The sequence below is a fragment of the Coregonus lavaretus genome (assembly GCF_964263955.1).
Source record: "Coregonus lavaretus genome assembly, chromosome: 5".
Classification (NCBI taxonomy): Eukaryota; Metazoa; Chordata; class Actinopteri; order Salmoniformes; family Salmonidae; genus Coregonus; species Coregonus lavaretus.
The window spans coordinates 13,258,205-13,330,293 of record NC_139992.1 but is presented as its reverse complement, the minus strand read 5'-3'; the positions used below and the strand labels follow the sequence as shown (position 1 = coordinate 13,330,293).

At 45.7% G+C, this 72,089-nt stretch overlaps 1 protein-coding gene and 1 pseudogene across 3 annotated transcripts; both read left to right on the top strand.

Moving 5' to 3' along the window:
• The first annotated feature begins 38,279 nt into the window (after nt 1-38,279).
• Nucleotides 38,280-44,029, top strand: LOC311128923 (ELL-associated factor 2-like). 2 transcript variants are annotated; one of them, XM_084161159.1, is made up of 7 exons: nt 38,280-38,465; nt 38,876-38,970; nt 39,093-39,229; nt 39,454-39,623; nt 41,771-41,809; nt 41,893-42,025; nt 42,364-44,029. In XM_084161159.1, the coding sequence occupies exons 1-7, from the start codon at nt 38,363-38,365 to the stop codon at nt 42,368-42,370; spliced, it is 684 nt and encodes a 227-aa protein (XP_084017285.1). In that variant the 5' UTR covers nt 38,280-38,362; the 3' UTR covers nt 42,371-44,029. The 2 variants fall into 2 exon arrangements, with proteins under 2 accessions (XP_084017285.1, XP_084017284.1); XM_084161158.1 differs by having other exon boundaries at nt 41,771-42,025.
• Nucleotides 44,030-49,008: 4,979 nt separating this feature from the next.
• LOC311129943 (sterol 26-hydroxylase, mitochondrial-like) lies at nt 49,009-71,194 on the top strand (annotated as a pseudogene). The gene is made up of 9 exons: nt 49,009-49,246; nt 49,833-50,014; nt 53,406-53,605; nt 56,129-56,326; nt 66,159-66,311; nt 66,833-66,999; nt 67,622-67,703; nt 69,527-69,738; nt 71,075-71,194. The product of its transcript is annotated as a sterol 26-hydroxylase, mitochondrial-like (transcript).
• The last annotated feature ends 895 nt before the right edge of the window (nt 71,195-72,089 follow it).

The window sequence follows — 72,089 nt, the reverse complement described above, 5'->3', positions numbered from 1 at the left end:
AGAAAACCCAACTCTTTCCCATCGATCCATGGTGTTGATCACTTGATCCAGAGCTGAACCTAGTCTCTGCAGCATGGTCGCGTGCTGGTGGATGTGTTCCTCCACCGAAGCGCTAGGATCGGGCGTGCCTGCTGACTCCATAAAGGGTGCGTGATTCTGTCAGCGTCTGGGTGAAGTGGGTAAACGGAATCAGGCGCAGGACACAGAACTGAGAGATAAATGGCTTTACTAGACTCAAAGTAAACCATAGCAAACCCTCCACGCAGGGAAGAGCAAAACAACAGCTCAACATACGACGTAACAAAGAACAATCACGCACACACCCAGGAGGGAAAACAGAGGTAATATAGGGAAACTAATAAGCCTAATGAGTAACAGGTGTGAATAATAAAGCCAGAACTAGTGAGACACAGAAACATCGATCGGTGGCAGCTAGTACTCCGGTGACGACGACCGCCGAAGCCTGCCCGAGCGAGGAGGAGGGGCAGCCTCGGCCGTATCCGTGACACTGATATAGACTGATATATACCAGAATTAAATCTCATACTTTATGTTCCATAAAGGATAAAGCCACTGCTCTTTTCAGAAAATTAATTAATTAATTAAAGGACAGTATTCTGTTGCATTGCATTGCCGGGGGTCAGTCTCAGCTCATTGAGAGTATTTAGCCTGCAGGTAGCTGTTGCTCTAGTAATTACTCTATGATGATGATGATGTGTCTGTCTGTCTGCTTGGTCTTTCCAGTATGTTACAGTTACAGGGCATATGGACCACAGGGATAATCCTCCAACCTCTGCTATATGACCCAAGCACCACCCTGTTTCCTATGGGAACCACAGCTCTCATAGCCTGCAGTGAAACTGAACAGCAACAGACAGCAGCCATAAGGTCCAGTGTGTGTGTGTGTGCGCGCTCGGAGGCATCACCCACTTGAGCAACAGTAGTGCCCGTGCCCGCCTTGCCTACCAGTCATTGCCAATCTACTGCACTAGCCATGTGTCAATACCATCGGACCTTACAAAAACACCAATTACGTCGCTTCCTTGTTTTGGTTTGGCCTCAGTAATCCACCAGTAGAGCAGAAATGAGAAGCCTTGACTTCAGCCTCCAGTCTCCTGTCCATTATCAGTATTCAATACAGCTACAGTGCCAGGCCTGGCCTCTCGCTCTCTCCCCGGGGGGAGTACATACACTAAATACTCCCTCGTTGGTCGGTTGTTCCAAGCCAGGGCCAGGGTCGGAGCACACACTGCATCACATCCACATCAGCAGAAACTTGCTAAATGTGTGCAGCCCTGTGCTGTTAAAACTGTTAAAATGCTACTCTGGTGTGTAATGGCTTACAGCTCGGTGAGGTCACAGGTCAGGGGTCAGGGGTGGCATGGAGGAGAGAGGGATTATCTATGGCAAATAATCACTTCAGATTCATGCTATCAAAATACACTTAACCAACCATCAACATACAGTAGTCCCACAAAGCGTACTGCCTGAAAAAAATATCACAGAGAACATTTGCATAGCCAATACAGTGTAAAAGTTTGAAATTGAAAAATGTGTATAACATGTATCTATTGATCTACCCATTCAATTCAAACATCACTACATGCCAGGGAGGTGATGCTAAAGGGGAGATGTTGGCAGGATGAAATGCCTGAATGTGGCCTTCAGCTTTGGGGTGAGAAAGATGTATCTTCTCTGGGCTGGCTGGTTGGCTGGCTGGCTGGCTGGCTGATTGCTTGTATGGCTGGCTGGCTGTCTAGCTGGCTGGCTGGCTGACTTCCTGTATTTGTATTTGTACTGACTGTATGGCTGGTTAGCTGGCTGACTGACTGTATGGCTGGTTAGCTGGCTGACTGGCTGACTGCCTGTATGGCTGGTTAGCTGGCTGACTGGCTGACTGCCTGTATGGCTGGTTAGCTGGCTGACTGGCTGACTGATTGCTTGTATGGCTGGCTGGCTGTCTAGCTGGCTGGCTGGCTGACTTCCTGTATTTGTATTTGTATTTTTAGGGATCCCCATTAGCTGCCAAGGCAGCAGCTACTCTTCCTGGGGTCCAAACATTTTAAAGCACTTACATATAAAACAAAATATAAAACAGTACATCATATAACATTATTACACCACTACATATCTACAATACAACAATTTTTATACCACCATACAACATTATAACAATGTATGCGTATGCACGTGTCTGTACCTTTTGTGTGCGTCTCTTCACAGTCCCCGTTGTTCCATAAGGTGTATTTTTACCTGTTTTAAAATCTGATTTTACTGCTTGAATCAGTTACCTGATGTGGAATAGAGTTCCATGTAGTCATGGCTCTATGTAGTACTGTGCGCCTCCCATAGTCTGTTCTGGACTTGGGGACTTGGTATGTCTTGTGGGGTATGCATGGGTGTCCGAGCTGTGTGCTAGTATTTTAAACAGACAGCTCAGTACATTCAGCTTGTCAACACCTCTTACAAAAACAAGTAGTGATGAAGTCAATCTCTCTTCCACTTTGAGCCATGAGAGATTGACATGCATGTCATTAATGTTAGCTCTCCGTGTACTTTTAAGGGCCAGCCGTGCTGCCCTGTTCTGAGCCAACTGCAATTTTCATAAGTCCCTCTTTGTGGCACCTGACCACACTACTGAACAGTAGTCTAGGTGCGACAAAACTAGGGCCTGTAGGACCTGCCTTGTTGATAGTGTTGATAGACTTCTCCCCATCTTAGCTACTGTTGTATCAATATGTTTTGACCATGACAGTTTACAATCCAGTTTTACTCCAAGCAGTTTAGTCACCTCAACTTGCTCAATTTCCACATTATTCATTACGAGATGTAGTTGAGGTTTAGGGTTTAGTGAAGGATTTGTCCCAAATACAATGCTTTTAGTTGTGGAAATATTTAGGACTAACTTATTCCTTGCTACCCATTCCGAAACTAACTGCAGCTCTTTGTTATGGGTTGCAGTCCTTTCAGTTGCTGTAGTAGCTGACGTGTATAGTGTTGAGTCATCCGCATACATAGACACACTGGCTTTACTCAAAGCCAGTGGCATGTCGTTAGTAAAGATTTAAAAAAGTAAGGGGCCTAAACAGCTGCCCTGGGGAATTCCTGATTCTACCTGGATTATGTTTGTGAGGCTTCCATTAAAGAACACCCTCTGTGTTCTGTTAGGCAAGTAACTCTTTATCCACATTATAGCAGGGGGTGTAAAGCCATAACGCATTCGTTTTTCCAGCAGCAGACTACGATCGATAATGTCAAAAGCTGCACTGAAGTCTAACAAGACAGCCCCCGCAATCATTTTATCATCAATTTCTCTAAGCCAATCATCAGTCATTTGTTTAAGTGCTGTGCTTGTTGAGTGTCCTTCCCTATAAGCGTGCTGAAAGTCTGTTGTCAATCTGTTTACTGTGAAATAGCATTGTATCTGGTCAAACACCATTTTTGGTTGGTAACAGGCTGATTGGTCGGCTATTTGAGCCAGTAAAGGGGGCTTTACTATTCTTGGCTAGCGGAATGACTTTTGCTTCCCTCCAGGCCTGAGGGCAGCACATACTCTCTAGTAGGCTTAAATTGAAGATGTGGCAAATAGGAGTGGCAATATCGTCCGCTATTATCCTCAGTAATTTTCCATCCAGATTGTCAGACCCCGGTGGCTTGTCATTGTTGATAGACAACAATACTTTTTTCACCTCTTCCACACTGACTTTACGGAATTCCAAAGTACAAATGTTGTCTTTCATAATTTGGTCAGATACACTTGGATGTGTCGCGTCAGCGTTTGTTTCTGGCATGTCATACCTAAGTTTGCTTATCTTGCCAATGAAAAAGTAATTAAAGTAGTTGGCAATATCAGTGGGTTTTGTGATGAATGAGCCATCTGATTCAATGAATGATGGAGCCGAGTTAGCCTTTTTTCCCAAAATGTCATTTAAGGTGCTCCAAAACTTTTTTACTAGTATAGTTTATTTTTATTTTTATTTAGTTTAGTCACGATTTCTTAATTTGCAGTACGTTTGCCAATCATTTGGGCTGCCAGACTTATTTGCCATACCTTTTGCCTCATCCTTCTCAACCATACAATTTTTCAATTCCTCATCAATCCAAGGGGATTTCACAGTTCTTACAGTCATTTTCTTAATGGGTGTGTGCTTATTAGTAACTGGAATAAGCAATTTCATAAATGTGTCAAGTGCAGCATCTGGTTGCTCCTCATTACACACCACAGACCAGCAAATATTATTTACATCATCAACATATGAATCACTACAAAACGTATTGTATGACCTCTTATACACTATATTAGGCCCAGCCTTTGGAACTTTGGTTTTCCTAGATATGGCTACTATATTGTGATCGTTACATCCTATGGATGTAGTGTATGGCTGGCTGGCTAGCTTGCTGGCTGAATGTGGTCTCTGGGCTGAGTGTCCGCTGCCCCACTCCGCCCAACCCGGCCAGCGATAGATAATTTATGAGGGCTCCACCAGCGGACTCAATAATGCATGGGGACTTGAGTCACGGACAGCCTTTTAGAGAGAGAGAGAGAGAAGAGAGAGAGAGAGAGAGAGAGAGAGAGAGAGAGAGAGAGAGAGAGAGAGAGAGAGAGAGAGAGAGAGAGAGAGAGAGAGAGAGAGAGAGGGAGAGAGAGAGAGAGAGAGAGAGAGAGAGAGAGAGAGAGAGAGAGAGAGAGAGAGAGAGAGAGAGAGAGAGAGAGAGAGAGAGAGAGAGAGAGAAAATTACCTCAGAGAATTTGTCACTTTCTTTGGGATACTAACTTTACTGTGGCTCATGATGACTCAGGGGATGACAGAGGGACTGGCACAGAGAGACAACAATGCTGAATTATGGGTGGCTCTTTTTCATGGAAGATGTACTGTATGATGTTAGGAGATATACAGTGAGCTCCAAAGGTATTTGGGACAGTGAAACATTTGTTGTGGTTTTGGCTCTGTACTCCATCACTTTGGATTTGAAGTGATACAGTTATAAATATCATACGCCCCAAAAAATGCTAACCTCCCCTGTTATTGTAATGGTGAGAGCTTAGCATGTCTTTGGGGTATGATATTTGTGCGTTTAACTTTCTCACTCATCATTATTCACAATTCCTTCAGGATTATCTGTAATAATAGTAGCATCCACATTAATGTAGAAGTGTTTAGAAACATATTATATTATTTTTTACAATAAAAGTGACTCTAAAATGACACAATACATTATTTACCATTCATTTCTGTCATGGGCCTCTCACTCCACCGGGTTACCACCTTAATTTTCTTCCACTCTGCTCACCACTCTCTCTACTCAGCCTAACTAGCTCCACCTGTCCCTGCTCTGCTCTGCTCTAATTACTCTGCCAGCTGCGCTGCATTACCCACTACCTCTCCCAGTATTTAAGGCCCTGTCTTTCAGCTCTCCGGTGTCAGATCGTCTGCAAAGCTCACACCCGGAACCTGTTTGCTCGCGCTTCTGGCTCACCCCGGTTTTGTGACCCCGGACCTGCCTGTTTTTTGGATACTCTTCTGCCTCAGGAGATCCAGACCTGCTTCTGCCATTACGACTCCTGACTACTCTTCAATCCCGGTAACTCTGACCAGCCTTCTGCCTTGCTACTACGTATTTTGGATTTCCCTTGAACTGTACTGCTGCCTGGTTTCATTCCGCCCTGTTGTGTCTGTGTCTCCCCCCCCCAGGACTTCTGGACCACCCACCACCGGCTTCATAGGACGCATCGCTGCCACTGGGGGGGGCACAGACCCAGCGCATTGGACGGGACCCCTGTTACCCCTGGAGCCTTCATTCACTCCCTACTTCCCTTTTCCCTTAAGTTTAATAAACTTTCTGGTGTGACGCAATTGTGGTCCTCTGGTCGTCTGTCTGAACCGTGACAGTACGATCTGACCATTATGGACTCAGCGCACACTTTCCCCGACATGGAAACCGATGAGCATGAGCAGCAGTTCCAGCAGCAGCAACAACAACTCGCCATGATCATTCAACTCCTCACCAACCTTACCCCAGCCAGTCTGCCCACCAGCCCAGCCCCCGAGTTACCTGCCCCGGTCATTGCAGCCGCTGCTCCGGAACCCAAGATTGGAAACCCCGAGCGGTTCAACGGCGATTCAACCCAGGTCCGGCCATTCCTGACTAGCTGCCGACTTCAGTTCTCCTTGCAGCCAAGGACCTTCGCCACGGAGGGGGCTAAAGTTGGGTATGCCATCACTCACCTGACGGGCCGAGCTCGACTCTGGGGAACAGCAGAGTTCGAACGTCAAACCCCCGCATGTGCAACCTTCGACCTGTTTGCTGAGGAGATGCTGAAGGTGTTTGACCTGGATTCACCCACCGCAGAGGCGTCTCGTGAACTGTTCAGTATTCGACAAGGCAGACGTACAGTCGCAGACCATTCCATCGACTTCCGAACCCTGGCTAGACGAAGTTCTTGGAACACACCATCGTTGGTGGACGCGTTCTTCCATAGTTTGGCTGACTATATCAAGGACGAGTTGGTCTCCCATGAACTGCCTTCCACTCTTGATGAAGCCATCGCACTGACTGTCAGGATCGACAGAAGGATACAGACCCGTCGTCGTGAGAGGGGGCGCCAAGGTCCACCTACTACCGGCATTCGGAGAGATCCGACTGGGCTCCTGTCATCTACTGCCACTCACCCAGGTCAGCTTGATCAGTCTGAGCCTATGGAGATTGGGCGAGCCTCCCTCACTCCTGCAGAGCGCCAGCGCCGCTTCACCTCAAACCTCTGCCTCTATTGTGGAGGTGATGGACATCGTGTGGTAACCTGCCCTTTAAAGGGCCGAAGCTCACCGGGCGTAGGGGGAGTCCGGTTGAGTTCAATGACCATCCAGTCCTCCGACCGCAAACCCCTGCTGCAAGTTCACCTCCGCCTCTCTGACTCAACTCACACCCTGGCTGCTCTGGTGGATTCTGGCGCCGAAGCCAACATAATGGACATCAAGCTGGCACGCCAACTGGGACTGGAGAACCTCCGTTTGACACCTCCTATTCCTGCCCGGGCACTGGACGGACACTTACTCGGATCGGTCACTCATGTCACGGCCCCGGTCTCGATGGGTCTGTCCGGAAACCATCAAGAAACTATCCAGTTTCACCTGCTCCCCTCTCCAGGCCAACCCCTCATCCTGGGTTACCCATGGCTCCGCCGGCACAACCCTCAGCTCGACTGGGTGACCGGGGTGATCAGGGAGTGGGGAGAGGACTGCCACCGAACCTGCCTGCTTGCTGCCGCACTACCCCCTCGGCCAGTACCTACTAACTCCGCTCCTGACCCCTCCAATGTCCCAGAATGCTACCATGGTCTCAGAGAGGTGTTTAACAAAGCAAGAGCCACATCTCTGCCCCCTCACCGACCGTACGACTGTGCCATCGACCTCCTCCCTGGAACAGCTCCTCCAAAGGGTCGTCTTTATTCGTTGTCTGCTCCTGAAAGAAAGTCCATGGAGGACTACATCAATGGCTCTCTGTCCGCAGGATTAATCCGTTCATCTTCATCTCCTGCTGGTGCTGGCTTCTTCTTTGTGGGGAAGAAGGACGGATCTCTTCGCCCCTGCATCGACTACAGGGGACTCAACGACATCACAGTGAAAAACCGTTACCCTCTGCCTCTGCTCACCTCTGCTTTTGAGTTGCTCCAGGGAGCCACTGTTTTTACCAAGTTGGATCTCAGAAACGCTTACCACCTAGTGCGGATCCGGGAGGGAGATGAATGGAAAACCGCATTCAATACACCAACAGGCCACTACGAGTATCTGGTTATGCCTTTTGGCCTCACCAATGCTCCTGCTGTGTTCCAGGCTCTAGTGAATGATGTACTGCGGGACATGTTAAACAAGTTTGTCTTCGTTTACCTGGATGACATCTTAATCTACTCCAGAAACCTGTCTGAACACACCCGCCATGTCCAGCAAGTCCTTCATCGTCTTCTGGAGAATTCCCTCTACGCCAAGGCAGAGAAATGTGAGTTTCACGTCAAGACAGTGGCCTTCCTGGGGTACATAGTGGCAGAGGGAAGTATCCAAATGGATCCTGCCAAAGTATCAGCAGTCACTTCATGGCCAGTTCCGGAGAACAGAAAGAAGCTGCAACAGTTTCTGGGGTTTGCTAACTTCTATAGGAAGTTTATCCGGAACTACAGTACCGTTGCTGCCCCTCTCACTGCTCTAACCAGCACCAAGCAACCCTTCACCTGGACCCCAGCAGCCGACAAAGCCTTCAGTACCCTCAAGGTGAGGTTCACCTCCGCTCCCATCCTCCAGATGCCTGATGTGGACCGGCAATTCATTGTGGAGGTGGACGCCTCGGATGTGGGAGTTGGTGCTGTGATTTCTCAGTGGGCTGCGGAGGATCGGAAGCTCCATCCCTGTGCCTTTTTCTCACGTCGGTTGTCCCCCTCTGAGTGCAATTACGACATAGGGAACCGTGAGCTGCTGGCTGTGAAGCTTGCCTTGGAGGAGTGGCGTCACTGGCTGGAGGGGTCCACCATTCCATTTCTCGTTTGGACCGATCATAAGAACTTGGAGTACATCCGCACGGCCAAACGGTTGAACTCCAGGCAGTCCCGCTGGGCCCTGTTCTTCACCAGGTTTAATTTCACTCTGTCATACCGGCCTGGATCACGCAACACCAAGCCAGACGCCCTCTCCCGTCAATTCCAGAAGGATGACACCCCCTCCAAGGACCCTGTGTCGATTCTGCCAAGTCCCTGCATCGTTGCAGCTCTGACCTGGGCTGTTGAGGAACAGGTGCTGGAGGCTCTCCGTAACCAGCCAGGTCCCAGCACTTGCCCAGCTGACCGCCTTTTTGTCCCCGAAGACCTGAGGTCCCAGGTCGTTCAGTGGGGACATGACTCCCGCCTAGCTTGTCACCCTGGCTCCACCCGCACTTACAACCTGCTCGCCCAGAGGTTCTGGTGGCCCTCTCTGAGGAAGGATGTACGGGAATTCGTCCAAGCCTGCCCCATCTGCAACCAACACAAGTCGTCCTGCCAGCCCCCAGCCGGATTGCTGCAGCCCCTGCCTGTGCCCAGACGTCCCTGGTCTCACATCGCCCTTGACTTTGTCACGGGGCTGCCCCCTTCAAGTGGCATGACCGTCATTCTCACCATCGTTGACCGTTTCAGCAAGATGGCACACTTCATTCCCCTCCCCAAGCTCCCAACCGCCAAGGAGACCGCCCAGGTGGTCCTGGAACACGTCTTCCGGATCCACGGACTGCCAAAGGATGTAGTTTCTGACCGTGGTCCACAATTCTCCTCTGCTTTTTGGAAGGAGTTCTGTCACCTGCTGGGAGCCACAGTCAGTCTGACTTCCGGATTCCATCCCCAATCCAATGGGCAGTCAGAGCGGGCTAATCAGGAGCTCGAGAAGGCACTGCGATGCATGACTTCACGCAACCCCCACTCCTGGTCGCAGCAATTGACATGGGTGGAGTACGCACACAATTCTCTGACCTGCTCTGCCATCGGTATGTCCCCTTTCCAATGTGTTTATGGATACCAGCCTCCTCTATTTGCCAGCCAGGAAGAGGAGGTTACTTGCCATTCTGCACTTGCTTTTGCCCGTCGATGTCGCCGCACCTGGTCACAAGCCCGAGCCACACTCCTCAGATCCGTTGCCAGCTACACTACCGGGGCCAACCGTCGGAGAATTCCTGCTCCCACCTACCATGTTGGTCAAAGGGTGTGGTTGTCATCGAAGAACCTGCCACTCAGGGTGGAGTCGCAGAAGCTGGCACCTCGGTTCATTGGCCCATTCCCTATCATAAGAGTGATTAGCCCAACTGCTGTCCGGCTCCAACTGCCTAATTCCCTGAGGGTGCACCCCACTTTCCATGTGTCTAAGATTAAGCCCATCCATGAGAGTCCGCTGGTCCCTGCTGCGCCTGGTCCTCCTCCTCCACGGCTCGTCGATGGTGGTCTGGTTTACACCGTCCGCCGCCTGCTTCGGTCCAGACGGAGGGGTAGGGGTCTCCAGTACCTCATTGACTGGGAGGGCTATGGACCTGAGGAAAGGACCTGGGTGCCAGCTAGTCGGATTGTGGATAGGACTCTCATCACCGCTTTCCACCAACGGCATCCTGATCAACCTGCAATCCGTAGGGGCCGCCCCAGAGGGGTCCCTAACCGTCCGGCCCGCTCGGCTTCCTGTCCTGTGCCTGATCCTGTCTCGGGACCTGTCCCATCTCCCGACCACGGCCCTCCGGCTTCCTCCGAGGATGAGGACGTTCACTCGGACCGTTCGGAGGAGTTCTAGCCCTCCTCCGGCTCCCCTCCTCCCGCCCGGCGTGGTGTTGCTCTTGGGACTTCTGGGGCCGTCCCTTGGGGGGGGGGTTCTGTCATGGGCCTCTCACTCCACCGGGTTACCACCTTAATTTTCTTCCACTCTGCTCACCACTCTCTCTACTCAGCCTAACTAGCTCCACCTGTCCCTGCTCTGCTCTGCTCTAATTACTCTGCCAGCTGCGCTGCATTACCCACTACCTCTCCCAGTATTTAAGGCCCTGTCTTTCAGCTCTCCGGTGTCAGATCGTCTGCAAAGCTCACACCCGGAACCTGTTTGCTCGCGCTTCTGGCTCACCCCGGTTTTGTGACCCCGGACCTGCCTGTTTTTTGGATACTCTTCTGCCTCAGGAGATCCAGACCTGCTTCTGCCATTACGACTCCTGACTACTCTTCAATCCCGGTAACTCTGACCAGCCTTCTGCCTTGCTACTACGTATTTTGGATTTCCCTTGAACTGTACTGCTGCCTGGTTTCATTCCGCCCTGTTGTGTCTGTGTCTCCCCCCCCCAGGACTTCTGGACCACCCACCACCGGCTTCATAGGACGCATCGCTGCCACTGGGGGGGGGCACAGACCCAGCGCATTGGACGGGACCCCTGTTACCCCTGGAGCCTTCATTCACTCCCTACTTCCCTTTTCCCTTAAGTTTAATAAACTTTCTGGTGTGACGCAATTGTGGTCCTCTGGTCGTCTGTCTGAACCGTGACAATTTCATTGGGCACAAAATAATCTGAAACACAACCAAAACAAACAGCAAATGCATCCAACACATTTGTAGAGTCACAAGCTTGATGTAGTCATTGTGTGCTAGGAATATGGGACCAAATACTTTTAGTACTTTAATACACATAAGTGAATACTTTTGGACGCTAAAATGGGGGGACTACTTACAAAAACTGCTGTAATTTCTAAACGGTTTACCCGATATGGATGGAAATACCCTCAAATTGGCAGCCTCCCGAGTGGCTCAGCGGTTTAAGGCACTGCATTGCAGTGCTTGAGGCGTCACTACAGATCCGGGTTCAATCCCTGGCTGTGTCACAACCGGCCGTGACCGGGAGTCACATAGGGCAGCGCACAATTGGCCCAGCGTTGTCCGGATTAGGGGAGGATTTGGGCGGGGGGGCTTTACTTGGCTCATCGTGCTCTAGTGACTCCTTGTGGAGGGCCGGGCGCCTGCAGGCTGTCGTCAGTTGAACGGTGTTTCCTCCGACACGTTGGTGCGGGCGGGTGTTAAGAAGCGCGGTTTGGCGGGTCATGTTTCGGAAGAAAGCATGACTCGACCTTCACCTCTCCCAAGCCTGTTGGGGAGTTGCAGCGATGAGACTCCATTGTAATTGGATATCACAAAATTTGGTGAGAAAAATGGGGTAAAATAATATAAATAATAATAAAATAAAATACCCTCAAATTAAAGCTGACAGTCTGCACTTTAACCTCGTATCATTTCAAATCCAAAGTGCTGGAGTACAGAGCCAAAACAACAACAAAATTGTCACTGTCCCAATACTGTTGGAGCTCACTGTATGTATATGACGTTAGCTGCCCATGATGCTGTGAGTATGGAGAAAGGGATTTCCCCCCCAACACAATACAAATGCGCACAACAGGAAATCCATCCACCACACACACAGGATATAAGAGTCTCCTTAGGACCATTACCATCTGTGGATCTTTTCCATGCTGCAGAGAGGAAGAGGAACCATTTTACAGGCACTGTGTTAACAGTCACACTGTGTAAATTAACAGAGCACCCCTTCTACTGCATTCTCTTACATTCAGGACCATACAATGGCTACTAGTGTGTTACCCCCTACAGAAGAACAATGCATTGTTTGTGACCTCGCTGTGGCTACATGGAAATGTTTGCTTACTGGGTTAAGCTGAGGGGGGATACCTAAACGCAGGACCACAGGACGTCGCAACAAATGTCCTCTATTGGTCTGGTTTGTTTTGCAGGAGAGAAGGACAGAGATAACCGGTTCTGGGTGCTTGGCAACCGCTAGGGCATTGTGGGCAACAATGATGGTCTTTGATGATCAGCCAATGAGAGAGAGACAATTGATTGATTGATTGATAGATGGATGCAATGCGGACGGAGAGACACAATGCACAAAGAACACAATGAAACAAATCGATACAGGACAGGACAGGCTCACACACTGACATATACAGTACATAATCACATAATTGGTCATTTGGTTGTGTCCTTTAAATGAGCTGACAAGGGTTAACATAAGAATAAAGGTTTCCCCTTTTACTTTTCCTGTGGCTGGTGGTGGCTTTCACAACAACAACAACACAACTCACTCTTGCAGTGTGGTTCAAATGTCAATGTTATTTGCCATCGTATTATGGACACATTGACTATGAATATGTCTAACACATGGTCACACACATCGTGCTAGATGGTTTTGTACACACTAGCACACAACAGAATGGGGGGTGGGGGTGCAGGGCAGTGTGATGGCTGTGCTGGCTGGGGGGCAGCATGGGACTGGCCCACATTCCTCAGCTGAAGAGCTTTCATTGAGTCATGATGACATTTGTGTGTATGTGGATGTATATGTGCGTGTTTGTCCATTTGAGTGTTCAGGGATGCATGGACCTGTGAACATGCAACCGTAATGTTAAGGGCACTGCTTTAATAAAAAACGGGTATCAGGTCCATGTCAACTGACATCCCTAAAAAGCACATCAGCACACAAACCAGACAAAACCAACAGTGTAACTGTCCAGGTTGGTCCATTCCTCCAAGAAGGTGTGATAGGAGTGAGGGCCCAGACCAGACCAGACTTCATTAACCTGTAAAGGGACATGTCATCCTTTGTAGAGAGACACCCCACTTGGAACAGACATCAGTTCAACATCTAGTTTTGATTTACATTTGGTTGAGTTGTCAACTAACGTGAATTCAGCATGAAATCACCAGAAAATGTCACCATGTCATTGGATTTAGGTAAACAATTTGGTTTTAAAAAAATCTAAATGCCCTTACGTTGATGACTTTGCTAATCCAATCACGTAGATTTCTTTGGTTGAAATGACGTGGAAACAACGTTGATTGAACCCGTTTTTGCCCAGTGGGACAGTGCTGTGCTGTAAAATACAGTATATTCCCTGGCAACATGGTGGCTCTTGTGATCATACCGTAGCTCTCTGGCTTCGTCCCAAATGGCACCCTATTCCCTATAGGGCCCTGGTCAAAAGTAGTGCACAATGTATGGAATAGGGTGCTATTTGGGACACAACCTCTGAGTCTGTCTATGCATACTGTGGCTCTCTGGCTTCCTGCATACAGCAGAGTAAACAGAACAGTATCTCTAACACGGCCTGGAGTCCTGGCTAAATGTCGAGGGAGCATGCTAACACAATCATGCTAGCAGCAGCAGTACAGTACAGCAAGCCTCCTGATGGGAACCCATGAAATCCAATTTCCCTATCTATCCATCGTCTTTCTCTCTCTCTCTGCAGTATGCTGCCTGGGAATATGATCCAGCTAAAGGAAACATCCATGGCTCGCCTTTAATTTGACTAGTAATCAGTTGCTGCCCGATACCACAGTCACGTTATACCATTGCTGTAAGGAAATGATAGGCTAGTGGCTATCAAAGCCGTATATATCAGAACAAAAATACATACCATCTGGTGGCTACCAGTCCTATTATTACTAATACTAGGAATACTGGATATTACCAGACTGTCTCCACAGGGAAATGACATGGTTAATCCTCTCTACGGGGCACCATAGTAGGATGTGGTATCACTCATCTAATGGCTGACAATTACGTTGGGAAGCCTAATCAACTATCTCACCAGTCTATGACTTGGGTGACTGGAGTCTTTGACAGTTTTAGGACCCACCGACCTACGTGTGTGTGTGTGCACAAGTGTGTGTGTGTGTGGTGGCGGAACTAAAGACACACAAACTTTGGCCGTCCTCATAAAAATTCTAACCAACCCAGTAACCTTTATGGTAATAGTAAGGAGGTAAAGCGGCAGGACTCTTCTGAAGTAGCGTCAGTATTTCCACAACAAAGCCAGGGAAACCTGGAGAAGTCCTTTCAGCGCAGATCCAGCCACCGGGATGGGAGTAACATTATGCAGAACACTCATCAGTGTGCTCAAGGCTCCTGAGAGATATTGTTCTGGACGGATGAAGGATTTATGAAGGCAACGGGCAAGGATGAGTGCTTTACAGACACTATGGACCATCTGCATATGAAGATTGCTTTTGAAACCATAATCTCAGCCCTTAATGATGTGGTATACTAAAGAGGACAACAAGTATCATTGATGACTTGGTCATACCTCTCCAGCCTCCTGCTTCTAGAACACAGCACAGAACACTCAGTATTACTGTGAAAACCCCTCAAGGCCACACAAGGATGTTTACTAGGAAATGCACCTGAGTAAAAAGGCTGTTCCCGAGAAAAAGACCTTGACTACTGAGAATCAACAAATGTATTCCTCCTCAGGGACAGCTCAAATGAAGAGAAGCATCCATGTGAATAGAAGCTGCTATGAACTGAATAAAAATGCTGCCCCTTTGAAAAGGGATAATGTTCATTTAGAGAAACAAAACAACACCATTAGACAGATATTCCTTTGTTAAGGAAGGGAGAGGTTACAGGCAGTACAGTACCACAGGATTATATTGTGCTTGTGGGGTTTCATTTTTCAGAATAAAAGACAAACTGGAATGCTTACAGTCTCTATCTCTATACGTTCAGCCCAGACAGGGAGAGAATGTCTATCGTTTTTCAGGACAGTGTTGCATTGCTGTTTTGGAGCTAGACCCAACATGGACGCCCAGCTGAGAGGTTGGATGGTCATTTACCATCCTCAGTGAGTCAGACAGAAGAAAAAAAACGGGACATGGTTCCAGTCAGACCAGCAGTTTGATTATACTGCTTCACCAGTCACAAAAAATTATAAAATGCAGTGCAGAGTAGCAACTATCAAGGGATGCTATTAAGCCAGACAGAACCTTAATTCTTTAATCGGAATGCTTCAGCCGAGCAGCTCTCTTCTAATTGGGAGGGACGCTGATTGACAGACTGGCACTAACCCTTTTACCTAAACACAGTCAGTAGAGAGCAGAATCAGAAGAAAGTCGATTCAGCTCGTTTGAGGATAACCCTCCCAACTCAACCACAAAGGGCCAGAGTCTGAAGCCTGACCTGCATCTTAATAGATCTCCTGCTGTACTGGGAATCAACAATGTATTCCTTTGCCAGGAAATGTATTCATTTACATTTACATTTACGTCATTTAGCAGACGCTCTTATCCAGAGCGACTTACAAATTGGTGCATTCACCTTATAGCCAGCATATTCCTTTGCTCGTAGGTTACACATTGCCTTCAACCGTGCAGGTAAAGGAGATATGCTGCATGCCTTTACAGTCATTACCATTCCACATCTGTGTGCTGATTGCTCTCTCGACATGCTCACATGCACACGGAGCGCATCTCTCTCTGTGAGGAATACCTTCCGGGGTCATTAAGAGACTGTGGATATATTCTACATCAGTTGAAAAAAATGGAGTATAGGCATAAAATAACAATAGCTCTTTGTATAAGAGTATTTCTTTGTTCTTTCCTCTAAAATGTACTTAAGGCAAAAACCCAAATCGTTCAGTCAGAATGGTTGAGTGAATGGTTGCTAGCGGCTAATTCCACCAGAGGAACTGATGGGAAGTTCTTGGTGAGCAACTACCTTAGAATGAGAGAGTGCTGTGGTCTGGAACTGCTGTTATCTGTAGTCTGGGTCTGGTCCTGTGTGCTAGGCCACTGGCATGGGCAGCACCCCACAGAGAAGAGTGAACAGTCATTACCTTCCAGCCACTCAACCACATCCAGAGTCCACAGGCAGGCAGGGAGAGGGACCAGCCAGCCAGCCAGGGCTGAGGTGGAGGGCTGGGGGCTGATGGGGGGCTGAGGCACATGGGTGGGACAGAGCACAGCTGGAGCCTCTCTCTCTATATTTACTCATGGCTAGTCCAATGATGTCTACACACAGAGGGCAGAGAGAGAGCACACTGGGGGAGCTTTTACCGATCAGAGAGCTATGAACTGTGATGTGTCTGCCTTTCAGTACAAGAGGGACTTTCATCATGACAGAACAACTATAGGCTACCACAGGTATAGCAAAATAGCTACAGGCCTATCCCTATAGATTTCATCAACCTTGAATGTTCTTTACGAAACAAAGAAAATAGCTAAATCATGCATTGGAAATACATAATCCTGCTAGTTTCTTTGTTCAGAAATATGCTAATGCTAGGTGGTAATAAACCTGGCAGGATTAACCTAGCACAGCGGCTAATCTCTGGGTTATTAATGGGAGATCAAGGGCAAAATTGAGGTTAATATTTTAGCAATTGCTCAGTCAGACACCAACAATGGGTGCTATGGGTAATATTTTCCCGCTGGTCTGCAAGCTATCTTATTAATAGCGTGTTGTAAATGCAAACACGTCCTAGTGCCATAGGCTAGGATTAATCATAGGCAGCAAAGGTACTGACATCATTACAAAGACTGTCAGTGGACCAGGGGCATCATGTGATGATAAAGTAATCCAATGCGATCGTGGAACTCCAATGGACGGTTAGACGATATACAACATGACAGGTACAGTGGGGCCAGTTTGTAGGCCTACAGTAGGAATGGATTGACCATTGACAGGTACAGTGGGGCCAGTTGTAGACCTACAGTAGGAATGGATTGACCATTGACAGGTACAGTGGGGCCAGTTGTAGGCCTACAGTAGAAATGGATTGACCATTGACAGGTACAGTGGGGCCAGTTGTAGGCCTACAGTAGGAATGGATTGACCATTGACAGGTACAGTGGGGCCAGTTTGTAGGCCTACAGTAGGAATGGAATGACCATTGACAGGTACAGTAGGGCCAGTTTGTAGACCTACAGTAGGAATGGATTGACCATTGACAGGTACAGTGGGGCCAGTTTGTAGGCCTACAGTAGGAATGGATTGACCATTGACAGGTACAGTGGGGCCAGTTTGTAGACCTACAGTAGGAATGGATTGACCATTGCGACCACGTCTGTGTAGTAACTAGTTCATATATATCAGTAGTCCGGCTAAGAGGCCCATGACGTATGTTCTGTAGCCATTCCCATTTATAGAGGTTTAACCCCCAACTAATCTCAGCAACCCAGAACCAAATTACAGATGGGGTAGAGACCTCCGACAGAGCAGAGCATGGGTAGTACAGTAGTGCAGGGATATCAGCATGTTATTCAGTGGTGACTGACTGGTGACCTTGCTGCTTTTCTCTTTGACTAAGAGGTATTTATTTTCCACTTGGCTTTTTCTTTCTCCTTGTTCGCGGATGTGCAAGGAAACGTTGACAACTGATGACAGCTGACAACAAGCCCTGTGTGTGTGTGTGTGTGTGTGTGTGTGTGTGTGTGTGTGTGTGTGTGTGTGTGTTAATTAACCATTTCACTATCCTAAACAGCTATACATCAGAAAGCTGTATGTCATTAGTGGTGTGTTGTTGCCCCAGCTGTATAATCTTTAATTACCCCAGCGATGGTAATTAGTGGCTCTCTACAACAGCCCTGTGTGTGTGAGAGAGCGAGAGAGAGAGAGAGAGAGTTCTGCTGCACCTTCCGCACCACAGCCCCAGGCCCGCCTGTCAGCAGCCTGATGTTGACTCTCTGTTTGGGAGGAGGGGGAGTGACACTTTGTCACTGATCCTCCTCTGCCTTCATCTCCCTCTCTCTCTCTCTCCCTCCTCTCTGCATGCAGCTGTGACTGATGTTTTAACAAGACACAATGGGATCTGTTTAGCCACCAGCTTGGAACAAAGGTTGCTCTGAGGTCCCTGGGGAAGAGGTTACTGTGGAGGTGGGGAGGAGTGTGCCATCTAAAATGAACAGGCGTTCTGCAGTCGTTATTTACCTGGCTGACAATAATATATATATATAAATGATAAAATTGCCATTGTATTGTTCTGTTTTTCAATTAGCACAGTGACCTTTAACCAATAAATGGTAGCAATATGAGGCAGCCATATCAAGGGAGTTTGAAAGTGGATATCCAGTTATTTTATTACTTTGTCATTTTCCACGTTCTTTCTACATTAGAGGGATAATGGTGCTCTTGAAACAAGGTAACATTCTTCTAATCAAGGGCAAGCAGCTGATTTGACGTCAGTGCTTTCGCGATGCGGGGTACACGGTAGACTCTCCCCTCCATCCAGAGCTACTGCACTGGGAGCTAGGGACAGAATCTCTCCAGTCGCCACGGCTGCTGGAGGACACAGACCATCTCCAAATAGGTTACACATGAAGCGATATTTATGGCAATTGGCAACCAATGATTTTCATCCAAGTATGAATATTCCCAGTCTGTCACAGATATGTTGGACAGCAGCAGCTGAGATTGTGTAAATAAGAAGCCGACTGATGATTCACACTGAAATCCAAAAGACCAGTACAAGCTGTGTTTGCTAGCTACAGTAAATAGGCTAAATCTAAGCCATTTGAGAAAGAGAGATGAAGGAGCCTCAAACCTAACAGTAGGCTTCAGAACATGATTCTGCTCAGTTATGCAGTGAATATGGCGGTGTATAACTGCACCTTGATTTGTATACTATTCAAAAGCGGAACATGAGTTATTACTGTAATCACCTAATGACTGTTCTCTAATGGCCGTTACTTAAATAATTGGATGTCAATGGACCTAAAAGACCTGAGATCAGCCAATAACTTAATGAAATGAACACAATTACACTCAGCGCAGTAACATAATGCCAACTTGCTCCAAATTAAAATAGAGTGCATTACGATACGATTCATGTCTCAAATAGGCATCAGCAATAAGCATTAGGATGCCTGTCTCAAGTACACATCAGCATTAGACCCCATCACCTACCTGCCTGCCAGGGATATCTGCTGGTTCAGCCTGAGCGATCTGCCTGTCTCATTAAGTCTAGTGCTTTTGACTCCTGGTAATGAGTCACACTGTGTGTGTGTGTGTGTGTGTGTGTGTGTGTGTGTGTGTGTGTGTGTGTGTGTGTGTGTGTGTGTGTGTGTGTGTGTGTGTGTGTGTGTGTGTGTGTGTGTGTGTGTGTGTATGTGTGGCCAGCTAGAGACTGACTGTAGGAACCAACAGGAACATTACCTGACCTTTGTCCACAGCACATCGCTTGATTAAATCCCTGTTGAGCTCTGTGAGCTACAGCGTGAATAATCCACCTGTTAAGGCTATGAGCTGGCCCTGCTCCTGCTCTATATCCAACGTCAATCCTGTGTCTTAGTAGTGCAGACTGCAGAGCGAGTTTCATTTAAGGTGGCACTGTACACAGAGTCAAATCATTTCATAGATTTAGTTCAGTAGACCACAGCAACCCTTTCATTTTAATCAGGTCCCTGCACTGCATTATATACATAACTGAAATGGTCCACCCACACAGACGGTGTGGTGAAGAAGGCGCAACAGCGTCTCTTCAACCTCAGGAGGCTGAAGACATTTGGCCTGTCACCTACAACCCTCACAAACTTTTACAGATTCACAATTGAGAGCATCCTGTCAGGCTGTATCACCGCCTGGTATGGCAACTGCACCGCCCACAACAGCAGGGCTCTCCAGAGGGTGGTGCGGTCTGCACAACGCATCCCCGGGGGCAAACTACCTGCCCTCCAGGACACCTACAGCACCCGATGTCACAGGAAGGCCAAAAAGATAATCAAGGACAACTACCACCGCAGCCACTGCCTGTTCACCCCGCTATCATCCAGAAGGCGATGTCAGTACAGGTGCATCAAAGCTGGGACCGAGAGACTGAAAAACAGCTTCTATCTCAAGGCCATCAGACTGTTAAACAGCCATCACTAGCATAGAGGAGCTGCTGCCTACATACAGACTTGAAAATCACTGGCCACTTAATTAATGGAACACTAGTCACTTTAATAATGCCACTTTAATAATGTTTACATGTCTTGCATTACTCGTCTCATATGTATATACTGTATTATATACTATCGTAATAATGTTTACATATCTTGCATTACCCATCTCATATGTATATACTGTATTCTATACTATCTATTGCATCTTAGCCTATGCTGCTCTGACAATGACATTGCTCATCCATATATTTATATATTCTTATTCCATTCCTTTACTTAGATTTGTGTGTATTAGGTATTTGTTGTGGAACTGTTAGATATTACTTGCTAGATATTACTGCACTGTCGGAACTAGAAGCACAAGCATTTCGCTACACTCGCAATAACATCTGCTAACAATGTGTATGTGACCAATACATTTGATTAGAGTTTGATTTGATAACCTTGGAAAACCAGGGGATATTCAATATGAATCCAGTTGAGTAAAGAAAACCATGGAAGCATGGAGTGAGTGCCCTTGCATGCCTTCCTTGCAAGCCTTCCATCACGCACGCAATGAGCTATGATAAACTAATCTAAGAGGTCCATCCAATCATGTGTGGTGACTAGTGATTATTGATTACTGCATTGTTAGGTTTGGAGCTTGCAATAAAGGCATTTCACTGTACTTGTGCAGGTGACATTAAAATCTTGAAACTTTCTACAATAAGTGCACTCATGACCAGAGTCAATGCTGACCATGGAAGGTCTCATCTTCAATTCATACCACTCCCCCTCCCATCTCTCCCTCCCCCTCCCTCTCTCTCTCACCATGGTGAAAAAAATACCAATCTTCATCAATATTTGAAGAAGTGTGCTGACAGGATGGAGAATAATGTTTTCAGATAGAATGGATACTGTTTTCTATCAATTATTTTCTTCCTGTACGGTGTGGTATAGTTTACAAAGAACAATTCCTGATTCACTGGCTCAACATTAAACGAGCTTCTGGCTCTATCAAACCTCTACCCCTCTTGGGCCCTATCGAACCAGTGGCATGCATACAGCCTGCATGGCTGGAGCTTAATCATCATTTACCTTTGCCTTTCCCCCACAGTGCACCTGCTCCTCTCTGAATCATATGTTCTCGGAGCACTAGTTAGTGATAGTACTCTACTGTAGCGTCCAGTGCATGCATAACGCGGCTGTATAATTGTTGCCCTACCAACAATAGAATCATAATATAATGCAATAAAAACATATTTAATAAAAAGCCTATCGTTTAGTTCGACAATAGATACAATCTCTGTTCGCATCGTTCCGTATCCCTCAACAGAAAACCACTACTGTGTAACCAGCACGAGACGTCATCTTGCAAAATTGCTACATTTTAGCGCGTGGCACATGAAACGTTGAAACAATGAACTCATGAACACAAATTAATACATTGTTGCATTGATGAAGCTCAAACTTACATCTCTAGTAGGCTACTTTTCAAAGTAACACCGACATCCTCAGTTAGAATCGCATCACTAGCAGGTGTGTCTTCCGAATCCCGGACCAACAATTTTACTTGCAGCTAAGCTCGCGTTTTGGCTTTTCATGATTTGCTGACATGTTAACGATCTAGTTTTTTTAATCTTCAGTCTCCATGTAATGTGTACTGTATGTTTTTGTCTTTGTTGTGGGAGCATGAGGGAGATCACTCGAGTCGTACCCCAGTGTACAACGGTGTAATACAACTCTCTTCACCAACAGTCTTCCAGGGCCGGCCCTAGCCTTTTGGGGGCCCTAAGCGAGAAGATTTGGCTGAGAGACCCCCACCTTGCACGCAAATAATTGTAGAACCCCCCCCCCTTTTTTTAATGTTGCAGGTTTAAAGCAAGCTTTCTGCAATTCTACACATTTTGCCAACGTGCAGAGAGAATCTTAGCAACTTTATAACAAATTTCATGCAAATCTCCTTTTGCCATGGGGCAGAGAGGAAATAATCTGCTGTTTTACAGCTAATTTCTTGCAATTCTACCCCTTTTGCCATGGGGTGGAGAGACATTTTTGCACGTTTAAAGCTAATTTCCTGCAAGTCTACACATTTTCCAAGACTTACTCCATGTTAATGATATCTGAGTGAGAGTGACTAACAAAATCAATGGACTAACTTACCAATCAAAATAATGTTCGCTGACATGACTAATTGAGTGACTGTCAGTGACTGACATAACCAGTGTCTTGCATTAGCGCCGGCTGTCGGCCAATCAGCTGGCTAATCAACCTCAGGAGGCTGAAGAATTTTGGGTTGGCACCTTCACAAACCTTTACAGATGTACAATTGAGAGGATCCTGTCGGGCTGTATCACTGTCTGGTACGGCAACTGCACCGCCCGCAACCGCAGGGCTCTCCAGAGGGTGGTGCAGTCTGCCCAACGCATCACCGGGGGCAAACTACCAGCCCTCCAGGACACCTACAGCACCCAATGTCACAGGAAGGCCAAAAAGATAATCAAGGACAACAACCACCCGAGCCACTGCCTGTTCACCCCGCTATCATCCAGAAGGTGAGGTCAGTACAGGTGCATCAAAGCTGGGATCGAGAGACTGAAAAACAGCTCCTATCTCAAGGCCATCAGACTGTTCACTAGCCTTCACTAGCACATTAGAGGCTGCTGCCTATATACATAGATTAGAAATCACTTGCCACTTTAATAAATGGAACAATAGTAACTTTAATAATGTTTACATATCTTGCATTACTCATCTCATATCTTAGTCTATGCTGCTCTGACATTGCTCATCCATATATTTATTTATATATTCTTAATTCCATTGCTTTACTTAGATTTGTGTGTATATGTTGTGAAATTGTTAGATATTACTTGTTAGATATTACTGCACTGTCGGAGCTAGAAACACAAGCATTTCGCTACATCCGCAATAACATCTGCTAAACACGTGTATGTGACCAATAAGATTTGATTTGATTTACACACTCTTTTTCAGCCGGTTACATTTTCCACTTCATAATAACTATGCTACTTTTCATAAAAAAATGTAAATTAGTTAGTCTGTCGAGCCCTCTCCCGCTAGAATGAGCGATATGCATCTTCTAGCGATCTATTGATAGGATAGGCGCCTGTTAGTCACAAAGAGAGCGATGACGAGACAGCCTACAGGGAGGAGGTGAGGGCTCTGGGAGTGTGGTGCCAGGAAAATAACCTCTCACTCAACGTCAACAAAACAAAGGAGATGATCGTGTACTTCAGGAAACAGCAGAGGGTGCACCACCCAATCCACATCGACGGGACAGCAGTGGAGAAGGTGAAAAGCTTCAAGTTCCTTGGCGTACACATCACTGACAAACTTAAATGGTCCACCCACGCAGACAGTGTGGTGAAGAAGGCGCAACAGAGCCTCTTCAACCTCAGGAGGCTGAAGAGATGTGTCTTGGCACCTAAAACCCTCACAAACTTTTATAGATGCACAATTGAGAGCATCCTGTCGGGCTGTATCACCGCCTGGTACGGCAACTGCACCGCCCGCAACCGCAGGGCTCTCCAGAGGGTTGGGTTGTGCAGTCTGCCCAACGCATTACGGGGGCCAATCTACCCGCCCTCCAGGACACCTACATCACCCGATGTCACAGGAAGGCCAAAAAGATCATCAACGACATCAACCACCCGAGCCACTGCCTGTTCACCCCGCTATCATCCAGAAGGCGAGGTCAGTACAGGTGCATCAAAGCTGGGACCGAGAGAATGAAAAACAGTTTCTATCTCAAGGCCATCACTGTTAAATAGCCATCACTAGCCCATTAGAGGCTGCTGCTGCCTATTGAAATCACTGGTCACTTTAAGAAATGGAACACTAGTCACTTTAATAATGTTTACATATATTGCATTACTCATCTCATATGTATATACTGTATTCTATAATATTCGACTGTATCTTAGTCCCTGCCGCTCTGTCATTGGTGGTCCATATATGTACAGTGGGGAAAAAAGTATTTAGTCAGCCACCAATTGTGCAAGTTCTCCCACTTAAAAAGATGAGAGAGGCCTGTAATTTTCATCATAGGTACACATCAACTATGACAGACAAATTGAGAAGAAAAAAATCCTGAAAATCACATTGTAGGATTTTTAATGAATTTATTTGCAAATTATGGTGGAAAATAAGTATTTGGTCACCTACAAACAAGCAAGATTTCTGGCTCTCACAGACCTGTAACTTATTTAAGAGGCTCCTCTGTCCTCCACTCGTTACCTGTATTAATGGCACCTGTTTGAACTTGTTATCAGTATAAAAGACACCTGTCCACAACCTCAAACAGTCACACTCCAAACTCCACTATGGCCAAGACCAAAGAGCTGTCAAAGGACACCAGAAACAAAATTGTAGACCTGCACCAGGCTGGGAAGACTGAATCTGCAATAGGTAAGCAGCTTGGTTTGAAGAAATCAACTGTGGGAGCAATTATTAGGAAATGGAAGACATACAAGACCACTGATAATCTCCCTCGATCTGGGGCTCCACGCAAGATCTCACCCCGTGGGGTCAAAATGATCACAAGAACGGTGAGCAAAAATCCCAGAACCACACGGGGGGACCTAGTGAATGACCTGCAGAGAGCTGGGACCAAAGTAACAAAGCCTACCATCAGTAACACACTACGCCGCCAGGGACTCAAATCCTGCAGTGCAAGACGTGTCCCCCTGCTTAAGCCAGTACATGTCCAGGCCCGTCTGAAGTTTGCTAGAGTGCATTTGGATGATCCAGAAGAGGATTGGGAGAATGTCATATTGTCAGATGAAACCAAAATAGAACCTTTTGGTAAAAACTCAACTCGTCGTGTTTGGAGGACAAAGAATGCTGAGTTGCATCCAAAGAACACCATACCTACTGTGAAGCATGGGGGTGGAAACATCATGCTTTGGGGCTGTTTTTCTGCAAAGGGACCAGGACGACTGATCCGTGTAAAGGAAAGAATGAATGGGGCCATGTATCGTGAGATTTTGAGTGAAAACCTCCTTCCATCAGCAAGGGCATTGAAGATGAAACGTGGCTGGGTCTTTCAGCATGACAATGATCCCAAACACACCGCCCGGGCAACAAAGGAGTGGCTTCGTAAGAAGCATTTCAAGGTCCTGGAGTGGCCTAGCCAGTCTCCAGATCTCAACCCCATAGAAAATCTTTGGAGGGAGTTTAAAGTCTGTGTTGCCCAGTGACAGCCCCAAAACTTCACTGCTCTAGAGGAGATCTGCATGGAGGAATGGGCCAAAATACCAGCAACAGTGTGTGGAAACCTTGTGAAGACTTACAGAAAACGTTTGACCTGTGTCATTGCCAACAAAGGGTATATAACAAAGTATTGAGAAACTTTTGTTACTGACCAAATACTTATTTTCCACCATAATTTGCAAATAAATTCATTAAAAATCCTACAATGTGATCTTCTGGAAAAAAATGTCTCATTTTGTCTGTCATAGTTGACATGTACCTATGATGAAAATTACAGGCCTCTCTCATCTTTTTAAGTGGGAGAACTTGCACAATGGGTGGCTGACTAAATACTTTTTTTCCCCACTGTATGTGACAAATAAAATTTGATTTGATCTGACAGGGAAACGCAGCAGCGAAGAAGAAGCGAAGCGAGAGGTTTCACTCTCGCCAAAATCTTTCCAAAATAAGGGAAGGAGAGTGCATGATGGAGGGAGAGTGCATGATGCTCGTGAATTTGCACATCCCATGTAATGTAAGTGGTAACGATGAGTCGAAATCCACAACTTAGCCTAATTATTGTGTTGGCTACAGTGGCTTGCGAAAGTATTCACCCCCCTTGGCATTTCTCCTATTTTGTTGCCTTACAACCTGGAATTAAAACATTTTGTGAAACAAACAAGAAATAAGACAAAGAAACAGAAAACTTGAGCGTGCATAACTATTCAACCCCCAAAGTCAATACTTTGTAGAGCCACCTTTTGCAGCAATTACAGCTGCAAGTCTCTTGGGGTATGTCTCTATAAGCATGGCACATCTAGCCACTGCTCCAGCTCCTTCAAGTTGAATGGGTTCCGCTGGTGTACAGCAATCTTTAAGTCATACCACAGATTCTCAATTGGATTGAGGTCTGGGCTTTGACTAGGCCATTCCAAGACATTTAAATGTTTCCCCTTAAATCACTCGAGTGTTGCTTTAGCAGTATGCGTAGGATCATTGTCCTGCTGGAAGGTGAACCTCCGTCCCAGTCTCAAATCTCTGGAAAACTGAAACAGGTTTCCCTCAAGAATTTCCCTGTATTTAGCGCCATCCATCATTCCTTCAATTCTGACCAGTTTCCCAGTCCCTGCCGAAGAAAAACATCCCACAGCATGATGCTGCCACCACTGTCACGGTTTCGGCCGAGGCTGCTCCTCTTCCTTGTTCGGGCAGGCTTCGGCGGTCGTCGTCTCCGGAGTACTAGCTGCCACCGTTCTATGTTTCATGTTCATTTGGTTTTGTCTGTTCATAACACCTGTCCCTTATTTGTGTCTTAATTGTTTCCCTATTTAGTTTCGTGTGTGTGGGTCAGGTGTTATGCGTGATTGTTTGTTGTCAGACTGCCTCTGATGGTTTATTTCTCTCGTTGTTGGCGTGTCCCGAGAGTTCGCACTGCGTGCGCTTTTCCTGTGTATTTTCGCACTGTGTTTTGTGCGTAATTGTTTGCGCCACCCGGTTGGGTAGGCGACTATTTTTGTTCACGTGTTGAACAGTACTATAAAAGACGGTTGTAGTCATCCTGGTTCCTGCGCTTGATTCCTTCCACTCATCTACACACACCACTCTGACAGAATCACGCATCATATCCATGGAATCAGCAGGAGCGACCGCGCCGACAGCCGAGATGGCTGAACGTCTTCGTGGCCAGGAGGACCGCATCAACCAGGTCTGTCATGCCCTGGAGGGGGTGATGAATACTCTGCACCGATGGGAGACCAGCGGGGTTCCCACACCTCCACGAACCGAACCAGCCCCATCGGTCAGCCCTCCTGTCTCATCTCCGGAACCTAGTGGGATTCGGCTCTCGCTCCCGAGGGCGTACGACGGCTCCACTGCCGGGTGTCAAGGGTTCCTGCTGCAGGTGGAGCTCTACCTCGCCACCGTACACCCGGCGCCCTCGGGACACGAGAGCGTCTCAGCCCTCATCTCCTGTCTCACCGGCAAGGCGTTGGAGTGGGCCAACGCCGAGTGGAGGAGAATGGACGCCGCTACCACGAACTATGCAGAGTTCTCCCGCCGCTTCCGTGCTGTGTTCGACCATCCACCAGAAGGGAAGGCGGCGGGGGAGCGTCTATTCTACCTCCGACAGGGGATGAGGAGCGCCCAGGACTTTGCCTTGGAGTTTCGGACCCTAGCGGCTGATGCAGGGTGGAATGAGCGGGCCCATATCGACCATTTCCGCTGCAGCCTCCGGGAGGACGTCCAGCGAGAGTTGGCGTGCAGGGACACTTCGTTGACTTTCGACCAGCTTGTCGACATGGCCATCCGGCTGGATACCCTGCTCGCCACCCGTGGACGTCCCGGGAGGGGGTTGCCCATTCCACTCTCCAGCACCTCCGAGCCGAGCCCTATGGAGCTCGGAGGTGCTGGCGCTAGGGAACGAAGGAGGAGGAGCCCGAGGGGACCCGGCCCTTGCACCAACTGTGGTCGTGGAGGGCACACCGCGGCTAGGTGTTGGGGCGGGTCCTCCAGTGAGGGAGAAGGCAGGTCACGCATTGGGGGGTCCACCCAGGTGAGTAGGCGCCCTGCTTACCCAGAGCTTTCTGTCGTGCACCTAACCTTGCCTGTTTGTTTCCCACAGGTTGCACCTCGTTCCCAGCATAAGGCGCTGGTAGATTCAGGCGCAGCTGGGAATTTTGTAGATCGCCAGTTCTGTATAGAGTTAGGGATTCCCCTCCTTCCAGTGGATAAGCCTTTCCCCGTCCATGCCCTAGATAGCCGTCTGTTAGGGTCTGGGTTGATTAGGGAGGTCACAGCACCCCTTCAGATGATGGCGCAGGAGGGTCATGAGGAGAGAATTCAGCTCTATCTGATTGACTCTCCTGCGTATCCGGTAGTGCTGGGTCTTCCCTGGTTGATGACTCATGACCCTATTATTAGGTGGCGAGAGAAAGCTCTTAAAGGGTGGTCTGCTCAATGTGAGGGGCGGTGTCTGGGTGTTTCCATAGGGGCGACCTCGGTGGAGAGTCCGAATCTAATGCCAGCACTGCAGATTCCCCCCGAGTATGAGGATTTGGCACTGGCGTTCAGTAAGACTCGGGCGGCGCAGCTGCCGCCTCATAGGCGGGGGGATTGTGCGATAGATCTCCAGTCAGGAGCAGCTCTCCCGCGGAGCCATGTGTATCCCTTGTCTCAAGAGGAGAGAAAGGCTATGGAGACGTACATCTCTGAGTCTCTTAGACAGGGATACATACGGGCCTCCGTTTCACCCGCTTCCTCAAGTTTCTTTTTTGTAAAGAAAAAGGATGGAGGTCTGCGCCCGTGTATTGATTACCGCGGTCTCAATCAGATCACAGTGAAGTACAGCTATCCACTTCCTCTGATTGCGACTATGACGGAGTCACTGCACGGTGCGCAGTTCTTTACAAAATTGGATCTTAGGAGCGCATATAACTTGGTGCGCATTCGAGAGGGCGATGAATGGAAGACAGCGTTTAGCACGACTTCCGGACACTACGAGTATCTAGTCATGCCATATGGGTTGATGAATGCTCCCTCAGTCTTCCAATCCTTCGTCGATGAGATTTTCCGGGACATGCAGGGACAGGGAGTAGTGGTGTACATCGACGACATTCTGGTGTATAGTCCTACCCGTGCTGAGCATGTAGCCCTGGTGCGCCGAGTATTGAGGCGGCTGTTGGAGCATGACCTATATGTCAAGGCAGAGAAATGTCTGTTTTTCCAGAAGTCGGTCTCCTTTCTGGGTTACCAGTTGTCTGCGTCAGGGGTGAAGATGGAGGTAGACCGGGTGTCAGCTGTGCGTAATTGGCAGACCCCAACCACTGTGAAGGAGGTGCAACGGTTCTTGGGTTTTGCGAATTATTACCGGAGGTTTATCCGGGGTTTTGGACAGGTGGCAGCTCCCATAACGTCTCTGTTAAAGGGGGGTCCGGTGCGCTTGCGGTGGTCAGCTGAGGCGGACAGGGCATTTGGGAGACTGAAGGACCTGTTTACCTCGGCGCCGGTGTTGGCGCATCCGGATCCCTCTTTACCGTTCCAAGTAGAGGTGGACGCGTCAGAGGCCGGGATAGGGGCCGTTCTTTCCCAGCGTTCTGGCACTCCACCTAAACTCCGTCCCTGTGCGTTTTACAGTAAGAAGCTCAGTCCGGCGGAGCGGAATTATGACGTAGGAGACAGGGAGCTGTTAGCCGTGGTACAGGCCCTAAAGGTGTGGCGGCATTGGCTCGAGGGGGCTCAACACCCTTTCCTCATTCTAACTGACCATCGTAACCTGGAGTACATCCGGGCAGCTAGGAGACTGAATCCTCGCCAGGCTCGCTGGACTATGTTTCTAGCCCGGTTTGTGTTTAAAATCACATACATCCCTGGGTCCCAGAACGGGAAGGCAGATGCTCTGTCTCGGCGGTATGACGCAGAGGAGAGGTCAGTTGAGTCCACGCCCATACTACCGGAGTCTTGTCTGGTTGCTCCGGTGGTGTGGGAGGTTGATGGTGAGATCGAGCGGGCGTTACGCACCGACCCGAGTCCTCCACAGTGTCCTGTGGGTCGGACGTACGTTCCGCTCGAGGTACGCGATCGCCTCATTTGTTGGGCTCATACGTCCCCCTCCTCTGGCCATCCGGGTATCGGCCGGACAGTGCACTGCCTTAGCACGAAGTACTGGTGGCCAACGTTAGCTAGGGATGTGAGGATTTATGTCTCCTCCTGTTCGGTGTGTGCCCAGTGTAAGGCGCCCAGACATTTGCCCAGGGGTAAGTTACAACCCCTGCCTATTCCACAACGACCCTGGTCCCACCTCTCGGTGGATTTTGTTACCGACCTTCCCCCCTCACAGGGGAATACTACCATCCTGGTCGTTGTGGATCGGTTCTCTAAGGCCTGTCGTCTCCTTCCCATGCCGGGTCTACCCACTGCCCTACAGACCGCAGAGGCTCTGTTCACCCATGTCTTCCGGCATTACGGGGTACCCGAGGATATAGTGTCTGACCGAGGCCCCCAGTTCACCTCTAGAGTGTGGAGAGCATTTATGGAACGGTTGGGGGTTTCGGTAAGCCTTACCTCGGGTTACCACCCGGAGAGTAATGGGCAGGTTGAACGTGTCAACCAGGATGTGGGTAGGTTTCTGAGGTCATACTGTCAGGGCCGGCCGGAGGAGTGGGCGAGATATGTGCCCTGGGCCGAGATGGCACAGAACTCTCTTCGCCACTCCTCCACCCAACTAACCCCTTTTCAGTGTGTATTAGGGTACCAGCCGGTTCTGGCACCATGGCATGAGAGCCAGATCGAGGCCCCCGCTGTGGATGAGTGGGTGCGGCGCTCGGAGGAGACGTGGGACGCTGCACACGTCCATCTGCAGCGTGCCATACGTCGACAGAAGACGAGCGCCGACCTACACCGCAGTGAGGGGCCAGTATACGCACCTGGAGATCGAGTCTGGCTCTCAACCAGAAACCTGCCCCTCCGCCTGCCCTGCCGGAAGCTGGGTCGGCGGTTTGTGGGGCCATTTAAAGTCCTGAGGAGATTGAACGAGGTGAGTTATAGGTTAGAACTACCTGTTGATTACAAAAATATTAACCCCTCGTTCCATGTGTCTCTCCTCAGGCCGGTGGTAGCTGGTCCACTCCAGGACTTTGAGATTGAGGAGACTCCTCCGCCCCCGTTGGACATCGAGGGGGCTCCGGCGTACACCGTGAGGTCCATCCTGGATTCTAGACGCCGGATGGGGGGTCTTCAATATCTCGTGGAGTGGGAGGGGTACGGTCCGGAGGAGCGGTGCTGGGTGCCAAGGAGGGACGTATTGGACCAGTCCCTACTGACCGATTTCCATCGGGGTCATCCTGCGCGCCCTGCTCCGCGTCGTCCGGGTCGTCCCCGAGCTCCGGGTCGGCGCACGGCTGGAGCCGCGCGTCAAGGGGGGGGTACTGTCACGGTTTCGGCCGAGGCTGCTCCTCTTCCTTGTTCGGGCAGGCTTCGGCGGTCGTCGTCTCCGGAGTACTAGCTGCCACCGTTCTATGTTTCATGTTCATTTGGTTTTGTCTGTTCATAACACCTGTCCCTTATTTGTGTCTTAATTGTTTCCCTATTTAGTTTCGTGTGTGTGGGTCAGGTGTTATGCGTGATTGTTTGTTGTCAGACTGCCTCTGATGGTTTATTTCTCTCGTTGTTGGCGTGTCCCGAGAGTTCGCACTGCGTGCGCTTTTCCTGTGTATTTTCGCACTGTGTTTTGTGCGTAATTGTTTGCGCCACCCGGTTGGGTAGGCGACTATTTTTGTTCACGTGTTGAACAGTACTATAAAAGACGGTTGTAGTCATCCTGGTTCCTGCGCTTGATTCCTTCCACTCATCTACACACACCACTCTGACAACCACCATGCTTCACTGTGGGGATGGTGTTCTCAGGGTGATGAGAGGTGTTGGGTTTGCGCCAGACATAGCGTTTTCCTTGATGGCCAAAAAGCTCAATTTTAGTCTCGTCTGACCAGAGTACCTTCTTCCATATGTTTGGGGAGTGTCCCACATGCCTTTTGGCGAACACCAAACGTGTTTGCTTATTTTTTTCTTTAAGCAATGGCTTTTTTCTGGCCACTCTTCCGTAAAGCCCAGCTCTGTGGAGTGTACGGCTTAACGTGGTCCTATGGACAGATACTCAAATTTCCGCTGTGGTGCTTTGCAGCTCCTTCAGGGTTATCTTTGGTCTCTTTGTTGCCTCTCTGATTAATGCCCTCCTTGCCTGGTCCGTGAGTTTTGGTGGGCGGCCCTCTCTTGGCAGGTTTGTTGTGGTGCCATATTCTTTCCATTTTTTAATAATGGATTTAATGGTGCTCCGTGGGATGTTCAAAGTCTCAGAAATGTTTTATAATCCAACCCTGATCTGTACTTCTCCACAACTTTATCCCTGACATGTTTCGAGAGCTTCTTGGTCTTCATGGTGCCGCTTGCTTGGTGGTGCCCCTTGCTTAGTGGTGTTGCAGACTCTGGGGCCTTTCAGAACAGGTGTATATATATACTGAGATCATGTGACAGATCATGTGACACTTAGATTGCACACAGGTGGACTTTATTTAACTAATTATGTGACTGCTGAAGGTAATTGGTTGCACCAGATCTTATTTAGGGACTTCATAGCAAAGGGGATGAATACACATGCACGCACCACTTTTCCGTTATTTATTTTTTAGAATGTCGCACCACTTTTCCGTTATTTATTTTTTAGAATGTCTTGAAATAAGGAATTTTTTTCATTTCACTTCACCAATTTGGACTATTTTGTGTATGTCCATTACATGAAATCTAAATAAAAATCCATTTAAATTACAGGTTGTAATGCAACAAAATAGGAAAAATGCCAAGGGGGATGAATACTTTTGCAAGGCACTGTATATGTTTTACATAGCCAGCCATGCAGAGTCGTTGCTCATAGTAGGCTATTTACTGTGCGTTGATTGACAACTGAACAGCAAGTGTTGACTAGTTTAAGAAAGGTGTCAAACTGACTGAAAATGTGATCTCCTATATCCCATTGTCATTCATAAATCATGCAACCTGGTTATATGTCCACGGTATTGCATCGGGACAAGTAGCCTAAACCAAAGGATTTCTTAGGTTTTCTTTCCTAGGATGTCGGGGCTTGCCAGACAGTGACGCTAAAGTGAGTGATCGTCTGGTCAGTCAGTGTAGCCTACCTAATCGCATCCGTGAGAAAGCTGTTCAATTTGGCTCCCTAATTTGCGTAGGCAACTGGTAAACCTAGGTTGTTTTTGGCGATTATCTGCAGATTCATTATAAAAACATTTGATGAAGTTGGTGAATCATCACTGCAGGAACAGGTAGTGGAGAGCCGCATTCTGGTCCTAATAGGATTATTAGGGCACTCACAGAATCCAGGAATTGTAGCGAAATGCTTATGCTTCTAGCTCCGACGGTGCAGTAATATCTAACAATTACACAACATATACCCAATACACACAAAAAAGTAAGGAATGGGATTTAAGAATATATACATATATGGACAAGCAATGACAGAGCAGCATGGACTAAGATACAGAAGAATATTATATAATAGAATGCAGTATATACATATGAGATGAGTAGTGCAAGATATGTATGATTAAAGTGACTAGTGTTCAATTTCTTAAAGTGGCCAGTGATTTCAATAGGCAGCGCAGCCTCTAATGTGCAACTGCATATGGGGACAAGATCGTACTTTTTGGAGAAATGTCCTCTGGTCTGATGAAACAAAAATAGAACTGTTTGGCCATAATGACCATCGTTATGTTTGGAGGAAAAGGGGGGCAGCTTGCAAGCTGAAGAACACCATCCCAACCGTGAAGCACGGGGGTGGCAGCAGCATGTTGTGGGGGTGCTTTGCTGCAGGAGGGACTGGTGCACTTCACAAAATAGATGGCATCATGAGGAAGGACAATTATGTGGATATATTGAAGCAACATCTCAAGACATCAGTCAGGAAGTTAAAGCTTGGTCGCAAATGGGTCTTCCAAATGGACAATGACTCCAAGAATACTTCCAAAGTTGTGGCAAAATGGCTTAAGGACCACAAAGTCAAGGTATTGGAGTGGCCATCACAAAGCCCTGACCTCTATCCTATAGAAAATGTGTTGGCAGAACTGAAAAAGCGTGTGCGAGCAAGGAGGCCTACAAACCTGACTCAGTTACACCAGCTCTGTCAGGAGGAATGGGCCAAAATTCACCCAACTTATTGTGGGAAGCTTGTGGAAGGCTACCCAAAACGTTTGACCCAAGTTAAACAATTTAAAGACAATGCTACCAAATACTAATTGAGTGTATGTAAACTTCTGACCCACTGGGAATGTGATGAAAGAAATAATAGCTGAAATAAATCATTCTCTCTACTATTATTCTGACATTTCACATTCTTAAAATAAAGTGGTGATCCTAACTGACCTAAAACAGGGAATTTTTACTAGGATTAAATGTCAGGAATTGTGAAAAACTGAGTTTAAATGTATTTGGCTAAGGTGTATGTAAACTTCCGACTTCAACTATGCCGCGACCGGGAGACTCATGGGCGGCGCACAATTGGCCCAGCGTCGTCCAGGGTAGGGGAGGGAATGGCCGGCAGGGATGTAGCTCAGTTGATAGAGCATGGCGTTTGCAACGGCAGGGTTGTGGGTTCGATTCCCACGGGGGGCCAGTATTTAAAAAAAAAATGTATTCACTAACTGTAAGTCGCTCTGGATAAGAGCGTCTGCTAAATGACTAAAATTTTAATTTTAAATTTAAACTATAGGTCTGTGTACCCACATGTGCATACCCTTCACCACCACACTGCGAGCAAAACATTTTAGCAGCCCCTCTCTTGACAGCGGAGAGAAATGTTTTATTTTTCAGAGTACATTTTGTGCAATGTTACACAGTTTGCCATGGGGCATAGAGAAAATGTTGCAGTTTTACAGCTAATTTCCGGCAATTCTACAAATTTTGCCATAGGGTGGAGAGAAATGTTTGCAGTTTTTAATATGATATCTGAGTGAGATTGACTAACAAAATCAATGGGGGCCCCCCCGGACGGTAATTCGTAGATGATTAATACGTTTAGATAGCTGGCCACTAGGCTAATTTAGCAATCTAAAAAATGTTAGCTGACATGGGCTAATTGAGTGACTATCAGTGACTGACATAACAAGATAAAAAATGCTGATGCACAACCATATTTAGAAAATTGCATCTTGTGTATTCTCAACAGTAAGTTGAGACCCCAACTGAGTTTCTATTTAAAAACATTTTTTATGGTTATACATTTTTGGGATGGAGGCCCGCTAGCGGCCGGGGGCCCTAAGCGACTGCTTATGTTGCTTATGCCTTGAGCCGGCCCTGAAGTCTCCTTAGAAACTGGACAAGCCTTTCTCTAATGTTGATTGGACAGAATGAAAAAAGCTTTATTCAAGTGTGGTGGTGTGTGCCCCCTTGGCCCCCTCTCAGAAACCAAAAGAGCAGAACATAGAGGCTATAGGCCTACATTTGTAACCAAAAAGACATGCATTTGACGGAAATAAATACATGTTATTTGAGGGGGCATTTTGCATAGGTAGGCTGAGGCTCATAGGCTACCCAAGCATCCCAAAATCTATGTGAAGATAATGTCCAGTGACAATTAGAAAATGTGTAATGCACATTTATCACACTGTTACATTGTGTTGTTGTTCTGTTTCATTTATCACACTGACACTATTGCCATGGGGCCTATAGGCAGGTTAACGCTCCATTCAGCTCACAATAGTAGATGAAACATGATCCAGAATGGACATATCTTAGTGTATAGTGGCCATTCAGCCTGCAATATCCTGTTACACAGCCTGACACTAAATCCTATAGTGAAGAAGGGGGCATGGGGTATTCTCTCTCTCCCTGCCTGGCTGTTAACTTATTTCACATTGGGGAACATTATTTGTGGCCCACCAATAGGCAATACCATTATGAAAAGTTGAACATAGAGCTGGGTGATATGGACAAAAATCCATATCGCGATACATTTCTTGAATTTATGCGATAATGATAATAATAAGCCATTTAGCGGACGCTTTTATCCAAAGCGACTTACAGTCATGCGTGCATAATTTTTTTTTATGTGTATGGGTGGTCCCGGGGATCGAACCCACTACCCTGGCGTTACAAGCGCCGTGCTCTACCAGCTGAGCTACAGAGATAAATAGAACAATACGTTTATAACAAGCATGTGCACCACAGTGTTATTATTTATTATCCTTTAAACTACTACTACTAGTTTGATGGTTATAGCCATCAGTTGTCCCATTAACGATCACCCATATTAGTAAACTTATTTCATTTAAAACTTCACATTTCTCTAGTATAGGCTACTTATCGTAATGAACGATATCAGCAAAATGCCTGCGATATGTGATCGGCATGGTCAGTGTCTATAATGTTCGGTTTATCGTCCCAGCTCTAGTAGAGTTGCTTGTAGACGGGTAAACTCAACCTTCCACAGTTCAAGGGAAACCCCTGGCAACTGATATCATCATAGAATTGCCTTTGTCTCGCTCCGTTCATGCTGACAGAACCCCTACTGCTTTCCTTTCACATGGATGGGGCTCTCTCCTCATGGATACCATACACTGCTATGGTAAAGTTGCAGTTGGCCTATGCCTAGTTTCTGGTTGGGTCTACAAAAAGTGGGTGCTTATATGTGTCCTGTTTCACACGAACAAGTGTGCATTAATACGCATGTGTGCATTGGAAATGTGCTTTGTGCAAATCCCAACTCTCCCTGAGACACCGTCGGAGAGTGGGGTCATGGCCAGGGTCTACCATTATCAACAGCGACCCTGGAGCAATTAGGGTTAAGTGCCTTGCTCAAGGGCACATCGACAGATTTTTCACTTTGTCGGCTAGGGATTAAAACTAGCGACTTTTCGGTTACTGGCCCAACACTCAAACCTGCAAGGCTACCTGCCACCCCGAAGTATACTGTACTGTACACGTTTGTCCTATAAATGAGAAAATGATTTATCTCTGTCCCTTCCCTCATTTATGTTTTCCTGTTCTCCACCACCCTACCATTATATCTCTATAGGCCTTTTATCCCTCTTCTTTTCTCGTTCATTATTTTACCCTTTCTCCCTCCCTCCTTCTCTCTCCCTCATTCCCTCCCTTCTTCTCTCTCCCTCGTTCCCTCCCTCCTTCTCTCTCCCTCGTTCCCTCCCTCCTCTCTCCCTCGTTCCCTCCCTCCTTCTCTCTCCCTCGTTCCCTCCCTCCTCCTCTCTCTCGTTCCCTCCCTCCTTCTCTCTCCCTCCCTCGTTCCCTCCCTCCTTCTCTCTCCCTCGTTCCCTCCCTCATTCTCTCTCTCTCGGGTCGTCATTTACAGTAACACACCACACTTGACCTAATTTTCCAACAACAGTGTCCAGACGAAGCAGATGGGATTGGCACTCCAACTTTTCTCTAATTGGGGCAATTGATACTGGATATACAGTTACATTTTACATTTTAGTCATTTAGCAGACGCTCTTATCCAGAGCGACTTACAGTTAGTGAGTGCATACATTTTTCATACCAATGTTGTCATTATCGTCCTGACAAGCATAATCTTCACATTCTCTTTCTCTAAATTTACATCCTCTACCCTAGCCTACTGTTTGAAGGGGGTACATATGGCTTGTACAGACACAGCAAAAGTAGACACAGCAGGCATCGAAGGATTAGGATTCAGGTTAGGGAAGGAAAATAGCTTATTTCACCAGCTTTAGGGGGAAGAGCCCATCACCATAGCAGGTTTTTAGAGACTAGCAAACTACTGTTACTAATTCATTACTTAGACCACCTGTTCAGTGTATTGGCCTACCAGGCTACTGTATCAAGCTGTCTCTTGTTGTCTTGAGAATCACTTATTCTATTTTCATTCAACAATGCAAACATAGGCCTAATGCTGTTATATAAAAAAATATATATATATAAAAAATGGCAGGGTTGTTAGATTGTCCTTCTTAAAAATGAAAAAAAGAATGACATACTGGCCTGGGCTATTTGTTGCTTTATATAGGCTAGCCCAAGACTTGAAAATGGTGTTTGGCTGCCTGTGTTTGGTTGTTTGGCTACTTACAGGCCCATCGCTCCTTTGGAGCCGGCCATAGACGCTCTGTTCTGTGTGAAGTTGTCATGTAGACGCTCCGTAAATATAAAACACTTCTATAGTTATGATGAAGAAATTCTCAGCACGTTTTTTTTTTTTAAAGCAACCCATGTCATGTGACATTAGCACTGAAGCAACTTCCGCCTGAAATGCTCCAAATATTGATTGACAGGTATTTAAACGAATCAGAAAAAGCAACTAGATCAGTCTGACCAATCACAACGAAGGAAGGGCAGAACTTAGCTCTCGAGGTGAGTTGACTAGTTCTGCCATAGATGGTGTCGAATGGACGTGGCAAGTTTACTGTTGGTAACATATGATTGAAAACTTTGATTAGAATATGAATGGAACAACATACTCAAACTTTGACAATCAAGAACATGTTTTGAAATTAGGCGAAACATTTGAGAAACAACCCAAAGGTGCTTACCACACGGTGCGATGTAAGTGGCATTTTGATCATACTTGCTAGCTAGCTCTTGCTAACGTATGCCAATGGATAGGTAGCTAGCTAAACCCCCAAAATATTAGTTTTAAATGAAATAGTTTTTCTAAGTCGCTGTCGCTTTATTAACAGTGATCCACCTAGAGTCCTTAGTTTAAACACATCACATTTTCGTACTTTTGATTGCACCTTTGGCTAGCAACACTTGCTTCTGGTATGCAGTTTGTTAGCAACAATAGTGGCCTTGTGGCATCATCTGTTGGTGAACAGTGGTAACTGAAACTTCATTCTGTCAGAATTAACCAAACCAAGGATGTTTTTGTGTGGAGCCTACAGTCTGCCTTTATAATTTTGCTGTGTAATTCAGTAGTTTGGAATTTATACTGTTCTCTTATCTCTTTGATCCAGATGACTTCAAACCAGCCTCCATTGACACCGCCTGTGAGGGAGAGCTGGAGGTCGGAAAAGGAGAACAAGTTACCATAACACTGCCCAACCTGGAGGTAAGAATGTAGCATTATCATGTATCTTACAGTTGATTACTGAAAAGTGCACATATTTATTGTTTCCCCCCCCTTTTACTCTTGATATCCAGAAATTAACGTATTTCCTTGATTTTCCCCAGGGATCCACTGCCCCTGTAACAGTCTTCAAAGGATCCAAGAGGCCTTATATGAAGGAATGTATTCTCATTGTAAACCATGATACAGGAGAGTACCGTCTGGAGAAACTCAACAGCAACATTGCAGTCAAGAAGACCAGGTGGGTGGACAGACAAGGGTCGACTCGTGTTTATTTGGGCACACTGTAGCAAAACATTTGTGCAATGGAAAATTATAATTTCTTAATGGACAGTAACTCCCCATTTTGAACAGCTTCCTTCTGTTTCCCTGGTTACCTGTGCTGTCCAGATTCACTTGTCATTCTGATTTGTGTTACTTATGTAGTTAGGAGCTATAAACTCAGTTGTGTGTGTATGTTGTCAGGGCTGAAGGCAGCAGTAAGATCCAGTCTCGTATAGAGCAGCAGACCAGTCGTCTGAGCCAGCAGATGAAGACTAGTGTTGGCAGCAGTAGCAAGACCCCAGCAGGCTCCAAGAGCTCTCCTCCCAAAGAGAAGATGTCCCCTGCCTCCCCCATGGATGACATTGAGAGAGGTATGTAGACCATCAGTAACGCACAGGGCTCTAAATTAAAAACTTTATTTGGTAGCACTGGTGCTCACAACTAGAGTGCTGCATTCCCGCGGGACCTGCGGGTCCTGACAGAGATCATTGCGGCGCGGTCGGCCCTTTCATGCTGCGGTTGGGAGCGGGCGGTCAGACTGCCTACTCTGGGATGAAAACATTTTGTTGTCCCGCTGATTATTTATTTATTTATTTATTTATAGGACCTATTGTATTAAAAGCACATCTTTATCGCATTATTCACACACAGGTAGCTGCTTCAAGTTTCGTAGCCTACCTCTGCTCTCCTAGTTGGGCGTGCGAGATCAAGTGCCTAGTATACAGTATGTGTGGTCTCAATGAAATAGTGTAGGCTGCCTATGCATGGGCGGCAGTTATCTTTCCAAGGAAATTAAATATGATTAGACTATAGTTTACTACAGTGTCAGTAGGCCTAAATAAAGATTGATAATGGAAAAGTGGAGGGCGCTCAACCAACGTGAGTCGAGGCACAATCAAAAAATTAGATCGTCATTGAAAAGGTGCAATGTGTGCGTAAGTTACCATGGTGTGAGCGAGCGTTGTGCCTTTTCATTTTCAAAAAATATTGATTACCTATTTATTTGTCTCTGCCTGCAAATCATCCTCCTAAAAGGTTGGCTATATTCTATATGCAAAACGTATCTCAACAGAAAGTGCAAGTGTAACTGTCATCATTCTTGTTGCTTCATGTTCAGTAGCCATATGTGTGAAATCAGGTGTGCGTGTGGTCTCCATTAAATAGAGTAGGACAGAGAAGCACAGGGCAGTTATCTTTCCAAGGAAATGTACTTCCTAAATATGATTAGGCTAAAGTTTACTACATTGCCTCAAAATAAATATTGATCACCCATATTTGTCTCAGTCTGAAAATCGTCCCTCTCCTAAAAGGTAGGCTATAAAACGTAGCTCAAGAGAAAGTCTCTCCAACTCTGCTCTCTCCAAACTACGTCTAGCCTATTGGCTGATCTAGCCCAATAATACCGATAGCCTAATATAATGGGCCACGTGTAATCTCTGGTAATTTAACGTATTTTTTGGGTTATTTTTGCACATTTTGATATGGCCTATAGGGCGCATAACTGCTGAGACCATGGCTAGCAAGTGAGCTGCGTCACAAATGCCTAAAATAACATTGCGGGACTGCGGTTGGGTTCGGGACAAGTTCTTGCGGTAGGAGATGGGAGTTGGACAGAAAGCTTGCGGGCGGGAACGAGATGAATAAATCATTCCTGCGCAGACCTCTACTCCCAACTTAATGTTAGGAGCACCACATGAAATTTAGGAACACCAGAAAATAAGATTTTTTGTAAAAATGGATTGAGATACAGCCTATATTGGGCTTATATTAAATCTGGCAACTGTTGAAGTGCGTTGTGCCCTACAAACTAATATGTAACACTGTAAAGAAATTAGTTTATTATAAAAGCTAAAATTCACTATTTTCCTATTGAGATGCATTACATTGAAAATTGTACACTGTCTCTTTAAAAAGGTCAGGTTTGTGATGAAGACATGCAAGAGATCAGTCATTCAGTCATTGCTGTGATCATTGATCTCCTGAAGAAGATATCCCTTTCCCTTTCTTTCTGTGCCCCAGAATGTTTGTATAATATGGGTCGGGTCTTTTGACCTGGTTGGGCTAGAAGCAAGTCGTTTTCGTAGTAGTAATAATGCAACCATAACGCTATTGAATCTGCATTCACTTTTTTCTCCAGGGCATTTGGAAACAACGGTACAGTGAAGCCTCATCATTACAACAATGATTATCTGGGAGACTTTTTTTCCTAGTCGCACAGTGCTCCCAAAATTAAACTCCTGGTTGCACAGCAAAATATTTTGTTGCATATGCTATCATATTGGTTGCACTTTAGAGCCCTGGTAGAGTGTCACGTGTAATAGCTCTCCTTCTCTCAAACCATCTAGAGTCCATGGTCATATAAATTGAACAATTGCTATGTTTGTAAATCTTCTGGAATTGTGTTGGGATTCAAGGTCAGGGGTAACGTCAGTCACTGTTTTTGTGTCTGTCTGTGTGTCTTCCTGTCTGTGTGCATGTGTTTGTGTGTCTGTCGTTGGTGTGTGTCTGTGCGCTACAGAGCTAATGGCGGAGGCAAAGGTCATGGACCAGATGAGTAGTGGGGACTCGTCCTCAGACTCCCACAGCTCCTCATCCTCCAGTAGTGGGGACAGCTCTAGTAGTAGTGGTTCTGAGGACGAGTCCTGCCCCCCCCCTCCCCCCACAGGGCCACCACCCCACCAGGGCATGCCCATCCTCACCACCGTTACCACCACCACCACCTCCTCCCCACCCTCACCACCTCGGGGTGGAGGACACCTCATGAGCACACTAAGTAAGTTCATTACTCTTTCTTTTTCTTTCTCTCCCTTCCCTCCCTCCCTTCAGTATTTAGAGTATAATCTGAATACTTTAATGTTAAATCGAACCATTTTATATTTGCATTGCCAGATCAGAATTTATATTTGCATTGCTGTGGATGTAGGCTATACTGAACAAGTTAGGCCTATGCCAAACTCCATCAGGCTAGAATTGTGACATGGTTGATGATGGTTTTATGATGAAATCACATTTTATTTGTCACATTTAGCAGATGTTATTGCGGGTGTAGTGAAATGCTCCAACAGTGCAGTAGTATCTAACAATACGATGTTCGTACTTCCCTTTTTACAGAGAATGACCTGCAGTTAAGTGAGTCTGGCAGTGAAAGTGACGATGACTGACCAGTGAGAGACCACTGATGCTGTGGCGTGTCATAGAGGTCAGTCTGTGGACAGCTGCACTGTCCTCCACCTGGATGGCTATCCTTTAGGGTCCACAACAGGAGTGGAATGAGACGAGAGAATATGGATGTGATCTTCTTTATGCCAAATAAGACTACAGCCCTACACCTTCCGGAAGCAACACCCCTCACCACCCCACCAGCATTTCAGTTGAATGTGTCTTAATAGTTCTATCAATAGTGTCAGTTGTCGATCTGTTAGTGCCTTTTTGACAGACATGGGTCAATAGCTGTGATCAGTTCTCTTATCTACACATTTGAACTGGATTATTTGAACTGTTCATTTTTAGTTATTAGTTACTCTACTAATTTAAGTGTTACAACTAGTTGGCCAAAGGGAACTGGGAACCATATTGCTGAATGGAACAGAATAGGTATTTCTGTTATCAAGGATGAGCCACATCAATATCAGAATGGATTCCCCTGCATTCACCCATTTGGAAAGACTTCAAGCATCATATAGCATCAGTGTTTCATTAGTTAGCCTTTAGGCCGTGACTACTGTGAAATATTTACTCTTAAAGTAAGGGGATAGGTTGAAGCAGTCTTATCATGTCGTTGCTTTATTAGGAATTGTCTTATAATTTTACTTTTTTGTTTAATATATGGCCTAGCAACATATAAAGTCTGAGGGGTATTTGAGGAAACTAGTGCACTACTTGAAATTGATTGATTTAGCCTAGTGTGGGGTAAACATAACTTAAAGATTTTGCTCAGTGATGCTACGTAATGTGTTTGAAAGATTACTTGGCTTTGTTGCTTTAAACCTGCAATACTTGAATCTGACTTATGATTATATTTTACATATTTACTCAGAAAAACCAACAGTTTAATATATTCTATGGATGTCAGAGCAATGAGAGTATATGTACGCTCCTATAGCCTGATGCCAGTGAGAGTCTTACAGCACTGCCTTTAGAACTGCCTTTCCAAGGACTGCTATCCCTTCTGTTGTTATGGTTACTGGAGTGAATCTCAAAAGTATTTCCTTGATTCCTTGCGTCCTTGATTCATCGATTCTTTCTCAAAATGCATTGGAGGAGAAGGTCTGAGGGGAGGAAGCTTCATTTTCTCTTCCAATGCATAAAAAAAAAGAGGAGATTCATCAAGGAATTAATGAGACACTTGAATCCAGGTCATATCTCATATCCCGCTACTGCAGCCTCTCTAAATTATGTTAGAACATTAGGTGCGTCCCAATAATCTCTCCTTTCTCCCGAAGTGTGCACCTGTTCATGGATTTGAATGGAAATGTCTGGAATATGGAAACTCTTTATATTTGTGGGAAGTGGTGAACGAGTGCACACTTAAGAAGAAAGGAGAGATAATTGGGATGTAACAACCATGGCCTGTATAATAACAAACTGTGAAAGAAGGGTAGAGAGAGTGAGGAAAACAGCCTTTAATTCTGCCTGGGTAAATAATAAGAATGTGGTTATAATAGTAGTATGTTTTGGCAGTTGAAAGGATGGTGGATTCAGGAGGTGGACATGAATAATTAACTATTTTGAATATGCATTTCTTTGTAGATAAATAAAATGTTTAATTGTTTGTCAATGTATAGTCATGTATTTTTTATTTAAATCCTGTTATATGACGAAATACTTAATTGTACACAATCTGCACTATTCTACAAATCAATATGGGGGGGGTGGGGGGGAACCCAACTGTTATGCAATATAATACTAATGTAATGCAAAACCTATATGCAAAGGAAAGATACAGCTAGAAATATGAATTGATGTAAATGTAACCTAATAGAAAAAGTGTAATGCCTGCTATCAGAGGGCTGAATTCGGTGAGCTCTAGTAACCTTGGACTGTAGGGAAAGGTTTCCTCAGGCAGGAAAGGAGAGGTAACATACATAGCTGACAAACTGTATCAAAGTTCACTACCGTTCAGGGTTATTATAGTTTTGTGTTTTTGTTGTCGTTTTTTATTTCTATTAGTCTTTATTTTTATTTGAAAATCAGTTTAGTTTCAGGTAGATTTCAGACCTGATTTGCTAGTTTTATTTAGTTTTAGTTGTATAAAAATATTTATATTTCGTTTTTATATTATTTAGTTTCAGTTTTAGTGTTAGGAACAGAAAGTACAGTGCATTCGAAAGTATTCAGACCCGTTGACTTTCTCCACATTTTGTTACGTTACAGCATTATTCTAAAATTGATTAAATTGTTTTTTTCTCATCAATCTACACACAATACCCCATAATGACAAAGCAAAAACAGATATTTAGAATGTGTGCAAATTTATAAACTGAAATATCACATAAGTATTAAGACCCTTTACTCATTACTTTGTTGAAGCGCCTTTGGCAGTGATTACAGCCTCGAGTCTTCTTGGGTATGACGCTACAAGCTTGGCACACCTGTATTTGGGGAGTTTCCCACATTCTTTTCTGCAGATCCTCTCAAGCTCTGTCAGGTTGGATGGGGAGCGTCGCTGCAGAGCTTTTTTCAGGTCTCCAGAGATGTTCAATCGGGTTCAAGTCCGGGCTCTGGCTGGGCCACTCAAGGACATTCAGAGACTTGTCCCAAAGCCACTCCTGCGTTGTCATGGCTGTGTGCTTGAGTTGTTGTCCTGTTGGAAGGTGAACCTTCGCCCCAGTCTGAGGTCCTGAGCGCTCTGGAGCAGGTTTTCATCAAGGATCTCTCTGTACTTCATCTTTCCCGCTCTGTTCATCTTTCCCTCGATCCTTACTTGTCTCCCAGTCCCTGCCACTGAAAAACATCCCCACAGCATGATGCTGCCACCACCATGCTTCACCATAGGGATGGTGCAAGGATTCCTCCAGATGCGACACTTGGCCTTCAGGCCAAAGAGTTCCATCTTGGTTTCATCAGACTAGAGAATCTTGTTTCTCATGGTCTTTTAGGTGCCTTTTACTGAGGAGTGGCTTCCGTCTTGCCACTCTACCATAAAGGTCTGATTGGTGGAGTGCTACAGAGATGGTTGTCATTCTGGAAGGTTCTCCCATCTCCACAGAGGAATTCTGGGGCTCTGTCAGACGAACCATTGCGTTCTTGGTCACCTCCCTGTCCAAGGCCCTCTCCCCCAATTGCTCAGTTTGGCCGGGTGGCCAGCTCTAGGAAGAGTATTCGTGGTTCCAAACTTCTTCCATTTAAGAATGATGGAGGCCACTGTGTTCTTGGGGACCTTCAATGCTGCAGAAATTTTTTGGTACCCTTCCCCAGATCTGTACCTCGACACAATCCTGTTTCTGCGCTCTACGGACAATTCCTTCGACCTCATGGCTTGGTTTTTTCTCTGACATGCACTGTCAACTGTGGGACCTTATATAGACAGGTGTGTGCTTTTCCAAATCATGTCCAATCAATTGAATTTACCACAGGTGGACTCCAATCAAGTTGTAGAAACATCTCAAGGATGATCAATGCAAACAGGATGCACCTGAGCTCAATATTGAGTCTCATAGCAAAGGGTCTGAATGCTTATGTAAATAAGGTATTTCTGTTTTTTATTTTTAATACATTTGTATTACATCCCTATTACAGAGCATTTCTCCTTTGCCAAGATAATCCATCCACCTGACAGGTGTGGCATATCATGAAGCTGATTAAACAGCATGATCATGTGCTGGGGACAGTAAAAGGCCACTAAATTGTGCAGTTTTGTCACACAACACAATGCCACAGATGTCTCAAGTTTTGAGGGAGCGTGCAATTGATATGCTGACTGCAGGAATGTCCACCAGATCTGTTGCCAGAGTAGTAAATGTTAATTTCTCTACCATAAGCAATGTCATTTTAGAGAATTTGGCGGTATGTCCAACCGGCCTCACAACCGCAGACCACGTGTATGGTGTGGTGTGGGCAAGCGGTTTACTGATGTTAACGTTGTGAACATAGTGCCCAATGGTGGCGGTGGGGTTATGGTATGGGCAGGCATAATCTACGGACAACGAACATAATTGCATTTTATCGATGGCAATTTGAATGCACAGAGATACTGTGACGAGATCCTGAGGCGCATTGTTGTGCCATTCATCCGCCGCCATCACCTCATGTTTCAGCATGATAATGCATGGCCCCATGTCGCAAGGATCTGTACACAAGTCCTGGAAGCTGAAAATGTCCCAGTTCTGCCATGGCCTGCATACTCACCAGACATGTCACCCATTGAGCGTGTTTGGGATGCTCTGGATCGATGTGTACAACAGCGTGTTCCAGTTCCCACCAATATCCAGCAACTTCGCACAGACATTGAAGAGGAGTGGGACAACATTCCACAGGCCACAATCAATAGCCTGATCAACTCTATGCGAAGGAGATGTGTCGTGCTGCATGAGGCAAATGGTGGTCACATCAGATACTGACTGGTCTTCTGATCCACACCCCTACCCTTTTTTTAAAGGTATATGTGACCAACCGATGCATATCTGTATTCCCAGTCATGTGAAATCCATAGATTAGGGCCTAATGAATTTATTTAAATTGACTGATTTCCTTAAATGAACTGTAATTCAATAAAATCTTTCAAATTGTTGCATGTCGCATTTATATTTTTGTTCAGTATACTTTAGTTCCTTATTGCAAACAGGATGCATTTTTTGGGAATATTTGTATTCTGTACAGCCTTCCTTCTAAGGTTGCAGATAAAGTCACTGGAACCTTTGATGGCTGCCCCAGACCAGTTGTTGGCACCATAGGATACTAGGTAGAGCAAGAACTATTGATTAAGTGGACTTTGTCTCAGGCAAATTAATGTTAGATTTAAATTATGTAGATGAACAATGTGAAATATCTTGAAAATAATGCTGAAAATATTTCACAAATCTTAACATTAGCTAAACTGATCCCAGAATTGGTATATACAGTGGCAAGACAAAGTATGTGAACCCTTTGGAATTACCTGGATTTCTGCATAAATTGTTCATAACATTTGATCTGATCTTCATCTAAGTCACAACAATAGACAAACACAGTCTGCTTAAACTAATAACACACAAACAATTATACGTTTTCATGTCTTTATTGAACACACTGTGTAAACATTCACAGGGTGGAAAAAAGTATGTGAACCCTTGGATTTCATAACTGGTTGACCCTCCTTTGGCAGCAATAACCTCAACCAAATGTTTTCTGTAGTTGCGGATCAGACCTGCACAACGGTCAGGAGGAATTTTGGAACATTCCTCTTTACAAAACTGTTTCAGTTCAGCAATATTCTTGGGATGTCTGGTGTGAACCACTCTCTTGAGGTCATGCCACAGCATCTCAATCGGGATGAGGTCAGGACTCTGGGCCACTCCAGAAGGCGTATTTTCTTCTGTTGAAGCCATTCGGTTGTTGATTTACTTCTGTGTTATGGGTTGTTGTCCTGTTGCATCACCCGACTTCTGTTGAGCTTCAATTGGCGGACAGATAGCCTTACATTCTCCTGCAAAATGTCTTGTTAAACTTGGGAATTCATTTTTCCGTCGATGATAGCAGGCTGTCCAGGCCCTGAGGCAGCAAAGCAGCCCCAAACCATGATGCTCCCTCCACCATACTTTACAGTTGGGATGAGGTTTTGATGTTGGTGTGCTGTGCCTTTAGTTTAATCTGTCCACAGAATATTTTGCCAGTAGTGCTGTGGAACATCCAGGTGCTCTTTTGAGAACTTCAGACGTGCAGCAATGTTTTTTTGGACAGCAGTGGCTTCTTCCGTGGTGTCCTCTCATGAACACCATTCTTGTTTAGTGTTTTACGTATCGTAGACTTGTCAACAGAGATGTTAGCATGTTCCAGAGATTTCTGTAAGTCTTTAGCTGACACTTTAGGATTCTTCTTAAGCTCATTGAGCATTCTGCACTGTGCTCTTGCAGTCATATTTGCAGGATGGCCACTCCTAGGGAGAGTAGCAACAGTACTAAACTTTCTCCATTTATAGACAATTTGTCTTACCGTGGACTGATGAACATCAAGGCTTTTAGAGATACTTTTGTAATCCTTTCCAGCTTTATGCAAGTCAACAATTCTTAATCTTAGGTCTTCTGAAATCTCGTTTGTTCGAGGCATGGTCCACATCAGGCAATGCTTCTTGTGAATAGCAAACTCAAATTTTGTGAGTGTTTTTTATAGGGCAGGGCAGCTCTAAACAACATCTCCAATCTCATCTCATTGATTGGACTCCAGGTCAGCTGACTCCAATTATCTTTTGGGGATGTCATTAGCCTAGGGGTTCACATACTTTTTCCAACCTACACTGTGAATGTTTAAATGATGTATTCAATATAGACAAGAAAAACACAATAATGTGTGTGTTATTAGTTTAAGCACACTGTGTTTGTGACTTAGATGAAGATCAGATCAAATGTTATGACCAATTTAGAAATCCAGGTAATTCCAAAGGGTTCACATACTTTTTCTTGCCACTGTAAACGTAATACATTAAGTAATTACGTTAATAAAGACGTCTGCTGCACACGTCATCCTTTTGGTATTGATAGATAAACATGGTAGGCCTAATGCTTTCACTGATTGCACATAAAGGAAGATAGTTCCTCCATCATTAGAGTGCTTGCTTTCAAAATGTTTAGCAGATCATTATTACAGATCGGACTGTGTGCCTGCACACAGGAGAATAGGAATGGGGACAACGACATTAACCTACGTTGGTGACAGGCGGCGCGATGCCTTTACCACTGGCGCTGTCGTGAGGGACAACAATAAGCAGAAAACTATGGATGATTTGGATGGGCCTACTTTTATGAGGTCTTTAAATTGGCTTTTCGGTAAAGGGTATTTTCAGACAACACATCAAATGCAAGTAAGTACTGTACATTGGTCCTCAGTCAGCTTTGTGAATTGCCTTAGGCATCAACACATTCAATTTAAGAACATTTGAAGATTGTTTCACAATTATGGTGCAAAAAAAAAAAGAAGAAGTCTTTTTCTAACTCAGTATATACCGAAGCCATTTCCAGATAGTCATCCCTGAGACAGGGTGTGGTAACACATATGTTGGTTAGTAATGATGTTAGGTAGTGGGAGTTTTGGTAAAAGAGCTTTATAAACGAAAACATAGCAATGTATTAACCTATGTGACATCAAAGAGGGCCAACCAACTTTCTGGTAGAAAATGCAGTAATGAGTAGCCTACTAAACCTGTCGCCCAAAGCGTAGTGCACTATGATAAACTGCATCTAGTGGCAGCTGAGTTCATTTAGATTATGTCACCATAGTCTAGGACTGGTAGGAACTTTGACCTAATAATCTGCTTTCTACTGAGAGGCAGGACCTATTTCTATAGAAGAAGCCCATTTTTATTTTAAGCTTCTTAACTAACTCATCAGTACTCCTACAGTAAACATTTGACATAGTAGCTTGTCTGAATACATTTGGCAACATTGTAGCTATCACATTATTCCTGCCACTGTAGCAAAGACATGCATGGGATGGTGATCATGAACATGGCCAGTGATGAGCTGATTGAGCAGGTGCTGAGACAGGAGGGTCGCCACCCCACCCGCACGGACATGCCCCACTGGAGGAGCTATCGCGAGCTGAGGAAGCACACCTATGGGCCCCTCACAGAGTGAGTAGACAGTGGAAACCCAGTCCCAGGCCCTGTCATTGTACCCTGGTCCCAGATCTGTTTGTACTGTATAGTCGACTCCCTGTATCATCCTTCTCAGCAGCATAGGAGTTGACAAGACAGCATTAACATATCTGGGACCAGGCTACTGTCATTGCACAGCAAGAATAGCAGAATCATTATATTTAACATTGACCTCTCACTCAGTTAGGACAAAAACACTATTTGTGCCAACTACTGTTTCAGTAATGTGTCATAGTCACTCCACTGGTATTTAGTCATTTCTGTCTTACTTGTCCCAGTAGCACACTGAGATGTAATTGTGTGTAGGAGTAGATACACGCCCAAGACATTTCACAATAATCTGACAAGGGCAAACACTTCAACCACGGCCTGCATTCAGAACATGAGCCAATCAACTGGGCAACACTACATCATTGATCAACGAGATTACAACCTATATTCACCCACTCCAAAAGACAGCCAAAAAGTTTGTTGAATTTCTAATGTGTTATCACTATGCTTTCAACCATCTAAAAGCACCACCAAATTCCAATGGAAAAACAATGTCTGATTTTTGGTTTAGTTGTCACCCAAATGTCAACAACTACACTTTCAAAAATGTTAAAGGACAGCAAAATTCTAATGGGAATACAATGTCAGATATTTTGTTTATTTATACAACAGATTAATGTGTTATCACTGTGCTTCATCTAATAGCAGAACCAAATGACCTGGAATGCAGTTGAGATTACATTAAAAGTACATGGTGCAAATGAACAATGCTGTTCAAGATTCTGCACAGATTATTTAAGCAATTGTGAAGATCTCCACAGACCTGCGATGACCTATGCATGCTTTCTATGATTACATTTATAGTTACAATAACCTCAAAATGTGGCCATGGATGGCTTCTCATTTTAAGGTTGAATGTTACATTCGTTTGTAAAATAGCCTTTACTATGGGCTATTTAGTGTATTACAAAAGGGAATCCAACATATAATTTGTTAAACTCATCAACAAGTTAAGAGGCTATTTATTTTATTTAAAAAGAGATACTGAATTGTGTTTGGTCGTCAACGCAAGGAGATGTATCTTCTGCTTGGATGGTTCCATCTGTGCCACTGACTTAGTCTGCCTTCAATTCCAGTTTGTCTTCAATTAATAATTGATATGTTGGATTTATGTCTCGATCTCAACCAAAAATCTAAGTTAAAGGGTAGGCAGCATGAGTTTTTACTCACCAATATAACAACACAGTGTGGTCAAAGACTTAGTAACATACAGTAGTTATAGTCATGATCTGGTTACCTATAAGTACAAAGATAGTTTTATGTTTTGGGGTTATTACATATTTATTAACTTATTTCCATATATCTTCTAAACAACCCACAATGCACTATTTGTCAACGTCATATGGAGGATCTTCTCCAAAGTTTTTGTTTACTAACCCAAGATAGACCACAGCCTGTCATTTCCAATGGGAGCAAATTAATCATAGTGGGCAGAACAAGCATGGAGGTGGGCAGAGCCAAGCACGAACTAGCAAGATCCTATTGGCGAGTTCTAGCATGTATTTGCATATTTCCGTTAGGGAAGTGCGCATGTGCAATAACTCACTTCACCATTGCACTCCTTCTAAACAATGGAATTTTTAGAAACTTTGGCAAAGGGTAAATCTTTGGTGAGCTACAATCCACCAATCACAGGAAGTGTGATGTAAACAAGGAGCATGTGCGGCCATGCAGCATCACTGTGTTATCTAGTGGGAACCCTTTCGCGTGGCAGGCTCTGGCGCATTCTTGCCGTGGGCTCAAAACAAAAGAGAAAATCATACCTGCTTGCTGTAATTTTGTAGAGCCTTGTCTGTTCTCCTTTTTGTTTTGTCAACGGCAAGTTCTCTGTGAAGTAGGTTACGGGAGTTTTTTTTTACTTTTTCCACCTAGGCTTAGTGCTCTGGAATCTGTCTATTTTGGATTTTCCTGACTCTCCATCGGCTGGTGAAGCGCCGCCTTCCCCTAGCTTTGATAGCTAACTCAGCCTGCACTCTTTTAAAGGTTTTACCATCAGATAGGCACCAGCCATCAATCTGTAAGTCTCTGCTATCTATTTGAATTGATCTGTGTGTCACGATCGTTGAGAGACGGGTCAGACCAAGGTGCAGCGTGGTATGCGTACATATTTATTAATGACGATGAACACTTTACAAAACAACAAAAGCAACGTAACGTGAAGCTCAAACAATGGCTACACACTAACAAGCCAAACACAAGTCAAGATCCCACCACTAAGGTAGGCAACATGGCTACCTAAGTATGATCCCCAATCAGAGACAAAGAGCGACAGCTGCCTCTGATTGGGAATCACACCCGGCCAAACATAGAAAGATCAACCTAGATCTACAACATAGAAATACACTAACATAGATCTCAACAGAAAACTCACACCCTGACCCAACCAACAAGAGTTCTCTCGATCAGGGCGTGACACTGTGGCTAATAGCTAGTTGGCTAAACAGCTAACGTTAGCTGGCAAGGTTTTGATAGCAACTGTCTGACTCATGTAGTGCTAACATAATGTTAGCAGGCTGGTAGGGCTAACATTAGCAGGCTAGTAGGGCTAACGTTAGCAGGCTAGTTGGCTAGCAACCTTACAGGTTGATTTAGTATTTGCTTGTAAGTTGGCTGAAAATGTAATTTAAACCAGTAGTCATGAGTGTAAACGATTATATATTTGAAGTTATTTCTGTTGGTAGTTTACATTATAGGGAATAGGCTGGCTTGCTGGGTCCTCCATATACCTCCATAACTTGCTACATTTGCACACACTGTATATATATTTTCTGTTGTATTTTTGACTTTATGTTTTGTTTTACCCCATATGTAACTGTGTTGTTGTTTTTATCGCACTGCTTTGCTTTATCTTGGCCAGGTCGCAGTTGTAAATGAGAACTTGTTCTCAACTGGCTTACCTGGTTAAATAAAGGTGAAATAAAATAAAAAATATATTACATCACACCCCAGAAATGTTTATTTTCAACATTACTTCGGCATTCTTCAGAATTCTGATCGGTTTTATGTATTAACCCGCAAAATAGAAAAGTGAGGTGTAACTTGGAATTCAAGTAATTGAACCGACGTCGATAAATTAACAAAAAAACTAAATGTTGGTTCATCGCTCAGCACTACAGGTTGTCTAAAGTAGAAACTTTAGATCAAATGGAAATGGAGCTCAGTTAGAATGAAAAACAGCACACATGAGAGCGTCTGTCTGCCTTTGGGTGTTTTGCATTTTCTCTCTGAAAAACTCTTGTTGGTTTGAAATAACTATACAGTACCTCTCCTCTCCATATTAAAGCATGGTTCTGTCTGTGTGTGGCTATACTACAAGGATGGGTGATCAGTGGCATAGGATCAGGAGTATTCTGAACCCCAGGATGCTGAAGCCCAGGCATTTCTCTGCCTACACCAATGTTATCAACGATGTGGTCACAGACTTCATAGACAAGGTGGCCTGGCTCAGGGAGACCAAGGGAGATGGGGTCATGGTGAACGACCTGGCTGGAGAACTCTACAATTTCGCCTTCGAAGGTGAATCAAGCAAATATGATCTCCTATTTATGTATAGAATGGTCCTAAAACTATTGATCTACTGAGGGAGGGGATATGCTTCTGTAACGTGTAAAAAGCTCATAGAATCATGAAGGATTCACATATAAATTAAGTAATTATCTTGACGTCATCTCACAATCTTTACATACAGATAAATGTACATACATGTACATTACTGTTCATACAGTCTCAATACTGTTATCTTATGGACATCCATTCTTTCTGTGAACTGGGGTAAACGCGTGTAGTATCTGAGGAATTATGACTTTGCTAACGTTTTCAAAATGGAACCTGAAAGGAGGTTTATTCAGTTTTAGGGGGAGCAGTTTTAGAGGGGCACCTTAAAGCAGAGGAAGTCTGTTAGGTGTCCTCCTGGGATTGGTCTGTAGGGGAACACCCATATCAGATTACATAGAATATATACCACAGTTGGGACAAAGGACGACAGAATAATCAGATTTGAGATGGGGCGATTATTCTCCAGGTATCTGCAGGTATCTGTAAATCGACGCTGTAACCCTTTGTTATGAATAAACCTTTATGATGAAAATACAGCGTCAGCGGTTCTCCTTGGTCACACAGCATAATTAGCAACGTTTACTCGACACAACACGCGTGAATGAGAAAGGACAAGGTGAGTGATTCCATATGAAACCAGGACAAAGAAATACCATGATTTGGGGGATTTTCACGAAATTGAATCCATAGAATGGTGCCCAAAAATGCTAACCTCCCCTGTTATTGTAATGGTGAGAGATTAGCATGTGTTGGGGTATGATATTTGTGCATCTGTATCTTTCTCACTCATTGTTATTCACGATTCATTCAGGATTATCCGTAATCATGGTAGCATCCACATTCTATTCTTATTTACAATAAAAGTGACTCCAAAATGCTGTAATTTTGGTTCACCCGATATGGATGAAAATACCCTCAAACTAAAGCTGAAAGTCTGCACTTTAACCCCATAGTCATTGTATCATTTCATATCCAAAGTGCTCGTGTACAGAGCCCCAAAAAATGTCACTGTCCCAATACTTTTGGAGCTCACTGTAAACATGAATATAGAAAAAACAAAATGTTTGATTTGGCATATTTTTCAATATCTTGTTGAACATAATATACTCTAGGGGAATGTCACAATTCCAGAGTGGTATCCCTGCTAATTTTAAAGTTATGGCCCATTTTATACATCGGAATTGGCATAGTAGGCAATGTAACCAAACACAGCCCTCCTTTTACTTTTGCCATTGCACATCCTGCAAATCACCAGGAGGGAGACAATTTTGAATCCATTTTCACATTCATTCTGTTGCTAATGCTTACAAATCGGCTCATTACTCTTAAAGTAGCAGAGATCCCACTTTGGAACTTTGATATGCCCGTACAGTATATTATGTTAAACAATAAATTGAACAATTTGCCAAATCCCAAATGGTGTTTTTATAATATTCATGTTTATATTTCTCAATATTCATAAATTAATGTTACATTTCTTATTGAAATGGAAATACTACTCATATTACAGAGCAAGTGGTAAATCTTCATAGGACAAAATGTGTTGTTTTTTAGCACCTACAGATTAAACTTTATGGTGTCTTAACTCCTTCAAGCCAAAATTGCATAAATATGCCACATTTGATAAATTATTTCTCAATTATGCTTTTAGATAGAAATGTCAGATATATGTCAACAATCCTTCCTCCAACGCACCATTCTATGGATTCAATTTTGTGAAAATCCCCAAAGTCATGGTATTTTTTTGTCCTGGTTTCACATGGAATCACTCCCGTACATTATGAGGGCTGTGGACGGCTATTTACTATCTGTTAGAGCAGCGGTTCTCAATCCTGGTCCTGGGGACCCAAAGGGGTGCACATTTTAGTTTTTGCCCTAGCACTACACACCTGATTCAAATCATCATCTCATCATCAGGCTTTGATCATTTGAATCAGGTGTTTAGTGCTAGGGCAAAAACTAAAATGTGCACCCCTTTGGGTCCCCAGGACCAGGATTGAGAACCACTGTGTTAGAGAAAATACCTTGAAGTAATTGCACAGTGATCTTTAGCCTTGGTAGTTGATTAGATAAAGCATTGTATAGTGAGTGACTGATCGCTTGAATTCCCTGATAGACAGAAAGATGGGTCATGTGTGAGAGTATTCAAGGTCAGCCTATTCATTGGTCAAGGGCAACAGTGACGAATGACAATCAAGCGATTGATCTTGATTCTATAATATGATGTCACCATGACTAACTGTTATACACTGTGTGAGAGCTGCCATCCTTTTACATCATCCTACCTATGTCATCCTCCTCATGATATAGTCCTAAAGAAACAAACAAGTCATTCATAGGTTATTACTGTTTTAACATCTAATTAAATACCTGGTCATTTCTCTACCAACATTGAATTTGATCCCTTCAAGGATCAATAAAGGATCAATCTAATCTATCTACCATCAATTAAAGTGCTACCGTTGTTTTCCTCTCTGTCTGCAGGGATCTGTTCGGTGTTGTGTGAGACCCATATGGGCTGTCTGAATGAGGAGGTTCCTGAAGAGACTCAGAAGTTAATCGTCTCAGTTAATCATCATTCTCTTCCCCAAGTCCACCTGGCCCTACCTCCCCTTCTGGAAACATTTTGTGGCTGTCTGGGATCACCTACATTTACATTTAAGTCATTTAACAGACGCTCTTATCCAGAGCGACTTACAAATTGGTGCATTCAACTTAGGATAGCCAGTGGGACAACCACTGGGGGGTGGGGTAGAAGGATTACTGTTATACTATTCCGGGTATTCCTTAAAGAGGTAGGGTTTCAAGTGTCTCCGGAAGGTGGTCAGTGACTCCGCTGTCCTGGCGTCGTGGGGGAGCTTGTTCCACCATTGGGGTGCCAGAGCAGCGAATAGCTTTGACTGGGCTGAGCGGGAACTGTGCTTCCGTAGAGGTAGGGGGGCTAGCAGGCCAGAGGTGGATGAACATAGTGCCCTCGTTTGGGTGTAGGATCAGAGCCTGAAGGTAAGGAGGTGCCGTTCCCCTCACAGCTCCGTAGGCAAGCACCATGGTCTTGTAGTAGATGCGAGCCTCAACTGAAAGCCAGTGGAGTGTGCAGATGTCAGAACGGCGACAGTGAAATGCGGTAGGCGAAGTCACACGCAGGACACAGAGCTACTGGAACCCGTACTTTAATAAAAGTCGCCAGTGAAAATAAACAGTCTCCAAAACAACGGAGAAAACTACCAACCCGCACACTGCCGATGACACAAACAATAACACACAAAACACAATGCACGACAGAGGGTTAAATAGGGAATACAATACAACATAATGGGGAACAGGTGTACACAATCAGACACAACAAGTCAAACACCGAAACATAGATCGGTGGCAGCTAGTACTCCGGGGACGACGAACGCCGAAGCCTGCCCGAGCAGGGAGAAGGAGCAGCCTCGGCTGAATCCGTGACAGTACCCCCCCCTTGACGCGCGGCTCCAGCCGTGCGCCGACCCCGGCCTCGGGGACGACCAGGAGGACGCGGATCAGGGCGAGTCGGATGACTCCGGTGGAAGTCCCTCAACAAGGAGGGATCTAGAATGTCCCTCCTGGGGACCCAGCACCGTTCCTCCAGACCGTACCCCTCCCACTCCACGAGATACTGCAGGCCCCCCGTCCGACGCCTCGAATCCAAGATGGACCGGACTGAGTACGCCGGAGCCCCCTCGATGTCCAGCGGGGGCGGAGGAGCCTCTCGTACCTCATTCTCCTGGAGTGGACCAGCCACCACCGGCCTGAGGAGAGACACATGGAACGAGGGGTTAATGCGATAATACCTGGGCAGTTGTAACCTATAACATACCTCGTTCAATCTCCTCAGGATTTTAAAGGGCCCCACAAACCGCCGACCCAGCTTCCGGCAGGGCAGGCGAAGGGGCAGGTTTCGGGTCGAGAGCCAGACCCGGTCTCCTGGTGCATACACCGGAGCCTCACTGCGGTGGCGATCGGCGCTCTCCTTTTTCCGCCTGATGGCACGCTGCAAATGGACGTGCGCAGCATTCCAAGTTTCCTCCGAGCGCCGAAACCACTCGTCCACCGCAGGGGCCTCGATCTGGCTCTGATGCCAAGGTGCCAGAACCGGCTGGTAACCTAACACACACTGGAAAGGGGTCAGGTTAGTAGATGAATGACGGATTGAGTTTTGGGCTATCTCTGCCCAGGGAATATATCCCGACCACTCCCCCTGCCAGTCCTGGCAATATGACCTCAGAAACCTACCCACATCCTGGTTAACTCTCTCCACCTGCCCATTACTTTCGGGGTGAAAACCTGAGGTAAGGCTAATCGAGACCCCCAGACGTTCCATAAATGCCCTCCAGACCCTAGAGGTGAACTGGGGACCCCGATCAGACACTATATCCTCAGGCACCCCATAGTGCCGGAAGACGTGTGTAAACAGGGCCTCAGCAGTTTGTAGGGCAGTAGGGAGACCTGGCAGGGGAATGAGACAGCAGGCTTTAGAAAACCGATCCACAACGACCAATATCGTAGTGTTCCCCTGAGAGGGGGGAAGGTCCGTCACAAAATCCACCGACAGGTGAGACCACGGCCGTTGTGGAACGGGTAGGGGTTGTAACTTCCCCCTGGGCAGGTGTCTAGGTGCCTTACACTGGGCGCACACCGAGCAGGAGGAAACATAAACCCTCACGTCCTTGGCTAAGGTTGGCCACCAGTACTTCTCACTAAGGCAGTGCACTGACCGACCAATACCCGGATGACCAGAGGAGGGTGACGTGTGAGCCCAGTATATCAACCGGTCGTGAACCTCGAGCGGCACGTACCTCCGACCCTCTGGACACTGTGGAGGAGTAGGATCGGAACGTAACGCCCGCTCGATTTCCGCATCCACCTCCCACACCACCGGTGCCACTAAACAAGACTCCGGGAGTATGGGAGTGGGCTCAATGGACCTCTCCTCTGTGTCATATAGTCGGGACAGGGCGTCTGCCTTAGCGTTCTGGGACCCTGGTATATATGTGAGCTTAAATACAAAGCGGGAAAGGAACATTGACCACCTTGCCTGGCGAGGATTCAACCTCCTCGCTGCCCGGATGTACTCCAGGTTACGATGGTCAGTCAGAATGAGAAAAGGGTGTTTAGCCCCCTCAAGCCAATGTCTCCACACCTTCAGGGCTTGAACCACAGCCAGCAGCTCCCTATCCCCCACGTCATAATTGCGCTCCGCCGGACTGAGCTTCTTAGAATAGAAAGCACAGGGGCGGAGTTTAGGTGGAGTACCCGAGCGCTGAGACAGCACAGCGCCGATCCCAGCCTCGGAAGCGTCCACCTCCACCTGGAATGCCAAAGAGGGATCCGGATGCGCCAGCACCGGAGCCGAGGTAAACAGGTCCTTCAAGCGTTTAAACGCCATATCAGCCTCAGCTGACCACTGCAGGCGCACCGGACCCCCCTTTAGCAGAGAGGTAATGGGAGCCGCTACCTGTCCAAAGCCCCAGATAAACCTCTGGTAGTAATTGGCAAAACCCAAGAAGCGCTGCACCTCCTTTACCGTGGTCGGGGTCTGCCAATTACGCACAGCAGAAACGCGGTCAATCTCCATCTCTACCCCTGACGCGGACAACCGATGTCCCAGGAAGGAGATGGACTCCTGGAAGAACAGACATTTCTCCGCCTTCGCATACAGGTCATGCTCCAACAGTCTACCAAGCACTCGACGCACCAGGGACATATGCTCGGCTCGTGTAGCGGAATATATTAGGATGTCATCAATATATACCACAACACCCTGTCCATGCAAGTCCCGAAAAATCTTGTCCACAAATGATTGGAAGACTGAAGGAGCATTCATTAACCCGTATGGCATGACGAGGTACTCATAGTGACCCGAGGTGGTACTAAATGCTGTCTTCCACTCATCTCCCTCCCTAATGCGCACCAGGTTGTACGCGCTCCTGAGATCTAATTTTGTGAAGAATCGCGCCCCGTGTAATGACTCCGTCATATTAGCAATCAGATGAAGAGGATAGCTGTATTTGATGGTGATCTGATTTAGACCACGGTAATCAATACACGGGCGTAAACCCCCATCCTTCTTCTTAAAAAAAAAGAAACTCAAGGAAGCAGGGGAAGTAGACGGCCGTATGTAACCCTGTCTCAAAGATTCGGTGACGTAGGTTTCCATAGCGGCCGTCTCCTCCTGAGATAGAGGGTACATGTGACTACGTGGAAGCGCAGCGCCTACCTGGAGGTCTATCGCACAATCCCCCTGTCGATGAGGTGGTAATTGAGTCGCCTTCCTCTTACTGAATGCGAGAGCCAAATCGGCGTACTCAGGTGGAATATGCAAGGCGGGAACTTGGTTCGGGTTTTCCACCGTCGTTGCCCCTACGGAAACGCCTAAACACCGCCCAGTACACTGATCAGACCATCCCTGGAGAGCTCTCTGCTGCCATGAAATGTTGGGGTCATGAGCTGTTAACCAGGGAAGCCCCAATACCACGGGAAACGCAGGAGAATCAATCAAATACAACCGTACTATCTCCTCATGACCCTCCTGCGTTTTCATCCGGAGAGGCGCCGTGACCTCCCTAATTAACCCAGACCCCAACGGGCGGCTATCTAGGGCATGAATGGGGAAGGGCACATCAACAGGCACGATAGGAATCCCTAACTTATAGGTGAACTGATGATCAATGAAATTCCCAGCTGCGCCTGAATCTACTAGCGCCTTATGCTGGGAGTGAGGAGAAACCTCGGGAAACACCACTTTAATACACATATGATCAGCAGAGAGCTCTGGGTGAGTTGGGTGCCTACTCACCGGGAAAGACTCATCAGTGCGTCGCCCACTGCCTCGATTCCTAGGAGACCTTCCCCAGCACCGACCAGCAGTGTGTCCTCTGCGGCCACAGTTGGTGCAGGGGACAGCCTCCCTCCTGGTCTCCCTACTAGTCTCCCTAGCACCAGCATCCCCGAGCTCCATAGGGGTCGGCTCGGAAGTGCTGGGGGATGGAATGGACGGCCCCGAATCCGGACGTCCGCGGACTGCCAACAGGGTATCCAGGCGAATCGACATGTCCACCAGTTGGTCAAAGCTGTGGTTGGTGTCCCTGCAGGCTAATTCCCGACGCACGTCCTCCCTCAGGCTGCATCTGAAGTGGTCGATGAGGGCCCTCTCATTCCATCCCGTGTTGGCGGCTAGCGTCCGGAAGTCCAGCGCGAACTCCTGCGCGCTCCTCCTCCCCTGTCTAAGGTGGAATAGATGCTCACCCGCCGCTTTACCCTCTGGGGGATGATCGAATACTGCCCGGAAGCGGCAGGTGAACTCCGCATAGCTGACCGTAGCGGCATCTATCCCACCCCATTCGACGTTGGCCCACTCCAGCGCCTTGCCGGACAGACAGGAGATGAGGGCGGACACGCTCTCTTATCCCGAGGGCGCCGGGTGAATGGTGGCGAGGTAGAGTTCAACCTGGAGTAGGAACCCCTGACACCCGCCGCGGTGCCATCATAAGCCCTCGGGAGCGAGAGCCGAATCCCACTGGACTCCGGAGATGGACCGATGGGTATGGCTGATGGTGGTGGCATCGTAGGAGGAGGTGTGGGCAAACCTCCCCTCTCCCATCGCCTCAAAGTGTCCATCACTTCTTGCATGGTGGTACCCAGGTGCTGGATCCTGGCGTCTTGGAGGATTACGCGCTCCTCCAGTGATCCCCTAGGCACAACCGATCCTGCTGACTCCATGGTGGTGTGTTATTCTGTCAGAACGGCGACAGTGAAATGCGGTAGGCGAAGTCACACGCAGGACACAGAGCTACTGGAAACCGTACTTTAATAAAAGTCGCCAGTGAAAATAAACAGTCTTCAAAACAACGGAGAAAACTACCAACCCGCACATTGCCGATGACACAAACAATAACACACAAAACACAATGCACGACAGAGGGTTAAATAGGGAATACAATACAACATAATGGGGAACAGGTGTACACAATCAGACACAACAAGTCAAACACCGAAACATAGATCGGTGGCAGCTAGTACTCCGGGGACGACGAACGCCGAAGCCTGCCCGAGCAGGGAGGAGGAGCAGCCTCGGCTGAATCCGTGACAGCGGAGGAGCGGGGTGACATGAGAGAACTTGGGAAGGTTGAACACCAGACGGGCTGCAGCGTTCTGGATAAGTTGTAGGGGTTTAATGGCACAGGCAGGGAGCCCAGCCAACAGCGAGTTGCAGTAATCCAGACGGGAGATGACAAGTGCCTGGATTAGGACCTGTGCCGCTTTCTGTGTAAGGTAGGGTCGTACTCTATGAATGTTGTAGAGCATGAACCTGCAGGATCGGGTCACCGCTTTGATGTTAGCGGAGAACGACAGGGTGTTGTCCAGGGTCACGCCAAGGTTATTTGCACTCTGGGAGGAGGACACAATGGAGTTGTCAACCATGATGGCGAGATCATGGAGCGGGCAGTCCTTCCACGGGAGGAAGAGCAGCTCCGTCTTGCCGAGGTTCAGCTTGAGGTGGTGATCCGACATCCACACTGATATGTCTGCCAGACATGCAGAGATGCGATTTACCACCTGGTTATCAGAATGGGAAAGGAGAAAATTAATTGTGTGTCATCTGCGTAGCAATAATAATTGATACGCAGTGATAGGAGAGACCATGTGAGGATTTGACAGAGCCAAGTGACTTGGTGTATAGAGAGAATAGGAGAGGGCCTAGAACTGAGCCCTGGGGGACACCAGTGGTGAGAGCATGTGGTGCGGAGACAGATTCTCGCCACGCCACCTGGTAGGAGCGACCTGTCAGGTAGGACGCAATCCAAGAGTGAGCAGCGCCGGAGATGCCCAACTCGGAGAGGGTGGAGAGGAGGATCTGATGGTTCACAGTATCAAAGGCAGCAGATACGTCTAGAAGGATAAGAGCAGAGGAGAGAGAGTTAGCTTTAGCAGTGCGGAGAGCTTCCGTGACACAGAGAAGAGCAGTCTCAGTTGAATGACCAGTCTTGAAACCTGACTGGTTTGGATCAAGAAGGTAATTCTGAGAGAGATAGCAGGAGAGTTGGCTAGAGACGGCACACTCCAGAGTTTTGGAGAGAAAATAAAGAAGGGATACTGGTCTGTAGTTGTTGACATAGGAGGGATCGAGTGTAGGTTTTTTGAGGAGGGGTGCAACTCCTCTTCAAAGTTGGTGAGTGAATGAATGAAATATTGAGTGAGTGAGTGAAAAAGTGATTGAGTGAGTGAATGAGTAAATGAGTGCGTGAGTGAGTGAGTTAATTAATGAATGAGTGAGTGAGGAACTGAGAGAACTAGTGAGTGAATGAGTGAGTGAGAGGCTGAGTGAGTTAACGAGTGAGTGAGTCAATGAGTGAATTTGTGAGTGAATGACTGAATAAGTGAGACATTTGTTTGGCATCACATGCTCTATCATGTACACTTAGAAAAAAGGTTTCCAAAATGGTTATTCGGCTGTTCCAGGTAGAACCATTTTTGGTTCTAGGTAGAACTATTTTGGGTTCCATGTAGAACCCTCTGTTAAAAGGGTTTTACATAGAACCCAAAAGGGTTCTACTTGGAACCAAAAAGTGTTCTTCAAAGGGATCTCCTATGGGTACAGCCGAATAACCGTTTTAGGTTTTAGACAGCACCTTTTTTATAAGAATGTATAGTAAAGATTGAAAAGGTAGACTGCACAATACAATTTCACATAACATAACACATTATCACATATCCATGAACTCAAGTAACCTCTCTACTGCAAACTTGTGAATGGGAAGCGGGATGTAGAATATTTTGAGGGCACTCACTCACTCACTCATTTCACAAATGAAAATGATGCAATGTGCTTAAGTTGTTGATGATATGTTATGTGATATCATCATCATCAACAACATATAAATTGCATGTTTCTCATGTGAAAGGACTGAGTGCCCCCACATACAGTGCATTCGGAAAGTATTCAGACACCTTCCCTTTTTCCACATTTTGTTACATTAGACTTATTCTAAAATTGATCACATAATTTCTTTCCCTCATCAATCTACACACAATACCCCATAATGACAAAGCGAAAACAGGTTTCTATAAATTTTTGCAGATTTATTAAAAATAAAAAACTGAAATACCTTATTTACATAACTATTCAGACCCTTTGCTATGAGACTCGAAATTGAGCTCAGGTGCATCCTGTTTCCATTGATCATCCTTGAGATCCTTGAGTCCACCTGTGGTAAATTAAATTGATTGGACATGATTTGGAAAGGCACACACCTATCTATGTAAGGTCCCACAGTTGACAGTGCATGTCAGTGCAAAAACCAAGCCATGAATTGTCGGTAGAGCTCCCAAACAGGGTTGTTTGGAGGCACAGATCTGGGGAAGGGTACCAAAAAAATTTCTGCAGCATTGAAGGTCCCCAAGAACACAGTGGCCTCCATTATTCTTAAATGGTGGAAGTTTGGAACCACCAAGAATCTTCCTAGAGCTGGCCGCTCGGCCAAACTGAGCAATCGGGGGAGAAGGGCCTTGGTGAGGAAGGTGATCAAGAACCCGATGGTCACTCTGACAGAGCTCCAGAGTTCCTCTGTGGAGATTGGAGAACCTTCCAGAAGGACAACCATCTCTGCAGCACTCCACCAATCAGGCTTTATGGTAGAGTGGCCAGACGGAAGCCACTCCTCAGTAAAAGGCACATGACAGCCCACTTGGAGTTTGCCAAAAGGCACCTAAAGGACTCTCAGACCATGAGAAACAAGATTCTCTGGTCTGATGAAACCAAGATTGAACTCTTTGGCCTGAATGCCAAGCGTCACGTCTGGAGGAAACCTGGCACCAGCCCTACGGTGAAGCATGGTGGTGGCAGCATTGTGCTGTGGGGATGTTTTTCAGCGGCAGGGACTGGGAGACTAGTCAGGATCGAGGGAAAGATGAACGGAGCAAAGTACAGAGAGATCCTTGATGAAAACCTGACCTCAGACTGGGGCAAAGGTTCACCTTCCAACAGGACAATGACCCTAAGCACACAGCTAAGACAACACAGGAGTGGCTTCGGGACAAATCTCTGAATGTCCTTGAGTGGCCCAGCCAGAGCCCGGACTTGAACCCAATTGAACATCTCTGGAGAGACCTGAAAAATCTGTGCAGCTCCCCATCCAACCTGATAGAATGTGAGAAACTCCCCAAATACAGGTGTGCCAAGCTTGTAGTGTCATACCCAAGAAGACTCGAGGCTGTAATCGCTGCCAAAGGTGCTTCAACAAAGTACTGAGTAAAGGGTCTTAATACTTACGTAAATGTGATATTTCCGTTTTTTTTACTTTTTTTATTTGCTAAAATTTCTAAAAACCTGTTTTTGCTTTGTCATTATGGAGTATTGTGTGTAGATTGATGAGGAAACAAAACAATTTAATCCATTTTAGAATAAGGCTGTAACGTAACAAAATGTGGAAAAAGTCAAGGGGTCTGAATACTTTCCGAATGCACTAAATCAGCTACATTCCTGTAGCTGATTTAGTTACAGCAGAGGTTTCTAAAGTTCATGGCTGTGTTTCAGCTCTAAGCAAATCAAACAAGTTCACTGCTCCTGGCTTGCCCCTCTGTGTAGTGGGGTAAATACTTAAGTAAAAATACTTTAAAGTACTACTTAAGTAGTTTTTTGGGGGTATCTGTACTTTACTTTACTATTTATATTTTTGACAATTTTACTTTTACTTCACTCCATTCCTAAAGAAAATAATGTACTTTTACTCCATACATTTTCCCAGACACCCAAAAGTACTCCTTACAGTTTGAATGCTAAGCAGGTGCACAAAAGGTTACATAAGATTATATGATAGTATATTGCCATCTAGTAGCAGATATCCTATATGAGCAAAAATAAAATCCCATCATGACTCGGGTCCACAGCAATGACTAAGGGTGCATTTCAAAAGTCTTTCCTGGATTATTTACTTCCTCTCCTTGCCTCCTTCTCCAAACATCAGAGTGAAGCGAGGAGGGAGAAGACCTTCCAATGCTCTCCTCGCTTCTTTGTTGTTTTGAGAAGAAGGCGAGGATAGATGTTGAAAGCGTCACGCTGCTTGTATAGCGAGTACCACTTCCCCCTGATTCAGCTCATACCGAGGCTCGAACCCAGGACCTCTGCCTCGCAAAAACACACGTGACCACGTGATTCAGCATCGCAAGTGGGGACACTTCAGGCTGAGGAGAGAGTTTCATACACAGGCGGCTGGTGGCACCTTAATTGGGGAGGACAGGCTCATAGTAATGGCTGGAATGGAATGCATGGAATGGTATCGACACATCAAACATATGGTTTCCTTGTGTTTGATACCATTCAAATTACTCCATTCCAGCTATTATTATGAGCCATCCTCCCCTCACCAGCCTCCTGTGGTTTCACAGATCCCCATCTGCTACACAAGGAATTGAGAAAAGACTTGAGATTCACCCTAAGCATCTATATTGTCTGTGCTGGTTACTGCAACCTCTGATCTCTGTCCCCATGCAGGTGCGTCAGAAGATGGAGGAGATCCAGGAGAAGGTGCATCTGGGCCAGCCGGTGGAGGGAGAGTACCTCACACACCTCCTGGTCAGTGAACAGATGTCTGTCACTGAGATACTGGGGTCCATCACTGAGCTACTGCTGGCTGGGGTTGACACGGTGAGGAGGTGTGGGTGTGGCTGTGTGTGTTTACGTAGAGCTGTTTCACAGTAGGGTGTGACAGGGTGGCAACAGTAGTGGAGAAAGGGGTGAAGTCCTGGTGGGGGACATGTTCTTTTCTTTATTTCAGCCATTTTAGATTGTCCTCTGTAGCTCAGCTGGTAGAGCACGGCGCTTGTAACGCCAAGGTAGTGGGTTCGATCCCCGGGACCACCCATACACAAAAATGTATGCACGCATGACTGTAAGTCGCTTTGGATAAAAGCGTCTGCTAAATGGCATATTATTTTATTATTATTAGATTGCGATTTGTTGAGTGAACATTTGCAACATAACCACATTAGCTACCTACGTCATATACAGTCACAGCAAGCACCATAACAGTATCAGTACCATTGTCTCTCATTGATGCCCACCTCCCTAATCCAGACCATATAAATATAATTACTGACCAATTAACATAAAACTAATATTATTAGCCTACAACCTATTCCTATTGTAATTGTATTTATATGCTGCAGATGTCCAACACCATCTCGTGGTCTCTGTACCACATGGCCCTGGAGCCAGAGATCCAGGAGAAGCTGTACCAGGAAGTGAACAGTGTCTGCCCAGGGGACAAGGTGCCTACTAGTGATGACATCGCCAGAATGCCCTGGGTCAAAGATGTTGTCAGGGAGACGCTACGGTAAGTTGTCAGTCATTTGTCATCCCCAGTCACGTCATTCTGTAAATTCACTCATTATAAAATTCATAATGTGTTATTCAAGTTATTATATTCATAATTAGTTATTATTTATTGTTAAATACATTATATGTCAATGTGCCTATGTAATGTATTCTTAATTAGTCAAACGTAGCCAATCCCTTCCTCTCTACCCTTAGTGACTCTCTTCTGTACTCTCTCTCTGTCACGACTTCCGCCAAGGCTGCCTCCCCTCCTTGTTCGGGCAGGTTTCGGCGTTCGTCGTCACCGGCTTACTAGCTACTGCCGATCCCATTCTCATCACTCCACTTGTCATGTCTTGTCTTGTCAATCACACACACCTGGTGCTCATTCCCCTAATTAGTAGGTGTATAAGTGTTCCCTCGGTTCCCCTTGTCTTTGTGAGTGATTGTTTATTGTGAGAGCGAGTAGCTCGTTTGAGCTACTCTTCCATTTGTATTTGCCAAGGTGGAATATTTTCCCTTGTTATAGTTTCGTTTTCACGCTGGGTGCGTTTTATATATGTAAAAGGAATAAACTCTGGACTTCGGTGTTTTACCTCCTGTGCCTGACTCCTTCATTCACACCTCATCACACTCTCCAGGATGTACCGAGTAGTACCAGGAAACGCCCGCATCAATGTGGAAAATGGCATAGTTGTGGGGGACCACCTCTTCCCCAGAAATGTGACTTATACTTCTACCATCTTGTACTGTTGGAAATGGTTGCTATTGGTGAACTAAAGTACTTTTCTTTTCATCCAGAGATATACAGTACCAGTCAAACATTTGGACACACCTACTCATTCAAGGGTTTTTCTTTATTTTTACTATTTTTTACATTGTAGAATAATAGTGAAAACATCAACTATGAAATAACACATATGGAATCATGTAGTAACCAAAAAAGTGTTAAACAAAAAACTATATTTTATATTTGAGATTCTTCAAATTGCCAACCTTTGCCTTGATGACAGCTTTGCACACTCTTGGCATTCTCTCAACCAGCTTCATGAGGTAGTCACCTGGAATGCAATTCAATTAACAGGAGTGCCTTGTTAAAAGTTAATTTGTGGAATTTCTTTCCTTCTTAATGCGTTTGAGCTAATCAGTTGTGTTGTAACAAGGTAGGAGGGGTATACAGAAGATAGCCCTATTTGGTAAAAGACCAAGTCCATATTATGGCAAGAACAGCTCAAATAAGCAAAGAGAAATGACAGTCCATCATTACTTTAAGACAGGAAGGTCAGTCAATTCGGAAAATTTCAAGAACCATCAAGTGCTATGAAGAAACTGGCTCTCATGAGGACCGCCACAAGAATGGAAGACCCAGAGTTACCTCTGCTGCAGAGGATAAGTTCATTAGAGTTACCAGCCTCAGAAACTGCAGCCCAAATAAATGCTTCACAGAGTTCAAGTAACAGACACAGCTCAACATCAACTGTTCAGAGGGAACTGTGTGAATCAGGCCTTCATGGTCGAATTGCTGCAAAGAAACCACTACTAAAGGACACCAATAATAAGAAGAGACCTGTTTGGGCCAAGAAACATGAGCAATGGACATTAGACCGGTGGAAATGTGTCCTTTGGTCTGGTCCAAATTGGAGATTTTTGGTTCCAACCGCCGTGTCTTTGTGAGACGCGGTGTGGGTGAACGGATGATCTCCGCATGTGTAGCTCCCACCGTAAAGCATGGAGGAGGAGGTGTTATGGTGTGGGGGTGCTTTGCTGGTGACACTGTCTGTGATTTATTTAGAATTCAAGGCACACTTAACCAGCATGGCTACCACATCATTCTGCAGCGATACGCCATCCCATCTGGTTTGGGCTTAGTGGGACTATCATTTGTTTTTCAACAGGATAATGTCCCAGCACACCTCCAGGCTTTGTAAGGGCTATCTTACCAAGAAGGAGAGTGATGGAGTGCTGCATCAGATGACCTGGCCTCCACAATCCCCCGACCTCAACCCAATTGAGATGGTTTGGGATGAGTCGGACGGCAGAGTGAAGGATAAGCAGCCAACAAGTGCTCAGCATATGTGGGAACTCCTTCAAGACTGTGGAAAAGTATTCTAGGTGAAGCTGGTTGAGAGAATGCCAAGATTGTGCAAAGCTGTCATCAAGGCAAAGGGTGGCTATTTGAAGAATCTCAAATATAAAATATATTTTGATTTGTATAACACTTTTTTGCTTACTACATGATTCCATATGTGTTATTTCATAGTTTTGATGTCTTCACTGTTATTCTACAATGTAGAAAATAGTAAAAATAAAGAAAAACCCTTGAATGAGTAGGTGTCCAAACGTTTGACTGGTACTGTATATTAACTTTCACCCTTAACTTCAGTATTTTATTTAATAAAAATCCAGGGTAGACTTTTGGTTTGTCAATATCGCTCACATCAAACAGTGTACCACTGATCAGAGTTTTAGCAGCTGTGACTGTTCTCCCTCTCTTCTGTCCTCTCCCTCTATCTCTCTCCTCCTTCCTTTCCATCTCTCTGTCCCAGACTTTGTTCCACCTGTGTCACTATGCCGTGTCCTTTGACCAGGCAGTGTTCCCGGAGCCCCATACCTTCCTGCCTGATCGCTGGTCCGTGTGGGCCGGGGTGAAGACAAGAAGAACCAGCACACCTTTGGCTCAGTGCCCTTCGGTTTCGGGGTCCGGGCCTGCCTTGGCAGGAGGGTGGCCGAGCTGGAGATGTACCTCATCCTCTCCAGGGTAAGACATCCAGGCCTGCTCTGTAGTTGTGTGTGTGAATAATGTATAGTACCCCTACAGCATATGCCCTTCATTAAACAGCATTCTTCTGTTGTTGTGTAGAACTCTGATAGTAGTTTGGGAATCAGACCACATGCTTTTCTGCATCTGGAAATGATCAGGCAATTGTGTGATAGTGCAAGGGACAATACAGCATCCTCTGTCTTTCATACGTTTCCTTCAACAATTTTCACATTTCATTTGACAGTGCCTCTAGTGGGCAGAGGGGTTAAAGCTACAGTAGGTTATACACATTTAACCTACTTTTTAGCCCCAGCCTCAGGACATTGAGTTAGTTAGTTATAAGTGTTGATCTGGTCTGTAGTAACAGTCTAATATAATCCGGTTTAGCTGGTTGTGGTGTTCCTCTGTTAGCTTTGGCATTGAAGAGAAAAATTATCTGCGTTTTAACCACACACATGCCTTACTAACTGCTATTTCGCTTCTCAATGATCATGCAAGTACCGCACGAGTAGGCTACCTAACTGTTCCATCTCTGGGCAGCCGAATGTTCTAGGCAGCTCGAGCATGTGTATCCGGACCGGTAACCAAAGTCTGACAATGGGCGAGTTAATTTTGCAGCAGGGTGCACTATTATTCCTGACGTCATTAGTCAACTACTGCTTTACACTGCCTACTATTTGTGATGATAATCTTCAGAGTTAAGCTGCCATATCGTAGCCAGAGGAGTTGCTGAAAAAAGAACTAGCCAATGTTTGCAATGATAATGAAAAAATAATAGCTATTTTGACTGCCTGTATGTGTCTTGCTTGTGTTTTATATGCTTGCCTAAATATACTGTTACAACAGACAACAAAGTTTGTACGAACATGTCGATGATGTCTTTTGTGTACAACATGATAGCTTCATGTAGCCCAACACCCCTCCTGAAAAAAGAACATGTCTACCATATCTTTAGTGTAGCCTACAATATGAAGTTTCCCCCTCCTTGCAGCAGCAGAGCAGTAGGTGCACTGAGCAGAAGCTATGTATGCAGCAGTGGCCAGCAGCTACGTAAAAGAAAATCCTGCACATGCACAGAAATCTCCGTATCAATAGCCATGGCAAGTCGGGTTCCAGAAAGTCCGGAACACATTATGATAAAACATTGCCATTGATTGTCCCACTAGGAAAGTCCATATTTCTATGTAACTGTGCTATTCATGGGTTGTTGTTGTTTTACCGTTTATCTATTCTTTATATCTCTTTTCATTTAACATGTGGAGAGCTGACATTCTCTCAGACTATGACTATAACAAAATATAATCAATGTGTTTTCCTCTCTCTATCCTCCCAGTTGGTCAAATACTATGAAATATGAGCAGACTCTGCCGGAGCCACAGTCAAGCCAATCACAAGAACCCTTCTGGTCCCTGCTACCCCTGTCAACCTGCAGTTTATTGATAGGACAGTCTAGCAGCAGGAGGAACCAATGGCAGCAGAAGGAGTTTCCTTATGAACCACATTAGTATGCACATCGTGTATGTCTTCCTGTCACCAAGCACTTCTTTATGGATGGGTTACTTGGTGTACTTTACCTCACTTAACTTTCCCATAGTTTTTGGACCTGGGCTAGTAAATATTGTGGTCTACTAGCCCGGCTGGCCAGTGCCCAAAATCCTTAAATTCCATCCCTGTTATTAACAAGTGATCCACAAATGTGTAACATCATGACCACAACACATCGAGACCACAGTGAGACCCTGTTGCTGACAGTTTGTTATTATTTTAACATGTATTTGTGTAAATAGGTTTATTTTAACTGTCTTGCTCCAGGTGAGGCTATTTGCTCTTTGTCACTAACAAACTCTGTGTAATTTTTGTTATTTGTAAAAGTTATGTGATTTTAACATGTATTTTATGTTATAATGACTATGCACATACTATTATAGATGTATAATTACCTAAAAAGTTATGTTGTTGTTATAAATTCAGTATTGAAGACCAACAGGATTTTGTCCACCAACCATGGCGACTTAATTATTCAAGCCGTGGATAAAAGTCTTAGGCATACTGAAGAGTATTTTATCATAAAATATATTCAGTTAAAGTCATGTTATTCATGTTTCCCTAGTATAGTTTGATATGACTCCTCCCCATCCCTAGATAATCATTATTTCTGGCATGATTTGGAGTTAATTGTGACATAAAATGCATTTTCCAAGTCAGTATTGTGGATTCAGAGTGAGGTCATTTGCAGTCATTAGATAATAAGGGTGATAATAAGGAATAGGACTATCAGATCTGCTTCCCACTTGGCACAGACGTGAATTCAACGTCTATTAAGCAAACCAGATGGTGCCATTTTCTTG

Coding starts and splice junctions, on each gene's coding strand:
- LOC311128923 (XM_084161158.1), top strand. CDS start 38,363: ATGAATGGAACAACATACTCAAACTTTGACAATCAAGAACATGTTTTG. Junction 39,624..41,770: donor CATGGATGACATTGAGAGAG/GTATGTAGACCA, acceptor TGTGCGCTACAG/AGCTAATGGCGGAGGCAAAG. Junction 42,026..42,363: donor ACACCTCATGAGCACACTAA/GTAAGTTCATTA, acceptor CCCTTTTTACAG/AGAATGACCTGCAGTTAAGT.